The sequence below is a fragment of the Argentina anserina genome, chromosome 5 (genome assembly GCF_933775445.1).
Source record: "Argentina anserina chromosome 5, drPotAnse1.1, whole genome shotgun sequence".
NCBI lineage: Eukaryota > Viridiplantae > Streptophyta > Magnoliopsida > Rosales > Rosaceae > Argentina > Argentina anserina.
In genome coordinates this window covers 20,442,556-20,514,644 of record NC_065876.1, presented here as the reverse complement: position 1 = coordinate 20,514,644, position 72,089 = coordinate 20,442,556, and the positions used below count along the sequence as shown (strand labels likewise).

Sequence of the window (72,089 nt, the reverse complement as noted above, 5' to 3'; positions counted from 1 at the left end):
AAGGGAAGGTTCATGCGGCCATTAAAAGGAAAGAAGAAAAAAAGAAGGAAACAAAAGAAGAAAAAGGAAGGAGAGAACTAAGAGATATTTCTGAAGAATGTATGTGGCCTAAAAGAAGGGAGAATGCATGTGACCAACAAAGATGATCATCATTCAATCGAGAAGGAAAGAAAAGAAAAAAAGGAAATAGAGAATCAGTCCATGACCATGTAGCCCCTCTCACCTATTCCTCTATAAATAGCATGTCATTCCTACACATTGGTATCACCTCTCATTCACAAAGCTAAGCCGAACCTCCGCCAAAATACATTTAGAAAATTCAAGCCACAAGCATCATCCATCACCACCACAAACCTTGTTCATCCTTTCCCTCCTCCATAATTGAATTCATCATCCTTGCCGAATCCTTCAAGGTTTCTAAAGTGTGATTCATCCATGGCTTGTATTTTACTCTTGGGTTTTATGATTTTTGCGATTTCTATGTATGGAGTATTGAATGTATTTTTCGGTTTTATATATGAAGAACATAATTTTAGACTTGTTTGGTTTTATGTTTTGATTGTATGAACTCATGTTTATGTATGGATGTCGTGTATAATGATTAGGGGCAGTAGGGTTTTCGATTTATATTTAGGTTTTATTTTGATTAATTCCTTGAACTTGTGCATCTAAATCAATGCTTGAGGAAGCCACGGCCATGGCTCTTCTTGGGTTGCGATTTCATTCACCAAAGTAGTATTTGATCGAGTTATGTACTTCGTGTCTCAATTATTGCTACTTATATAGGGCTGTGATAGTTCTAGGAATTTGCATGCCTAAACATGATGAGTGACGCCATGCATGTTTATATGTCTTCAATTCGACTTAATGTGTTTATGTGCTTCTTTGTGTTTAACTAATACGCTTCGTGAAGTTAGACTCTTTTTAGCATATGTTTAGGATTGAACGCTTCGTTGATTCTAAATAATTATGAAGTCTTAACGATTAGATGAACCGCTTCGGGCTCTAATTAGAATTGGAATTAAGATGAACTTGAATTGATTCGAAATATACTTGTTGCCTCTTAGTTGTTTTGTGCGTGTCTTACATGTTCATGAGTAGATTTCGTGTTTGGTAATGTGATGAGTGGTAGATCAATTGTATATAAATAATTTAGGATTTATTTTCAGTAATAGTTTTATAATCAATCTCAAAACCCCCAATAACATGATAAGTTTTGAGACCCCTTTGATTCCCCGAACTGAACGATCCCTGCTTATTCTATACTAACGATGATGTTTTACAGGGTTTATTATAGACGTTCTAACCAACGATCTATCACAAGGTTTTTCTCATTCCATATCAAGTTAGGAGTCTTAAACCAAGTCGAACAAGGAAACTGAAGTTAAAGATGAGCAAGAATCTTCCCTATATAAAGGAGCACGAATTTCATATGAGGGGAGGTCTCGAGAGCACAATGTAGACGCCTAAGGAGCAGAGATCATCCATCCATCTTCCCCATTTCATTCTTTTATTATTTTTGTTATGTTTTTCTTAGTCGTAGTTTGTTAAATCTTTTTCTAGGGTTAGGATGATGTCCTATCATAATTGTTTATATAGTTTAATGTTTATTGATGGATTTATAGTTTCTTTATGATGAATTCTTAGTCACTATTTGAATTGATGCTTTATGTTTAAGTTCTTTGATTGATCACCTTAGGGCTTTGCATCTAGTAATTAGAAGATGAATTTGAGGCGTACCTCAATATAATTCAACTTAGCTTCTTGTGATTAAGAGTTGTAAATTACATTATTGTCGTACCTGAAGTAATGGTTTGCATGATTCACTTGCTTTCTAGAACGTAATGAGTCTTTCATGTTAAATGTATGTCGTACCTGGATAGACTGCATGCTAGGATATACGACATCCGCCGTACCTGGAGAGTATCATACACTTAAGGAAAACTATGGTCTAAGTGTCATATCTTGATTTAGATACGAGAATTGTCATATAGAGATACAAAATAATCAATTACATTGATACATAAATATGATTGCTAGTAGTTGATTAATACCCTAAGTTCTATCTTATTTGTTTCTTTTATAATTTGTTATTTGAAAACCTAAAATTTATGTTATTAGTTTAGAGCAATTAAGTTAGGATTATAATTCTCAATCCCTAGATGGAACGACCTCATACTTGCATATTATACTAATGACGATTCGTACACTTGTGAGTTTTAATTAAAGTTTCACGAACACTCACAATATATACTTGCAGAGTATTAATTGAGATATGTAATTTATCGCATGTACCCCTCAACCATTAAAGGACTTAGATAAGTCCATTACCGAACAATTGAGGTTTCCGGCACAGATGAACCAGTTTTATCCAATTTCGATTCCCACTTCCCATTGTCGTCGCCTAAAAGTCTCTACCCCCTGCTACATATATTCTGTCCACCATTAGTGATTTGGCCATATATGCTTCCTCCCCCACGTGAACTTATGGCAAAATTCTACACTAAACGTCTACACCCATAGAGTCTACTATATAATTCTACCTAACGAATGATTCTCATCTTACCCATCACCAACCCCACTTCTCGTTCTCTCTACAGTCTACACATTTGTACAGAACAAAGGCACTATTCTCTCTCTCTCTCTCTCTAACCTACCCAGCTAGATCTGCCAATGGAAGATCTGATCGCCCAGTTCAGCTTCCTCTCCAACCATGCCCTGCAGGACAAGACCTTCGACCCCTCCACCATCGAAGACCTTATGAAGCTGTTCGAGATCGAAGCCTACAAGTCATGGGCTGCAGTGGAGCTGGAGCAGCAGCAAGAGGTGGAAGAAGCAGAGGCTTCATTGCAGGAAGCTGAGGACTACATGGACTCGGTGATGGAGAGCGCCATGGATGAGTTCAGACGGTTCGAGGAGGAAATGGAGAGCATGTCGAAGCATGAACTCGACAGCCTTGTCAAGACTGCTGAGAGTGCGAGAAAGATGGGCAAGTTCATGGAGAATGCAGCCTCTCTTGCTTCCAAGAAGCATATTGAAGCTGCACTCAACTCTGCTACTGCTTCAATGAAATCCGCTTGGAAGGGAATTTCGACTAACAAAGTTCACCCTTCTTAGTTAACTTGGCAAAAGAAACTAATAATTAAGGCCATCATGCTATGCTATGCTGATTTACTTTGATCAATTGTAGTACCTATATATGTTATGTCATAATTTGTAAACTGGGTTTTGGCTGCTAAGAATTGGCATGCTGAATCAAGCCCTTGATTAAAGATCATTATCTTCTTCTACATATATAATCCCCTTGGGAATGGAATCTGTCTGTTTATATAGTTCTTTAGGTGCTGTTTTTGGGTTCACTAATTAATTGAAAGGACGAATATTGACTAATACTAATCGGAAGTTTGGATCACAAAAAGTATAGAGTAACCTGTGGTAGAGGGCATTCTCCATTAGTGATGCTTACCTTCTCTTATGGGAAAGGGGATAGCCGTTGAGGGTAGTTAACGTTTTCGGCAGACTACTTTCGGCATCAATAATTGAGGATGCTTGATGAGAGATTATACCGTTGGCTTAAATCGACTTTTTGTCCGACTGTATATAGCATCTAGAGAAGTGGTGACCAACTAACCATTATAAAACAGACAACACCTAACAGAGCAAAGCATAATTCATTTCTAAAACCAATATCAGATCTTCAGGCATCCCTAACACCGAAGGATTCTCATCCTTGTTTCCTTTTCACTTTCCATTGCTTCAAGTCAGCAAAGTTGTAAGTTAAGTACAGGCAAACGAAAAGAATCGCATGAAAAGGGACTGAACATGGACTGTGACAAGTTCTACTAATGAGACCAATGAAAGTTGAATATTCAAAATTGCTGCATTTAAACATTCCGGGCAGGGGATGAACAAAATTGAGTCATCATAGTGGACAGACAAGTTTCCACATTTATTGACTCACATATCCATAGATTGAAGTCCAGATGAACCATCAGATTTCATTCCTCTCTTCTTGCTCCCACCTTTCCTCTTCTTGCTCCCACATTTGTTTTTCCTTTTCTCTGGTTTTCCCTCCTCTCTCGCTGGCTGAGTTCTCTCTAAGTGTTGATGAATGGCAGCTAAGGCATCTGACTGGAAGGCGGGATGATTAAGAACTGTAGTCAACTGCTTTCCTTCCTTCAATCTGATGAAAATCAAATCCACTATTATGTCATTCAAATTCCACAACCTCGTGAAAACGAAAATCAAATTCCGCAATAGAATTTAAAGCTAAGGAGGTGTAAAGCTTACATTAGCTTTCGCATAGATTTACAATTTCGCTTGAAATCTGATGGAGTTGGCTTCTCTTCACCCTTCAGCTCTGGTAGGAACTCTGTTAGGGTAGAGAGATCATATGCTTTCAGTTTCTTCTGTCGACTACGGAGTTTCTTCTTCTGATGTAAGATTAATAAAAATACTGAATAACATATATGACTTGAAAGTTATCAAATATTAATGACTTCTCAAGCTATAATATCCATGATATTAAGAATACCAAAAGCCTGACAACATAATTGAACAAATAAAATGCTTTGTCAAACAGCAGATGTCATAACATCTAAGCAAGCATAATGGAACATAATTTTAATAAAGATCCAGAAATTCTAAACCATTCAGCAAGACTTTCTAAAACTTAAGTAGAATGACTCTCTTTCTCAGACATTTCTCATACAACCAACCAAAGTTTTCAACATCTCTGCCTATAAACTTGCCATCTTTTCTTGAAGAAGCATAAATCAACTTTATAAGACTGAATGTCACTGGAATAACCCCAACCATATTTCATAGTTCTGTCAGGATGGTCCGCTGGACAATTCTCTGCAGCCTCAGTGTAGTTGCAAACAAAAACTTCTCTAACTACACGGAAGAGAGTTTTGTTCCTCCAGCACAACCATTTACAAAACTGTCTTTAAATTTCCTAGTGCTACTTACCAATTCATATGTCCTACTTGGCAATAATCTGCATCACTCAGGTCATGAAATCTGCTTTTCTCTCAAGTGCTTCTCCATATCAACTCTCCCTCAGTTGGTTGTTTAAGAATGTCTAATATTTCCATGATTTTTAGTTTTATCACACTATAAATGAACAATGGAAAAAAGGTTCATGATGACAATGGAAAGCAACAGAAAATAAACAAATTCAAAAGCAACTACTCTTAACAAACTGTCAACTCCAAGAGAAAAAAAAAACCTTAACCTAGAGCTGCTTTCAAATCTAACAGCTTAAAAGAATATTTCATATCCACTGAAACAGAAGGCTGTAAAGTTGACCCGGGTCTCACTTTCTCAGAAAGCCATCCTTCTTTTATTCCTTTCCATCCTGAGCACCAAAATCCCTTCCCTGGCAAATTGATTTTAATGGTTCATGAAGAATATGAATTTTCTTCTGCCCTGCTTATGGGCTCTTGGAACAACAGTGCTCTCATCTGGCCCAGTGCTCTCAACTCTTATCCAAACACGATGATTGTTTCACATGAAATTCTAGATAAATATATATATATATATATATATATATATATCCTCCTTCTACTACTCTTAATCCTCACTGTTTTACAAGCCCTTACATATCCCAACTTTAAACAAAACTGGCTGCTCCTTAGTCTAATCATTGTCTATGATAAAAAATGAACTCTCCACAAGAATTCTTGTCCATTCTACATATATGCTCATGAACACATTGCTAAATATGTAGCAGATTGTTGGAATTCTTGTCACTAAAGAGCGTGTTATGGGAACTAAATAGAAGAATACTTTCTCCGGCTTATTTCCCCATTTTCAGTGTAGTGTAAGTGTTAAGAAAAAGGCAATCTGATGGTCATTAGTTGTATGTGCTAGAAAAAACAAAGAATTTGACATGGAAATAAAAGTATCAGAGGGGAAGGGAATAAGAAGCAAGAAGAGAGAGCCATTAGTAAGATGTAGTTTGTAATTACGTCAGCTCCTTGTTGCCAGCTCCACTATTGGCTTTGTAATTCTAAGCCAATGGCTTTTCTACACGTTTCCAGAACCCAGAATGACGATAAGTCTCTAGGACTATTATCTCCATGTAGACGTGACAGGAGCCCATTTAGTCCCCTTCTAGCTTAACTAAACAAACTATGATGATATTCATGGTGTAGCCTCTCAATCTGTTTCTATTAATGCTTGAATTTTATTTCCTTTTTATTATTCATCAAGAATAAATAACCTTAATCCAAAAACAAGCAAACACAACAACTATACTAGCAGCAGACCAACTTTCCACTCTAATAGTAACAACAAAATAACATCATAGCACAAGTCACAACGGAACTAGGATTAGAACTAGAAAGTACCTGAGTAACAAAAGTTTTCCGATCCTAAATTGAAAGAAATACTAAACTCGCAAAGGCATCTGAAACACAAGAAAGACTAATCTCCTAAAGGCATCTGAAACACAAGACTACAAAATTGACCAATAAACAACTCTATTTCTGACTCATCCACATTCATGTCTGGTAATCTTCAAAGATTTGTTAGTTCATTTGCATCCAAATGATCTTAACAATAGCTAAGACCCTTCATTTCCACGAAAAAAAGACCATGAGCCTGGCGAAAGCAGGGCAGATAACCCCTCCACACTTTCCTACACCAACCATCCCTGCATCACCTAGTTGCAAACAGCTCAAAAGCTACTGAACGATGAACCATAACATGATTGACCTGATACCCGAAGTAGCAGTATGGAGATAGACCACTATCTGGTCTTGTTTTCTAGAAGAGTTCAGTTTACCATTCTCTAAATTTTTGATTTCCATATCACTTGAATTAATTAAACCTGAACATGATCTACCAAACAATCTCCTTCCCAAATACCCAAAAAACAAAGGGAATAAACAAGAACCAAATTCAAGTCAAATTCAATATAAAAAAAACAATGATCAAGACTAGTCTACTATTAACTATGTAAAACAAAAAAATGGGATAAAGTAATGGGGCTGACCTTAACAATAGTTTTCTGGGTAGTCAAGGTAGAAACTGTGTCTCTGACCTCTGCATTAGTCATTGAGGAAACACAATCAACTAGTTTGACTAATTCATTTTTTGAAGCAAGAAAAGAGTTGAATAAGATAGACAAGCAGGGAGAAAAGTGAAAACGGAAACTGACTAGCATAGAAATCGAGCTTCTTTTCGAATTTACGGTCGGCTTTTGTCGACAAGTCTTGCCGTGAACCAGGCTTCCCCATAGCTCCAACTAAACGCCTCCACTCTTCCTTCTGTCGCTTTTTATCGCACACAACAGCTTTTGCTTCCTTTCTATTACCGCTGCGGACTCGAAGAGAGATGTTCCATGTCTAATAGGTTTTTTTTTTTAAATAAAACAAATACATACTTTTTTTTATTAATGATAATTAAATTATACAAATTTATATTAATTAGTATATAACTAGTCTACCCATAAATGTGATTTTCATTTTTTTTCCACTTTTTTTTTAATTACAGTTTTATCTTTATATTTTCATATATTACACCGTCTTTTTCAATATTTAAGACAATTTAAAACTAATATATGGTCTAAGAGTCTATATATTCACGTCCGTTTTGATTGACAAAGTAGGTTTGCTTAAATAATAGTATAGATGACTTCATTAACCCAACAAAAACTTGATTGCATGACTAACACTTAAAAAATTCCTTTTGGTCCAAAGATGATTTCATTAAGGGACCCTTCAAAAAAAAAGAAATGATGATTTCATTAAAGAAGATAGTAGTTTCAGTTAAATACAAGAACAAAGAGCGGAAAAAACCAAGCTACTAAATTAACTAACGAACGTAGGCATCAACATAGAAACCGAGAGAAACTCAAAAACGGAACAGATCGGTCTGAACCGGCCGGTTTGGTGAAGGTGAAACTGTCCAAAATGTAGGAGTCAAAACCTAATGAGGTTTTGACTTGTCTAGTTTTATTTTATATCCTCTCTACTACTATCATCTCTACTACCATACCATTACTTGCGTGTCAATTAATATCCCAACAGGTATCAAAGCTTCCGCCCACTGGTCATGAATTGCTCTTTAGACAAACTGTAAACACTGGCCATGCCAAGGCGGAGCAAATTTTCAATGTGTTCTAGCAGTTGCGGCAATCCTTATCTTGTGTTTTTTGAAGATATTGTTAACCATATCAATTCAAGCTCTGCTAATCCGGAATCGAATGCAGCAAATCAAGCTCAAATCAAGGCTGATTCCAGTATTTCCTAAACTATATAATCACATCTATGTAATAGCTAGTATCATGCAGTAGATTGATCCAATAGTTATGTATATTCCAAAATTACAGGATCTAGATTGTTCCTTGCTTTGTATAAATTGTGTAAGACTTGTGAATGGAAATCAATCAAGTTTACCTCTCCATTCTGAATTCTTTCATGGTATCCAGAGCCATAGTCTAAATGACGCCTTGCTTATCCATCTCTCCTCTCCCTTCCCAAATGTCTGATGCTGCCATCCCTCCTCCATCCCCAGCCAGTTCTACCACTACTAATCCTCCACCCTCACCAGCCACTCACACTACCACAAACACTACCATTTCCAACTTCCTCACAATCCGCCTTGATCGTACCAACTATGCTTTGTGGCTCTCCCAAATGACCCCTCTCCTTCGTAGTCGCAATCTTATGAGCTATGTTGAAGGCACAAAACCCTGCCCACCTGCTTTCCTCCGCGATGCTGCCGGTCAAATGACTGACCAAGTCAATCCACTTTATGAGGAGTGGATTACAACTGACCAGATGATCCTCGGCTGGATCAATGGCTCTCTCACACCCTCAGTTCTGGCGACTGTCTCTCGATCCGGGTCCTCCCACTCTACCTGGACATCCCTTGCCCGCCGATATGCCTCTCAAAATCACAATCGCATCCTCCAATTGCGTAGCCGCCTCCTCCGAACCACTCGTGGGGATCGTTCTATCTCTGATTATCTTGATAAGGTGAATGAGGTTACTGACACTTTAGCCCTTGCTGGTCATCCATTTGATGAAGCCGATCTCATCTCTATCATTATGAACAATGTTGGGCCATTGTATGAGAACATCGTCAGCTCAGCCCAAGCTCGTGATACTCCCATCACCTATGATGCCCTTGAAGCCTTGTTGCTCAGTGCTGAAAGCCGGATGCATGATCATAACCAAGCTGAATTGGATGCGCCTCCCACTGCACTGGTTACTCAAATGCAGCGCACCTCCATTGGTGGATCTCGGGGACGTGGTAACAACCCCTCTCAGGGCCGGCCAAATCAAGTCTCTCGGCCTTCATTCTCTGGTCCCTCCACTTATGCTCGTGGTTCTAGCTCTCGTCCCCAATCCCGTGGAGTTTCCATTCTTGGTCCAGCACCCCAAAACAAATCTGAGTTCCGAGGTTCGTGCCAAATTTGCTTCAGATCCGGGCATACGGCCATTGATTGTTATCATCGTATGAATATGGCCTATGAGGGCCGCACCCCCACCCAACGCCTCTATGCTATGGCTGCCGGCACCACCTCTCCCTCATCTGCTTGGTTGCTTGACACTGGGTCTAATACACATATCATAAATGATCCTCACGTTCTTACTGATCAAAGGACTTATAATGGGAACGATACAGTTGGCGGTGTAGTCTGTGGCCAAGGTTTGCCTATCTCTAGTATTGGAACAGTTTCTTTCCCCTCTACTCCCTCTTCTCTTATTTTACAAGATGTCCTTTATTGTCCTAATTCTTCCGCAAATATATTATCCGCCCATAAATTACTCGCTGATCACTCATGCTATATTCTAATGTTTACTCATGTTTTCTATGTAAAGGACCTCACATCTGGGAAGACGCTTTTGACGGGGCGGAGTAGCAATGGGTTCTATCCAATTCAGCCGGGTCCAATATCACCTAATAAATCGAGTCTTAATAAATCAAGTTATTTTTCTTTCCATAGTGTACGTGTCCCTGCCGAGGTGTGGCATACTCGTTTAGGTCATCCCTCCTTCCAAGTCTTTAGTCGTCTTGTATCCCAACTTTCTCCAATTGATAATAAATTGCCCACGTGTCATACTTGTCCATTGGGAAAATCTCGGAGATTACCATTCCATTTATCAGAATCTGTTACTACAATCCCTTTTCAAATAATCCATAGTGATGTTTGGTCCTCTCCTACTATTTCTCTTCAAGGTTTCCAATACTATGTCATCTTCATTGATAATTTCTCTAGATACTCGTGGATATTCCCTATGAAACAAAAATCTGAGGTTTACTCGCATTTTGTCGCCTTCTTTACATATGTCCAAAATCAATTTTCTACATCCATACGACAATTTCAATCTGATGGTGGTGGTGAGTTTGTCAACTATAAATTCAAGAAATTCTTTACTCAACATGGCATTCACCATCGTATCTCATGTCCTCATACACCAGAACAAAATGGTTTGGCCGAACGCAAACATCGCCACATAGTTGAAACCGCTTTGGCACTTCTTGCTCATTCGTCTATTCCAAAAACATATTGGGTAGAGGCCACCACCACTACGGTCTATCTTATCAATCGTCTACCTACTCATGTCTTACAATTTGCTAGTCCTTATGAAAAACTCTTCCATGTATCTCCAAATTATTCTACTCTTCGCACCTTCGGTTGTGCATGCTTTCTGTTTCTTCGCCCATATACAAAAAACAAGCTCGATTTTCGCTCCACCAAATGTGTTTTTCTTGGGTATTCGCTTCATCACAAGGGCTATAGGTGCTTAGATATGTCTACAGGTTGTGTATATCTCTCCCGTCACGTTCTCTTTGATGAGTCGAGTTTTCCTATTTGGGACCCTATTGCTGCTCCTCTCTCAACGGCGGTTTCCTCTCCTTCACTTAGTATAGTTACCACCACTTCTACATATCAAGTACCCAGTACAACCCAAACCCAAGGTCTGAACCCCTCATCTCCTTCACCGGTAGCATCATGCCCTCCTTCCCCGGCCACACAGACCAACCCCGCACCTCCATCTCCTCCGGTGCCCTCTCCTCCTCTCACCACTGCCCCTACCCGACCCATAATCACCTATCAAAAGCGCCGCCCTCAGTCCTCCGTGCCTCCAACCTCTTCCACTCTCACCGAATCCCCTAGATCGGCCTTGCTGCCTCCCTCCTCTGCTCCACCCTCCACTTTACCCACCTGTCATGTTACTAGAGGCCAAAACAAAATCACAAAACCTAATCCTAAATATGCTATGGTGGTGAGCTCTGAAACTCATACTATTGAACCCACATCTTATACCCAAGCCGCCAAGCACGAAGAATGGCGTCATGCCATGAGTGTTGAATGCAATGCCTTGCTTCATGCTGGTACATGGGAGCTTGTTCCTAGATCCTCTACTATGAATGTGTTGCCGAATAAGTGGGTATACAGAATCAAAAAGCGTCCTGATGGATCAATTGAACGATATAAGGCTCGTTTGGTTGCGAAGGGTTTCCGACAACAAGAGGGTCTGGATTATGGTGAGATTTTAGTCCTGTTATCAAACATTCTTCTATACGGTTGATTTTAGCTATTGATGTATCATATGGTTGGCCTATACGCCAGTTGGATGTTCAAAATGCCTTTTTACATGGTTATTTGTCAGAGGATGTCTATATGCAGCAGCCACAGGGTTTTATTGATAAAAAGTATCCACATCATGTATGCAAGCTTCACATATCGTTATATGGGTTGAAACAGGCCCCCCGAGCTTGGTTTTCTTGTTTCTCTGCCTATTTGGAGGAACTAGGCTTCATTGCTTCTCAAGTTGACTCCTTTCTCTTTGTTTATCGGTCTGGCTCTGTTACATTGTTTCTCCTGATCTATGTTGATGATATCTTGGTCACTGGTACACATATAGATTATATTCATCACCTTATTGCAAACTTGGGCAAGCTGTTTTCCATGAAGGACTTAGGCTCCTTACATTATTTTTTGGGCATTGAGGCTAAGAGGACTCCTACATGCTTCACACTTACTCAAACCAAGTATACATTGGATTTGTTACACCGTACCAATATGCTTGAGGCATCTCCATTGAGTACTCCGTCCAGCAGCAAATGCTTGAGTATCACTGATGGCACTTCTCTTTCTGATGGTACTGAATACCGACGTGTTGTGGGTGCTCTTCAATACTTAACCCTTACCAGGCCGGATATTTCATATGTTGTGAATCAGGTGTGTCAGTTTCTACATTCTCCCACCACTGTTCATTGGGTTGCAGTATATTGCGTTACTTGAAGGGTACTCCCACACATGGTCTCTATTATACTCCTAGTAAGCTCACATTGACAGGGTTTAGTGGTTCGGACTACGCTGGAGATCTAGACACTCGAGTTTCAACTGGAGGCACTTGTATCTACTTGGGTTCCAATATAGTCTCATGGAGTTCAAAGAAACAAGGAGGGGTTTCTCGCTCCAGCACGGAAGCTGAGTATCGACAAATGGCATACACCGCAGCTCATCTCTCTTGGTTTCGCATACTTTTCAAAGATATGGGCCTTCCACTGCATCCTCCACAGTTGTGGTGTGACAATATCAGTGCCATCTCTCTTGCTTCCAACCCGGTGTTTCATACTCGCACCCGTCATGTTGAGGTCGACTACCATTATATTCAGGAGAAGATTACTCGTCAGGAAATCCAAGTTGGCTATGTTTCCTCTCAAGATCAACTGGCTGATATCTTTACTAAAGGGCTCTCTACTGCTCGCTTTCGGTACATTGTATCCAAGCTTCCTGTCCAGCCTCGGAGCATCAGCTTGCGGGGGGGGGGGGGGGGGGGTGTTAACCATATCAATTCAAGCTCTGCTAATCCGGAATTGAATGCAGCAAATCAAGCTCAAATCAAGGCTGATTCCAGTATTTCCTAATCTATATAATCACATCTATGTAATAGCTAGTATCATGCAGTAGATTGATCCAATAGTTATGTATATTCCAAAATTACAGGATCTAGATTGTTCCTTGCTTTGTATAAATTGTGTAAGACTTGTGAATGGAAATCAATCAAGTTTACCTCTCCATTCTGAATTCTTTCAGATATCAGTCCAGTGGCTGATGCAGTTGTTCACGCTCGGTCATAATGAGCAGGATTCCGAGAGAGCTCCCAGTCTGCTCTCTGAACTTTTGTTTGAATCAGTTTAGCTAAGATAACTCAACTGCTGACTTTCCAGTTTCAGACAGAAAAGAATCAACATGGGGTGCTTTGATGCTTCATGTATAGTAATACCAACCATCCTTTTCATCTCAAAACTTTAATATTAGGCATTTCACAACAAATACATATCATTTGCTAAATATTTACCACATTCTGACAGTGAAACAGATCTTCCGTGTTATATCTATGACAATATAACTTTACAATCTAGGTGAAAAGAACAATTTGTTCTTTACACGTACAAAGACACAAAGCACTAACTATACGGCACGAATGACTGAGAACATAAGAAGAGAAAACATTACGCTATGTTTGGGAAAACTTTCTCCAAGAAACTGATGAAACGTCTAGCATACAGCTTGGGCTCAACAGCAGAAATGGCTAGAGGATCATGCTGCAATGATTTGTATGCATGCTCAAGTTTCTTTTTCACATTGTATTCCTGCAATATATCAATTATGCCCATATACAAGACCACATCATAAAATTCAAACAGTTCTACATCTGTTGAAACAGCCTCATCCTGCGGAAGCTTATGATTGGCCTGAGCTGGCATGTTTACTCCCAGTTGCACTCTTAACCTGAGAAAAAGGCAAGCCGTTGATATCACTTGTGCTGATCAGAATTTTATTACACAGGTAATAAAGTTGAGAACTTTTGATTCATCGTGCAGACCTTAAATTAAAGTAGAAAATAAGCACAACAATGTTCCCTTAAGATTGATAACAAGTTTATAACTGTGCCTCTATATATTGTTATCCATGGCTAAAGCTCATCCTTGAGAATTCAGTCCATTTTAGTAAGATATATCTCCACCTTAACCGAGGTTGAAGTTCCAACTACACAAGGAATGAAAACACTAGTCTAAATAAGATGATATCTTAAATCCTAATTGTCATTGTGCCTACCTTCCGGTACCAGGCAGTAGAAGATCAACTTCTTGGTCACCAAGGGAATATGCTTTCAACGTACTTCCTCTGATATGAGGACCTGGAGCAGTACTCACAGAGCCAGGTTCATGGGTTACAAGTACAAGACCTTTAGGAGGAATCGAAAATTCCCCCAAATTCACACCTGCTAGCACAAAAAAAAATGAGTATTCTCCTTGACTCCTTTTAACATAAAAGAAGAAAAGTCCAAGAATAGTTCACATTTGATAAGATCCAGCAATTCCAGTTACCACTAACTACAGTTTTAGTTATGAGATATACTAGTGGTCCAAAAAAGTACATCCAGATAACTTGGAAACCGATAAATGACTCAATAGAGTAACTTGATGAAAACAAATTAAACATTTACGAAAATTATCAAAACACTAAATGCAAAACATCAGAAAACATCAGAGTTTTCAGATTATTAGATATTCATTTATTAAGATTCTTTATGAAAAGATACCTACCATCACCTGTTGGTGAACTCTCATGATTATGCATTGTATCAGGAGGCTGTGAAAAGGCCTTCAGATTCTCAGGAGCTCTAAAATGTAGTCCCAACAGAAGGCTATAATCGATTATTTGCTGAGACTCTAAGAACTTGCAGTCTAGTGATATTTGTCTGAAAAATGAGGGAAGAAAATTTCCAAACAGGGTTACAATGTGGAAAAACTTATTCAGATACTCATAAGTGACACAACGAATACAACGATGAACTCTATTTTGCACATATATGTATTTCGGCCACCAATTCTTCTACTATGAGAGGCGAAATGATGGATAGTATTAAACCTTAATTTCAATAATCCCAGCTTGATGTTTCTACAAAATTTAAAATACAGATATGATGCCAATATGTAGTGTGTATAAAAATCAACAGCAAAGCACAGAAGAACAAAATATAGATTTTTATATTGGAAAAATAAAATGGTTCACCTCAAGTACAATTGCAGTTTTAAATCCATTGTTTTACAGATTCAAAATATGACCATCAATAGATATTGGTACAGTCAAAACACAGTTTTGAAAAGGACTTACTGAAAAAGGGACTCTCGTAATAATTTGTCCATATGAAATTCAAATGGCAGATCAAGATCTTTCAGTGTCGTATTTTCTGTTATCTTATCTGGGTCTGTGCATCTTCCAATTGTTGAACCTTTCAAATCAAAACGGCGATGTATTCGTAATTCAGTGCAAAACATATTCCCCATGACCATAAAGCGTACCTGAAAATATTGCATACAGGAGTACTCACACCAAATAGACCTTACAATAAAGTTACAATTGAAACTAGGACAATCAGACAGAGTGATGTACCCAGGTACCTTTCTTCGAGTTTTTAATGTTATTCTATGGAGCCCAAAAAACTTTGTTATGAGAGTGTTTTCATGTTCCCCAACATGGCAATAATAGCTAGGCAGCATCCTCAGAAGAACCTGTATCAAAAAACAAAATGTTAATCATCTGAACATGCCAGACTTTCACACGAAAGAATAAACAAAATAAATAAGTGTATATATTTAGTGGAAATATGTTGATTTGGGCAAATTGTGGGTAACCTTGTGTTGAAATGGGCACATTTTAAGATGTGTCATTGAAATGGACAGAAAAGGGGCGAATTTTGTACTAAATGGACATTTATTATAAAAATAAAGGCAACTAATAAAAGGAAAAGTAATTCAAGTCTCATAGATTGATTGACAGAAAAAACCAAAAATCAGCCATGGAATGACTCAAATTGACCACTTGTTTCTCTTTGATCACCGGCATTTATGGACCTTGGCCTTTAGATATACCTCACCTGAAGCAACCATCCATCCAAAAAGACCAACAACAAAAACCATCCTAACATCCCACAATCTCTCTGCAGCATCTTCTAAAAAATGCTTTCTGTCTTTGTACATATCAGCATGTCAATTCCCAAAACATGTTCTCCCTCAGCTACATTCTTGCATATTCAATGCTAAAAGGGATGAAGAGGCAAAAGATATACGAAAATCCGACAAAAGCTTTCCAAGTGAGAATGGTGAGAAACTAGTTGATTGACAGTTTGACACTATCTAAGTGCAATTACTCAATCAGACAAAAGCCTCTGATTCACAGATCCAAGTAGAAGTAGCATACCAGGGACCATGCTTTCATATAAAATTAAGTGATCATATCAACAGCACTGTATTCCATCAAAATTCATAAAGGCCGCGTTCTCCACCAAACTGTGACACTTGAAGCCTAAGACACTAGGAAAATAGCAACTTTACCTCAACAGCACCCTTTTACCACCAGACTCGAGTTAAAAAGAAAACCTTCATTCATTAATGTTTAAGGTGTCATTCACATCCATCTGAGCCATCAACACTAGGTGTTTATGTCACATTGAACTAAATACCTTTAATGCAAATAAATGTAATTTAGCCACCACAAAGAAGTAACTGTCAAAACAATCTTAGTTCCTAGAAAGTAGTTTCCACGCCAACAACTCCATGATTTTGAGCATGTGACAGGTCACAGTTTAGAACCCATAGTTGGCTCAGTTGTAAAGAGTGAGTATAGACCGAGTTAACTCCTAAATACTAGGTTCAAACCCCATTAATTACGTGTATCATACAAGTATAATAAACAGTTTTATATACAATTCATAATTGTGTGCATGTGTGTCATTATAACATTATTTTACCAGATATCATTCAGATAATTACCTGATTTGTATGGTCTGTAGATGATGTCATGTATATAGCTTTACTTAAAGTCTTGCACCCTCATAGGCAGTGGCTTCTTAAAACCAAAGAAACCTTTGAGAATTGGCGAAGGTACTTTGACTAGCAAAATAACCCTTCTATAACCTACTTGAGCTGGTCATGTCAAGATGTATTCTAGGAAATATGTCTCCCCATGATTTAAGTTCTTAGTTTAATGATAATCCAACATCAGTTTATAGATATTTTTCTCTTATTAGAAAAAATAATTAAAAAAAGAGCATTGCTCAAGGATTTGTCCAATTCTGTGCAGATTTGCTCTTAGTTTTTTCTTTCTCAGATTGGGAAGAGTAGGATGCATTTAATCAGTGGGAACTGGAGAAGCTTTCTTTTTGACTCCGTTAATTATGACTTCTACATGAAGAACTTTGACAACAAGTTTTCAAGCATAGATGCAAATACAAATGGATATTCAGAGTTAGGTCATACTTTCAAAAGCATAAGTCACATAGTAGCACTTAATTTTCATTAAAAAAAAACCATTCAAGTCTTAAAAAGTGCACCAATGAGTAAACATTCTTCCTCCAAAGCACTGCCAAAAAACCGTCTCCAGAATGGTACAAACATCATTATCAAATTTTAAGTAATCAATCAAGAGAAAGGGACCTATAGTAAAGACATGCAGCTCCTATAAAAGGTAAGAAACTAACAATCCATTTTTAGCGTTAAACCAAAACAAAACAAAAAACAATAACAGCATAAAAGAAATTTATTTTGGGGGAAAAAGGGGACCAACTTGATAAAATTCGGCCGACTGCTAAGTTAAGATGATTCCAGAAAATAACATAGGAATGGGCACGTGTTCAAACCTTCAGTTCAGTTTTCTTTAAAGTCTTAATCACAAATCTATCATCGTGAGAAAGATAGAAGATACTGCCACTTTTCCCTGGAGACGAGAGCTCTCTTAAGCCATCATCACCACAAATGGACATCATGTACTCTGCAGCATCTAATTTGAACATCTCCCTTAAATTCCTGAAAAATGTTACTGTTTATTAGCACAAGGAAACTCGAAATTAATTATTGGCATATAAAGAAATATATACTTGTGCGATTGGGATCTGTATATAGTTGAGGCACATACACCATGGAAAGAAGAAACAAAATTCCAAAAATTAAAAAAAAAAAACCAACATAATAACTCAAAATAGAGTTGATCTATTAATGCTATTATGATCAATGATAGTAGAATTTATCTATTAATGTTATTATATTAAACAAAAGTACAAATACTCAGGTTAAGAACTATGCTATACACAGCATCAATGCTATTACATTTTAGAGACCTATGCAGACAAATGTCTTTTAATATAAAGTCCCAAACCAACCAATTCAAATGCATGATGATTATCATGTCGCTCATTTTAACAGTTTTTAGGTAATGTGCATCAGAAAACTGTACCTGAAGACCATGGGGCAGTAGTCTTTCCAAGAAAAATCAATCGAATAATGTGGAGGCGTAAACTGAGAACCCTTTCTAGGAAAATACATCCTTATTCTCGCTCGCTCTCCAAAATCAGAAGATCGAACTTCACGTACAGGAACTGGTGTGATCTTCCCAACAGTGTATCTGTGGACTTCAAACAGAATATTTAGCAAGTGTAAGAAATCCCACCAAAAACACACAAGTGGATGACAGATGTGCCCGAATGAGATGATTTCTCACATGGGAGTTCAAAGCTATATCTAACTATTATAGAAATTTCATAAAAGTCAATTTTCTTTTTTCAGAGTAAAGATAAAATTGTGAATTTAAGTCAAATAGGATGTCAACTGATGAAAGGGCCTATTTGTGTTTTTTAGGTAAATATGAAGAGAGTATTCAGCCTGCACCATGATCAACACATAATTTCAAAAGTAATAACTGAGGACGATACATGACGTAATTCAGCTACTAGAGGATTAACAAATTGAGTTAACAATTTACTGGCAATTAAGTGCTTATGCTTTCATATGTTGCACCAAGTCAAAAGTTCAATTATCAATGCGCAAACAGCAGGTAAGATAGAGCTCAGCTGATAAGAAAATTATTTCACAAATGGATTTACAAACTAAAGAGTATGTCCATGAATTCATAATCATCTTTATCCAGAGTAACATTAAAGTTAAGACTGAAAGATATGGGTATAGCAAATCACCTGATACCAAGTTGCAGATTGAGCTTTAAATAATAGCTCCTATTGCCTCTCAAAAAGTCTATGCAGGAGTTCTTTGCTTCCTGCACTGAAATTATTTTTCTTTGTTTACCCTTCTTCAACAAATCCGTACTATTCTTAACTTTTTCTTTGATCAACACCCCTTGCATGTATTCTCGCTCATAGATTAAACAATTGTTATCTTCCACTTCTTGATTGCCGTCCTCGGAGTTATGGGACAATGTACATGAAGAGCCATACATTAAAAGTTCTTTAGGAGGATCCAAATGGGTCCAGTTTTTATCTAACGACGTACATTTGTGTGATATGCGACTTGAATTTCTTAAAACTCCACCACCTGAGTATTTCTCAGAAACACTACGCTTTACTCTTTGTCTTGCCTTGCCTTCTGAATTTATCAATGAACCAGACAACAGACCTTTTCCATCATCATAATAACCTAGAGAGCTGCCCCACTTCTTCAAGGACGGATGTTTAGTTCCTGCTGGATAGAATGTGCCTTTTCCATCCTTTAGGCCCCGACTCCATGTTCCAAAATAGTATCCCCCATCTGCAAATCTATAAATTCCAGATCCATCTCTTAACCCATTTAACCAGAAGCCATTGAAAAGATCCCCATTGTCCCATTTCATGACCCCTCTACCACACATTTTCCCACCTTTCCAACTCCCTACATAAGTATTCCCACTATTCCAAGAGTACCTACCATTACCTTCATGTACTCCTTCCTTCCATGATCCCTCATATATATCTGAATTAGAATACTGCTTTTTTCCAATCCCATGCTGAATATTCATCCTCCAACAACCCTGATAAAAAGAACCATCGGGTCCAGTAAAGATGCCAAAACCATGAAGGTAACCACCAGAGAAGTCACCAACATATTGTGCTCCTGATGTCCAAATCATTTGCCCTTTGCCTGTCATTTTCCCTTCTTCCCAATCCCCCTCGTAGACTGTTCCATCTGACCATGCATATTTACCCTTACCATGTGGCAGAATTCCCTTAAACTTTCCAGTATAAATGTCTCTATTTGAGAAGGCTTTTTCACTGAGACACAAATAAAGCAGAAAAAAAAATTAGAAAAAAATAAAAACAGTTGATTGACGTTATGTAATGTAGCCTATATCAATATGGGAGGAGAAAGTGAAAGAGAGATAACCAGAGAATTGTTACCTTTCACTGTCCTCCATAGTAATATATGATACTTAATTTAGCTGTCTGATATAGTTCATAAATTTCCTTCAATATAGGCTTTCTAACTCTTGAAAGGACAGCAATTGGTATGGCAATGGTAGTCTCCAATCACCCTTTCAGCAATATAGAAGCAGGAGGGGTATGGGTGTACCTATGAAATATATCCATTTAAAAATTAGTAAATCAATTGCTGCGATAGTCAATATATCAACCCAACAGAAAAGCCAAAAATATCCTAATATAATTCAGAGATTTGTATCGCTGAAAAAGATCCTCAGTTCTCGGAGGAACTCATTTTCTGATGAATCGAATTTTTTATTTTTTCACCTACATGTTGTTCCTTTTCCTCATTTTCATATAGGTTAAAACTTAAAAATTGATCAACATTTCTCATAGTGCTTGTCGTTGTTTTTTTTCATTCTCACTTATGGTATTGGAAAAGCGCCACCTATTTGTTTATTTGGATCATTTATCTGTCCTGTATATGACATCAAAACATGCTGTTTCGAAAAATGATTTGACGATTTTGAGCTTGTAAAAAGGAGTCTCACGATGACATACCATCCCGCCACACATCATAACTCTATGTCAAAAATCAAATCAGCAAGTACTAAAGCACAATTAGCCACCACATTCTCAATTCCGAACCTTGACAAAAGCATCCCAAAAGAGTTGTGACAGAACATTTCAACAAAAAAATCAAAACAAGATAAAAAAAATACAAAATCTAAGGCTGGCTCACAACCCTAATCATACACTTTCAATTTTAAAATCATAGATCATATTACTTGCTTAAAGCCACCATATGGCATCATCTTTGGCTCAAAATAGAAACCGCAGTGAGCCACAAGGGAAGTATCTCCCTAATTGAAACTTCCAACGAAAAATGACTATTCAAAAACACCTCTAAAAGCACACACGAAGAGATCTTACACTTACTGATAAAAGTAACATCCACACAACCTCATACTCTAATCATCTACAAACCAATTCCAATTAATCTGATAATTCACATAGACAAACATTCATCGAATCCACACACTCATCTTACACATAGATTAATGATCCTGCAGCTAACTATATCATCTTTTCGACTCCGTCTTTACCGGCTACTGTTTAGCACTTACATTTTAGTCTGGGCAATTTATTCAACTCTTATGCAAACAATTCAACTACACATAATATTAGGGAAAAAGCTAACACATACTCCAATTCAGAAACCTGAGAACTGAATTTCTATAGATACAAACCAGAAGATGATCCGGTAAACACTTTGGTTCGTTGAGATGAGGGAAGAGAATGAGCTCACCTGGCTTTAAATTAGGTTGAGAATTAGTTGATGATCCCTATTCTTCCAGAACTAAGCTCGAACGACGCAAAACTCAGGGCCGAAGATGATAATAGAGGAGAAGAGGCTGAAGAGCAACCATTGAAAGCCCTAATTGGATGTGACAAAGAGTCTCCGCCCTTCAATTATGAGTCTCTGAGAGAGAGAGAGAGACCGCTTCTTTCTCTTTCGTTTATTCACCTGAGATTATTTATTATTATGAAGAAGACGATGACTGAGAGAGAGTGTGTGTGTGAAAAAGGAATCCCTCTTTTTGGGGTTTGGCTGGCTCCGAATCTCGCCACGTGTCTGTCGACTGTCATCAGGACCCACCGCCTGTGTTGATCAGCTCGTGATGGGGGCCCACTGGGTTGTGATAGGGCGGAAGAGAAAAAGGGGGAGAGGGAGTGAATTGTATGGGATTTGGACTCGCGCGCTTGGCAGCATTCTATGTCGGTTTTATAGCTGAGGGAGGCATTGGGGGGGGGGGCTGGGTTGAGGTGGGGTGTGTGAAGGTGTACGAAAAGGAAAAAGTGGACCAATCTGGCTGAGTCTTTTTCGGTCCATCAGGCGCATGTGGCTTGGTCTGACAACGATCAATCACATCAGGTCATCAGGTGCTGTAGGCAATAGCAGTGTTGCGAAATACTGGATGATTCCTTCGGGGTAAAAGTAGAGCGAGACGAGTAGCGAATATTCGGACGAATACGATCTTGTTAAGAACTGTTGAGATTTCAGACGTTGATTTTAATTAACCTATGGATTACGCTAGTTTTATACATTGATGGTTTTGGATTCATCCACACCTATAAATTGGATTTGCTCAAGCAAATGGTAGAGTCAGAAGCAAATTTTGATTCAAGCAAATCGATTTCATATTTTGCTCAAGCAAATCGATTTTTTCACACACTTATTTACAATTTACTTGAGCAATTCAATTTTGTCTTGTTGTAAAATGATTAATTTTTTTCATACACCCATTTAAAAACTTATATTAGGTACTTATTTAATTACATAATTTAAATAAATTGGATAAAACAAATAATGTAAAAAATTAGATATATTAAAACAAATAATGTAAACAATGCTATATATTTAAACAAATTAAATATAACAAATAATGTAAAAAAATTAGATATATTAAAATAATTAAATATGTAAACAATGCTACATATTTAAACAAATTAGATATAAATTACATAATTTAATTCATATAATCAAATAAAAATTATAATATATGATAAAACAATGTACTTACTTCGTCCATTAGCGAAGTGCCGCTAGCTATACGTTGTCGTGATGCCGCCAAACATTCGCCCCATTTTTGCAAGAGTAGCTTGAACTTGTTGTAGTGAGAAGCGAGCGCGATTCGGGTCCTCGGCTCCTTCGGAGGTTTCTCACTCGATGCTAGCACCCAATTTTGCATATAATTGCCATGAATTGTCTCCCACAATTTGTCCCTCTTTTGTTTGTTACCGTCATATTCATCAATGCTATGACGGACAAAAGAAATATACATTTGTAAATCTTCGGAAGGAAGCCAATGGGTGCCCATTGTTTTGGAAAAAAAATGCTAAACGAAATGAGAGAGGATGGAGGAAGATGTGAAATTTGTTGTGAAGAAATTGGTGTGAGTTCATAACAAATTGAAGTAGTATTTATAGGCAATTTTTTGGGATTTTTTTACAATTTTTTGGGTTTATTTCCGTTATGATCAAATAGTAGCCGTTGTCAATTAATTCTGGCCGTTTGATCGAAATTTCTGATTCAAAATGGAAGGCCCATATCTATTAAACCGTTGGCCCATTCGGTGAGACACGTGTCAGCCATTCATTGGCTCGCAATTTTTTTTTCTGGCGCGTGCGATGCACACGCCTAACAAAAAAAATCGGCCCGTGCCTGACGTCACCCACGGGCGGTGGGCTCCGCCAGGCGGACGAGCAAACACCGGAGCAAAACTTGCTCGAGCGATCGGGCGAGCAAATCAGCTCGGTTGACTGGGCGAGTAGCTCGCCTCCTCCTGCTCGCCAGTGCGAGCTTTATCTTCTCCTGCTCGAGCTCCTCCGGCCGGTCCCTCCTCCTGCTCGAGCACACCGCCTGCAGATGCTCGCCGGTGCAGATGCTCTTAGTAGAGATTTTAGGTGTGTTTGTTACTAAAAGACATGAGAGATGCAAAAGTTCGTCCCTACACTCATGACTCACCTAGTCTTTCTAGAGTCTCACCTTTTTTGCATGCATCTCGCTCTAGCTTCGGAATCATACCCTTCCATCCCGAGGGACGGGGCATAGTGTATTCAAATATATAGGTTACGTTAGTTGTGGCCTATATAATTTTTCTTCTAAATTCATATTAGATATATAGACTTAATTAATAATCCTAAATTATAAGGTTTTATCAATGTTAGCTAAGTCAAAGTATATGATAAACAACTTGTTAATAAAGCCAATTCGGGAAGGCTATAATGTTAACGGTGCTTTGTAGATAGTGGTGGTGTCTACAAGTTTAGGTGGAGACAACGGTGGGTGAAGTCAAGTGGCTCTCTCATCCCTTGATCCAACGACGGCAAAGGTGGTAGAGCTTTAGAGGAGCTAAAGTTATGGGTCCTCGATCGGGACGCCTCCAGATTAGCAGATTGGCAGCAATCTTCCTTAAAAAGCTCCACGCTGGTTGGGTATGTTGAAAGGAAAGAGAAATGTGGTCTTTTGAGACTATTCTCTTGACTACATGAGTGTGGCTTCGAGACCCAAGGCTTTGGGTGGTGTCTTAAAATGTTACTCGCAATTGCATGAATCTATTGTAGCACAAAGATGCAAGAGGGAAGTCGAACCCACAGAGAATGTATGAATGTAGGAAAACTAATCAAATCTAAATTAATTTAACACTAATCTAGTTGAATGAATATTGGTTCTGTGATGTAGCTAAATATTAAGACAAAGCAAAGAGATAAGTTTACCTTGATGACGAAGTAACGAAGGTATCAGATTCACCACGTTACTCGATAAGTCTATATAATATCCACTAATTCCCAATTATGAGTAGCAATCTATAAATCAATTTACTGCTTTCTCAATATTTAACAATGAAGCACACATAAAACTTATTCTAATGTATATATGTCTATTCTTGTTCTTTGTTACATCTTATTTAGTTGTTTTAGGTTCATATTTGTTACTAGTATGTTTAGGTAGAACTTATTTCGAATATATGAGTTTTGATGATGAAATTGTGCTAAGTGTTAGAAATCATTATTGAGCTATGATTCCTTACTCGACTAGGATTCTACTTTCTTATTTATCAATTGTTGATTTCTTTTAAGAAAGACAAATCTTACATGGACAAGGAGTAGTGGAGCCATGATGCATTCTTAGTTGGATAAGGAAAGAAGAAGGGCCGGCCTAGCATTTCCTAGTTCAAGATGGAGAGTTGTCGTGCAACCGTTGATTGTCTCCCATTCGGATTTGGTTTCCTACGTCAAGTTATATTTGGAGTTCAAGAATCAAATTTCATATCAAATAATATCTCAACATCCCAATCCGATTCTACTTCATGGAAGGCATAGCTAGGCTGTTTTGTTTTCATATATATAGAGGCTCGACATCATTCATAAATCATCATCAACCTTGCGCACAAGTACTAGTAAAAGCTCTGCCCAAACACATTCATCTCACCAAGAACCCTAGAATCCGAAATCATCTTTCATCATATTTTCGATCCAAAACAAGTAGCCTAGGATATCCATTCACTTGAATATTTCGATGCTCTTCTTTGTGATAAACCCCGTAGGAATATTTCAAAGTGTAACTCTATGATATTCATGTTTTATTTCGGTTTTCTTTGTTCTTGTTTTTGGATGATTTCTGTTTTTGTTTTGTTAAAGTTTATTTCGTCTATGAGATAGTTGTGACTTTCGAATTGTGTAATGATATAAAGTTTTCGATTTCTATTCAATGATTTTAGGTTTTATGCCGTGAGTTTCTGCCTATGTTCTTGATAAATTTTCGGTGTGTTCTTATATTGCATATGTGATTGACACAAATAGTTGATGTGCATATGTTAATCATTCAAAGGTCATAACGATTATGAGACAAGTAGTTGATTGGTTGGTTTTTGTTCTTTGTTATCTCACTGATTATTTGCTTAAGTTTGGCGTGGGATTGTGCTTTGAACATGTTAATCTCCTTATGTGATACGTAACTGCATGATGAATTAATGTGTTAGATTTTGTTGCAAGACAAGTAGTTGAGCTCGAATATGTTAATTGTCTATGCATTAGGAACCACGTAGGAACTTGATGCATGCTTGAACCTAGGTTGAATTATGAAACCTACGACATGAACTTGATTGAGAATAGATTTTGTTTGCTTTGTTCTTACATGATTTTTTTGGTGATTGCTTGTTGTTGGTTGGTTGATCACATGTATATATTAGTTTAGGTTTATTTTCTGTTTTTATTTTCTGTTTTGATCCGACCCTATATCTTTAAACTCTTTTATCTTTTTGTGAATTCGTGTTAAATGTTTGTGATTCTTACCTTGGCTGGATCTCCGGTTTGTGAACGATACCTTCTTGTTTTATACTACTAACAATGCTTACATGGTTAATATTGATGTTGAGTAATCGAATCGATCATGTAGGTATATTTATATTCTTTTTTTCTAAAACAATCATGTTATATGGATCGATTCCGCTGAATATTAAACTTAGCTAAAATATTTCATTGTTTGCTCGCTAATATTCAGCTTAATTACTTGTTTTTACTAGGGTTGGATTTGTTGGTATACCAACCTCATTTTCCCAATACCATATACCAACCAACACATATTTGGTATAAAAAGTCCACCATTTAAACCAATCAATAACATTGGTATACCAACTAATTGATAAGGTTGGTAATGAGCTTTTATCAACATGTTTACGGCTCAAAAATTTAAAGACCCAATTAAGTAAATAATAACAAATAACAACACAAAAACAAGGTCTTATATAACTACAATCAAATTACCAAATATAAAGTCATAAATTGAACATGCCATAGTAAAAAAATCATAAATTTAACAAAAAAAAAATCTACGGTTGAGATTTATTTTTCACTAAATCTATAGTTGAAAATTTTGAGGATATATATTTTTTATATTTCGCTTTGTCCATATCAAATCGATGAAAGAGGAAATTGATCGAAGAGAATTGGAAAGAGATAGTGACAAGATGCTTTCTTGATGAATGAGAATGATATTCAAGAAAATTAAAAGGTTGGATCTAAGAAGAATAATATAGAACTACCTCATCTTTCTGAGAAGAAAATATAATAGATGGCTGAAAGAAGATCAAATATTATATACAATCATCTCACTAATTAAGAATATATATATTATTTTGCACGTTGTTAGTGCAATGATAGCCTAGTGGTAGCTAACTTCAACTTGCACGGATGAAGACCAAGTTTCATCACCATGGATGCATATATTGGAGTTTTTATTTTCATAAAACTCATATTTCGGTTGGTGACGACATATTATGGTATAGGAAAAAACGTGTACCACGTACCGTACCGTCTTTTGAAGTTGGTATAGTATATTGTACTACGTATCAATTTGGTGGTATACTAACGTATTTGATACAGTTGGTATATGAATTGATTTGAATGGAATTGTGTATCATTAGCAGCTTAAGTTTTTACATACTTACTTTATCCATTATTATATAGACCAAGATAACTACCTTACATAAGTCGGATTTGAGGGAGCTACAATGGTGGGCATATCTATTGCACCCTTATGAAAACTATGTCACCATGAGAAAATTGATACAGACAATTGAGCACTCGGATAATTATTACTAATAAAGTATATAATTGTTAGGTTAATATTAACCTAGTAATGTTTGCCTTATTCTTATTCTTTTGCTTTATATTTTTGTATATTTATTTATTTCTTTTTACGTTTCCTACTCAAGCTAGGAAAATGTGCAAATGATCGGAAACACGTCAAGAAGAGTGGATTTAGCGCACATTATGGATTCGGGTGAAAGTTTCAAGCCAAAAAGAGCAAATGTGGAGATTTCATAAGAAAAGAAAAGTCAACGCCGGAAAATGCCGGTTAAACTCCGGCGATGAGAAGGTGGTTGCCGGAAATGGTGGTGGTTAAAGTCAATAAGTCAATGAAGCATATTGGTGAATTATGAATTGTAAATTTTAATTTACAATTTAAATTCAAAATAGAAGAAGACAAATGAAGGAGACAATTTCAAGAACAAGATCCTCAATTTGTGCTCCATGAATTGGGGATTTAAATTTAAAATAGAAGAAGACAAATGAAGGGGACCATTTCAAGAACAAGATCCACAATTTGTGCTTCTACATTTGTCCACCATATCTAACCATTCATCCCCTTACATCTCCACCATTCATTTGTGACATTAAGGCCTTTAAATACCCTCATTCTTCACAAATTCGTGCATTCTCCTTCACCACACTAAAACTCCATCAAAACTTCATATTTTCCATAGTTTTAACATAGTTTTCTTAGGCCTAAGTCATAGATATCAAGTTGTGCAAAGAAAAGTGTAAAGTGTCTTGAGTTTTCACCAAAAACTAAAGATCCTTTACACCCTTGATCAATCACAAACTTGTTTCATAGATTTGGGTCACTTCACTCTCTTTATCCTCTACTCATACTCTTTCTCAACCCTTGTTCTTTGTTCCTAGATTGTGTGGATAAAGTATGGTGTTCATGGAGTTCTTCTTTTGTTAGAACCCATTAATACCATACTTAGAAGCATTTTCTTTCTTATTACATCTTTGTGGGTAGTAAGCCTTTAGAGGTACGGTTTGGTATCATTTGTACCAAACCCTTGGTAATCTCTTCTCTCTTTACTCTACTTCTCTTTTGATGTATTTCATTTTCAAGGGTGTTGTATTTAATGGGTTGTGAGTAGTTGGATTTGAGGCTAGGCTAGCCCTAGCCAAACTCATGTGCTAATGAATTCATTTTACTTTTAATTGATGTTGATGCATGTTGAATCTATGGGCTTCTACACTTAAAATGCTTACTAAATGTGTTACTAGTTTTGTCACCTAGAAACATGTTTAGGTAATTAATGAATCGGAATTTGAACTTGACAACTTCTTGAATCCGTGAGCATGGGTAGCCTTTAGGTGGTGGCTTAGTGTTTCTTACGGGAAATACTAAGTTGCTTGAATTTCTTACCATGAACTTAATGCTAGTTCCATGAGTGTAATTACTCTAAGGGGGTGTTATGCTTGTGGTACATAGCCCACTTGTATTATAAGGTAATATAATTGGGACTAAGGTTTTGTGATTTAATTTGGCTCCAAAAGACTTTGTTAAATTACATGATTAGTTGGTTTCTTGGTAGCTTCACCAAAGCACTAGGGGGAAGTTTGTCAAACATGTTATGCATTAATCTTGAGTTACATTTGTGCATGAGTAAGGCTAGGTGCAATGCCTAAGTCTCTACTCCTCTTTTGATTCTATCTCTACATTTACCTTTCTTTGTTGTTTTAGTGCAAGAATTAGTTTACTTAGCTTAGTTCTAAAATCAACCAAGTCGATTCACTACCACTTGTTAATACCATCTCCATGATTCTTAGCTTCCAAAGGGCTAAGGTTGTGAACTTGTAAAAAGTTAGAATGCATGTTTTTCTAGTTTTTCTTGCGAAAATCTAGTTAGAGTTGAGTTTCCCCCAATCCCTTGGGTACGATACTCTACACTTTCCCTTACTAAAACTTGACCTCCTATACTTGGGAGTAGGTAGTTTCACCCATAAATACACATAATCATACTTAAGTGATTCAACCAACAAGTTTTTGGCGCCGTTGCCGGGGATTGAGGTAAAACTTAATTCCTATTAGGTTTCTAAGGGACTAGAGAACCCATTTTTTTTTTCTAGTTTACTTTTTTTATGTTTAATTTTTGTAAATATCTACCTTACTTTTGAAGTTGACACAAGTACTTTTGATAAGTGGAATGGTAGTTGTGGTAAGAAGAAAATAAATTGCATGCATGTTTAAAATGGAAAAGTAATCTTGCCTAATTATTATTTACTTATTACTTGTGCAAGCTCACATTCTAGTTGGTTAAAATTTGTAAATTTAAATATAAGGTACTCACTTTCTTTAGAATTAGAGGTTGATTGGAACTTGTAAATTTCAAAGTAAATTGGATTAGGGGCTTTATCCTTGTACCGTCGAGTTTAATCACTCTTCATCGAAAAGTTGAGTGGTAAACAACACCCAAGGATGGAATTCCTCTTCTATTTTACTAAGTGAATCGGATTTGGATTTTTTTTTTTTGTAACGTATTTGTTTATCGCTCTTCCAAATAGGCGCACCTTAGTAGGATTATGATGTCTAGGTAAGTGGATAGGGATTTTATCCCGGGCGTTGTGCCGTGTACTAAGTGGTCTCACCTACCAAAGCCGCGCCTACGCTTACCTGGTCATAATTCGAAAAGAGTTACCGAAAAGAAGAATGTTAAGCTAATTAGTGCATTGTTTGGAACTACGCCAAACTATTTTGGAACTACGCCAAAACGCACTTTGTTTGGAACTACGCCAAACTTGGATTGGAATTACGCCAATTTCGTTACACTTGAGTTGGAATTACGCCAACTTGGAAAATCCTTATCCTTTTTGTTTTTCTCACTACAAGTTTTGATTGGTTTCTAATTTTCTAGAAATTGTTTGCAAGTACCTTGGTAAATTCTTTAAAAAAAAAACAAAAAAAAAATCTAAATAATTATTGTTGCAATTTTAATTTCTTATATATATTTTGCATGTTGTTTTATTGCTATTTACTTACTTGATCTTTAATTTGTTCCTTAGGTGTTCATGTCCTTATCTCCTAAGAGTGAAAAAGGTTTACAAACGATTCTAGAGCCCACCGATCAAGAGACTCCCATTGGGATTGGACAAAAGTTCAAGGCTTCTGCATCTACTAGTTTGTTTGGGGAAGATTCAAGTGATTCAAGTGAGAATGTGGAAAGTCCGGAACTAGTGGTTAATGACCTAGCCACCTTTGAGAGGTTGTTCAATCTTGACAAAGAGGCACGGAAATTGAATCCTAATCTTGGTCCAAGAATATACAAGATAGTCATGGCGGATGGTGAACCAAGGGATGAGTTGAGAGAGCAAAGACCTATCCGAGATTGTGCCTTGCCTACAATTTCTACACACTCAAGATGCATAGTGCTTCCTCCATGTGCATCATCTTTTGAGATCAAGCCTAGTTTTCTTCAAACCTTGCCAACATTCTATGGGTTACCGAACAATGATCCTTATCACCACTTAAGTGAGTTTGAGGATGCATGCGCAAATATCAAACTCAATGGCATGACGGAAGAAGCGCTCAAGCTCCGGTTGTTTCCTTGCTCCTTGAAGGAAAAGGCGAAGATGTGGTTGAACAAGCTCCCATCCAATAGTATTGGTTCATGGGAAGATATGCAAAAGAAGTTTATTATGAAGTACTTCCCTCCTCAAAAGGCTAATGCAAGAAGAACCGAGTTGATGACCTTTAAGGAGGAGCAAGATGAGCTCTTTCATGAGACGTGGGAGAGATTCAAAGATCTTGAGCTTGGTTGCCCTAATCATGGCCAATCTCAAGATATGCTTATGAGCCTATTTTATCAAGGCTTGACATCGGAGACTCGAAGGAAGGTTGATAATGCAAGCAATGGTGATTTCATGGACTTAGTGGCGGATGAAGCCCATCGAGTATTAGAGAAGCTTGCGGAGCGGTCTCAATTGTGGGATAATAACCCGCAAGTTCGCAAGCCTTCTTCTTCACATTTATCTCTAAGGGAAGCAACTCAACCGAAAACCGGTGGCATATATGAAGTCAAGGCATCAAGCTTGGATGTGCATCAAGAGTTTAAGAGGTTAGAAGAAAGTCTTAATAAGAAGTTTGATATGCTTTTGAAGCAAGGAAAGCAAGGAGGCCGTGAGAAGGTTAATGAGGTTCAAGGGCCACAAGTGTGTTTAATTTGTGAAGGAGTGAATCATGACACTCTATCTTGCCCTCATGGAGATTGTTTTCCCGAGATCATTGAAGAATGTAAGCAAATGGCATATTCAAGACCGAAGAATGACCCTTATTCCAACACTTACAATCCCGGATGGAGAAACCACCCTAATTTCTCATGGGGTGGGAACCAAGGTATGAATTGCAACAATCAAGGGAGTGTCAACTATGGAGGTGCTAGTGGGAGCCAAAGCTTTCAAGGAAACAAAGGTGCGACTAATGGAGGTTATGGTGGCAATACTTATCCTAAGCCACCTTATCAAGCAAGACCTCCTTTTCAAGCTCCTAATACTCAAGTGCCACATCCTCCTCAAGTGGATGCTCCTAAATCAAGCCTTGAAGAGATGCTTGCCAAGGTTTTGGCAAATCAAAATGAGCTTATTCAAAGTGTTCGAAATGATGTGGCCTCCACTACTCAAGGATTGCATAAGCTTGAAGCGCAAATGGGGCAATTGGCTAATGAGATGAGAGAAAGGAAGCAAGGAGAATTGCCTTCCATGACCGAGAAGAATCCACGAATCAACCAAGCCAAGGCCATAAGAACTTTGAGAAGGGGGAAGGTATATGACAATAAGGTTGCTCCTAATGATGACGATAAGGAGGTGGATGCACCAACAGAACCTTTGTTGAATCCTAAAGTGTCAAGAGTGCCTCCCGGATTTCAAAAGAAGAACAAAGGCATGGAGGATACTTTGGGACATGATGGAGTGATCTTGGGGTATAGTGAGGAGTATTTGAAGAGCCAAGGCAAGCCCAACACCAAGAATGACAATATGGGAGCAAGTGGATCTAAGTCTAGTGTGGAAGAAATGCAAAAAGAAGCGCCACTTCCCTTTCCACAAGCGGTATACCAAGAGAAGGCTTTAAGTAAGAAAGAGAAGAAGTCCATGGAGTGTTTTGATGTGTTCAAGAAGGTAGAGGTCAATATTCCTCTTCTTGATGCAATCAAGACCATTCCTACTTATGCTAAATTTCTCAAGGACTTGTGCACTCACAAGCGGTATAAGAGTACATTGAAGAATGATGACAAGGTGTGTTTGAATGAGAGAATTAGTGCCGTGCTTCAAAGGAGGTTACCGCCCAAGCTCAAAGATCCGGGTTCTTTTACTATTCCTTGCAAGATTGGTGAGAGACCATTTGAGAAGGCACTCATGGATTTGGGGGCTAGCATAAATTTGATGCCATATGGTGTCTACAAAGATCTTGGGTTGAGCGACATCAAGCCTATACAAATTTCTCTCCAACTAGCCGATAGAAGTGTGAGGTATCCAAGAGGAGTTGTGGAAGATGTGTTAGTGCAAGTTGACGAGTTGGTCATACCAGCCGATTTCGTTATTCTTGACATGGAGGATGTTTACCAAGATGATCTCCCTATTATCTTTGGTAGAGCTTTTATGGCCACAGCGGGGACAAAGATTGATGTGAAATTGGGTTTGCTCACCATGACCGTGTATGACACCACAATTGGGTTCAAGATCTTTGATGAATTAAAGAAGCCCATGAGGTTGCAAAAAGTTTACTCTATTGAAGTGGAAGACAAGATTGATGACTTGGTGGAGCACACTTTTCATGAGACTTCAACAAATGATGCATTTGAGTCGGCACTAGCACACCTTGGGTTGGATTTTTGTGAGGATGAAACTTTGGAAGCCGGGGATCACCTTGACACTTATCTTGCTTTGCCTTTGCCCACAAAAGAAGATGGTTACTATTCAAGAGATGAGACTTGTGAGGTGCATGCCACTATCAATTATCTCTCAATGAATGTTAATCCTTCGGTTTTGAGTTCGGCCCCTATTGAATTGAAGCCTCTTCCCGTACATTTGAAGTATGTTTATATTGATGATTCCCGCACCTTACCCCTCATTATCTCTTCAAGCTTGTCACATGAACAAGAGACTTTACTTCTTGATGTTCTTCGGAGGCATAAGGGTGCTTTTGGATGGAAGATTAGTGACATAAAGGGGTTGAGTCCCACTCTTTGCATGCACCATATTTACATGGAGGATGAAGCAAAACCAAGAAGGGAAGCTCAAAGAAGATTGAACCCCAACATGTTAGAGGTGGTGAAGAATGAGATTATTAAGCTCCTTGATAATGGAATCATCTATTCTATCTCCGATTCCAAATGGGTGTCTCCAATACAAGTGGTGCCTAAGAAAGGAGGAATGACGGTAGTGAAGAATGACAAGGGTGAGATGGTTCCACAAAGAATTGCAAACACATGGAGGGTTTGTGTCGACTACCGCAAGTTGAATGCTGCAACAAGGAAGGATCACTTTCCACTCCCTTTCATTGATCAAATGTTGGAAAGGCTTGCGGGACAAGCATTCTATTGTTTCCTTGATGGCTATAGTGGATATAATCAAGTCCCAATTGCCCCCGAAGATCAAGAGAAGACAACTTTCACATGCCCATATGGAACTTTTGCTTACCGAAGAATGCCTTTCGGATTATGTAATGCACCCGCCACCTTCCAACGGTGTGTCATGGTCATTCTTGCCGAGTTGCTTGAGTTTGTAGAAGTCTTCATGGATGACTTTTCTGTGTATGGGAACTCATTTGAAAAATGTCTTGATCATCTCTCTCTTGTCCTTAAGAGGTGTGAAGAGACGAATCTAGTGCTTAATTGGGAGAAATGTCAGCTCATGGTGCAAGAAGGGATTGTTCTTGGCCACAAAATATCATCGAAGGGGATTGAAGTAGATAAAGCAAAGGTTGAAATCATTGAGAAGTTGCCCCCTCCCGTGAATGTAAAAGGTGTAAGAAGCTTTCTTGGGCATGCCGGTTTTTACCGAAGGTTTATAAAAGATTTCTCCAAGATAGTGAAGCCTCTTTGTGATCTATTGGCCAAGGAGACTCAATTTATATTTGATGAAGCATGTTTGAAGGCATTTGAGAGGATAAAGGAGTTGCTTACCAATGCTCCTATTATTTGCTCACCGGATTGGACTCTCCCATTTGAAATTATGTGTGATGCAAGTGATTATGCCTTGGGAGCAGTGTTGGGACAACGCAAGGAGAAACTCTTACATGCCATCTACTATGCAAGCAAGACCTTGAATGATGCCCAAGTAAACTATACTACCACCGAGAAAGAGTTATTGGCGGTGGTATTTGCCTTAGAAAAGTTCCGAAGCTATCTCTTGGGGTCTAAAGTCATTATCCACACGGATCATTCCGCACTCAAGTATTTATTGTCTAAGAGTGATGCCAAGCCAAGACTTTTGAGGTGGATTTTACTTCTTCAAGAGTTTGACATTGAAATTGTCGACAAGCCCGGCAAGGTTAACTTGGTAGCGGATCATCTCTCTCGACTTACTCATCAAAGTGAAGATAATGGGGTGCCTTTGGATGAATCATTTCCGGATGAGAGGTTGTTTTCCATTGTTGAGAAGAAGCTACCATGGTTTGCACATTTGGTTAACTTCTTGGCAAGTGGGGGGAAATGCTTTCCTAAGACATTTGATTTCCATTCAAGAAGGAGACTCATTAAAGAAGCAAGACACTACTTTTGGGATGATCCATACTTATTCAAGCAATGCAAGGATCAATTGGTGAGGAGATGCATTCCGGAGGAAGAAATACAAAGTGTCTTATCTTTTTGCCACGATCAAGCTTGTGGCGGTCACCATGGAGGAAAGAAAACGGCCCAAAAAGTACTTAATTCTGGGTTTTGGTGGCCGTCATTATTTAAAGATGCACATTCTTATGTGAGCTCTTGTGATCGTTGTCAAAGGGTAGGCAATATTTCCTCAAGAGACCAAATGCCTTTGAACTATATGCTTGAAGTGGAGATATTTGATGTATGGGGCATAGACTTTATGGGACCCTTCCCAAGTTCATATGGCTATCTCTATATCCTTGTGGGAGTTGATTATGTAAGCAAATGGGTTGAGGCCGTGGCCACCAAGGTAAATGACCACAAGGTCGTGCTCAAGTTCCTTAAAGAGCACATCTTCACAAGATTTGGCACACCTAGAGCAATAATTAGTGATGGAGGCTCCCATTTTATGAACAAGTCATTTGCGGCCTTATTGAAGAAGTATGGGGTTAAGCACAAAGTCTCGACACCATACCACCCCCAAACAAATGGCCAAGTTGAAATATCTAACCGGGAGATAAAGAGCATCCTTGAAAAGGTGGTGTCTACAACTAGAAAAGATTGGGCAATGAAGCTTGATGATGCTCTATGGGCTTACCGTACCGCATTCAAAACACCTATCGGAATGTCTCCATATCGCCTTGTTTATGGAAAGGCTTGTCATTTACCGGTTGAGTTGGAGCATAAGGCTTATTGGGCATTGAAGACCCTCAATTTTGACATAGAAAAGTGTGGTGAGGAGCGGAAGTTAGAGCTTTGTGAGCTAGAGGAGCTTCGGATGGATGCCTATGAGAATGCAAAGATTTATAAAGAGAAAACTAAGGCATTCCACGACCAAAGGATCAAAACCAAGCACTTGGAGGTTGGGAAACTTGTACTTCTTTTCAACTCCAAATTAAAGTTGTTTCCCGGCAAGCTAAGATCAAGGTGGATTGGGCCATTTGAGCTTGTTGAAGTATTTAGTCATGGGGCGGTCACATTGAAGAACTCAAGAGATGGATCTACCTTTAAGGTTAATGGTCATCGAGTAAAGCCTTACCTAGAGGGTGCACCAAAAGATACTTATGCGGAGGTGAAGTACTTCGAGGACCCTCTCACCATTTGAGCAAGCATTATGGACCTTGTTAATGTCCTTAAACTTAAACCTGTCTTGGCGGACTCTAAGGGTTAGCATAATAAGATGGAGCTAAGGGATTGTAAGGACCAACGAGCTTTGTGGGTTTTCACCATCCACAATTGGCACTATGGAGCTATATGAGATCTTCAAAGAGTTTGCGTTTTCTTATCCTTCACTCTCATTTTTCTAAGCATGATTAGTTGTGTTTGTGTTTCCATGTTAATAAATTATGGCAATGAGAGTTTGGATAGTCATTTCATACTTGACCAATGAATGAAACACAAAAGATTTAGCTTTTATTGAAATGATTATCCAAAGTTTAAGTGTGAGGTGCTTGTTAGGCAATTGTTGGTTAGTTTGTATTGACTAGCATGTGGTAAATAATATACATAGTTTATACCTTATATTTATTTCACCATTGTTCACGGCACATTGAGGACAATGTGTAAATTAAGTGTGAGGTGTAAGGCTAAGTAATTTCATTCCTTAAAATTTTTTTTATGTTTACTTTATTAAAAAAAATCCATAAAAATTGAGATATTTTGAAAAATGAAAAAACAAGTTTGTTTGTGGTTTACTTGCTTGGTGCCAATAACAAAACAATCATCATATTTGGATAGATTGATTTTGAGCATGTTTAGCGGTTAAAAATCAATGCTTTGTTAATAGGAGGATTTGGCATTTTGTGCTCACATATGTTTAGAGTCATATTGCCTATGTCATTTCAAATGCATTCATGTGTGAAAGATGAGGACTATTTTTGTTGAAACGATCTTTGCCTATGTGAGATTTTGAGCCGATGAGAGTGCATAAAAGTTTCTAATGCACTAGTTGTTTCATTGTGCGATCAATTCATTGTGCTTGCAATCTAGAACTTGCTTTAAATCTTTCGAGACTTTTATCAAGGCATGAGTTGTTATTGGGGAAGACCAAGGCATTAGGTATCCACCAAGGCCAAATAGCTTTTATCCTTTAAAAAATTTCCATTAGTAAGCCAATTTGAGCCTATGTAGTTTTGTGTTAGCCTTTTCATTTCTTTACCACCATAAATGTCTACCATTCTTAAACTTAAACAATTTTTTTTTTCTATCCTCTCTAAGCCAAGTGGTAAGCAATGTGAGTCCTATTGTTAGTTTGGTGCTTGTAAATGAGTTTGAGATATTTCAAAAGAATAAGTGTGAGGTGGGGTAGATTAGTCTTGTGTGTGGCTAAGAAAAAGAAAAATGGTGACTCTAGACATGTTCACAATATCAAAAGAATCAATCAAAATCAAATATGGGCTAGGGTCACCAAAAATTAGTGCTAGTAAAAAAAAAATTGTTGCAAAAAAAAAAATATCCAAAAAAAAAAAGTGAGGAGAATAATTTAGTAGTCTAGTTGTACTTGAGTTTGTGGAATCAAGAACTTACAAAGCACATAGAGTTGTGAAAGTGTATTATAGGATCTCAACAAGAGAATTGCTTACTATGAGGCTTAGAATTTGTGATATATTTCATTTTATTTCTTAAGCTTCTACCTTAAGCCCTATACAACCAAAATAAAAGACCTTGTGATCCGAGAGAACTCATGTAATGATCATGTGGAGAAAAGATTGAAGAACAAGCCTATGGAAAGCGTGTCCATTGAATTGCTTTTGAGTGTAAACACTAACCAAAAACACTTGAGTGAAAATGAGTGTATCCATGTGAGTTTGATGGTTAGACAAATGTAGTCCAAGTTAATCATATATGGATGACTTTAAGATGACACACATGGCATACGCATATATATACTTTCTTGAGTATGACATTCCAAATCCATTTATTAGCCTTGCATTTCAAAAATTTAGTTTCTAATCATGCTCAATTGATATCATGGTTCTTTAAAGGAATTGGTTGAATTCAAGATGGAAGCAAGTGACCCATTTAGTTTGGTTGTGTTTAGTTTTGATTTGCTTGAGGACAAACAAAGTCTAAGTGTGAGGTAGTTTGTTAGGTTAATATTAACCTAGTAATGTTTGCCTTATTCTTATTCTTTTGCTTTATATTTTTGTATATTTATTTATTTCTTTTTACGTTTCCTACTCATGCTAGGAAAATGTGCAAATGATCGGAAACACGTCAAGAAGAGTGGATTTAGCGCACATTATGGATTCGGGTGAAAGTTTCAAGCCAAAAAGAGCAAATGTGGAGATTTCATAAGAAAAGAAAAGTCAACGCCGGAAAATGCCGGTTAAACTCCGGCGATGAGAAGGTGGTTGCCGGAAATGGTGGTGGTTAAAGTCAATAAGTCAATGAAGCATATTGGTGAATTATGAATTGTAAATTTTAATTTACAATTTAAATTCAAAATAGAAGAAGACAAATGAAGGAGACAATTTCAAGAACAAGATCCTCAATTTGTGCTCCATGAATTGGGGATTTAAATTTAAAATAGAAGAAGACAAATGAAGGGGACCATTTCAAGAACAAGATCCACAATTTGTGCTTCTACATTTGTCCACCATATCTAACCATTCATCCCCTTACATCTCCACCATTCATTTGTGACCTTAAGGCCTTTAAATACCCTCATTCTTCACAAATTCGTGCATTCTCCTTCACCACACTAAAACTCCATCAAAACTTCATATTTTCCATAGTTTTAACATAGTTTTCTTAGGCCTAAGTCATAGATATCAAGTTGTGCAAAGAAAAGTGTAAAGTGTCTTGAGTTTTCACCAAAAACTAAAGATCCTTTACACCCTTGATCAATCACAAACTTGTTTCATAGATTTGGGTCACTTCACTCTCTTTATCCTCTACTCATACTCTTTCTCAACCCTTGTTCTTTGTTCCTAGATTGTGTGGATAAAGTATGGTGTTCATGGAGTTCTTCTTTTGTTAGAACCCATTAATACCATACTTAGAAGCATTTTCTTTCTTATTACATCTTTGTGGGTAGTAAGCCTTTAGAGGTACGGTTTGGTATCATTTGTACCAAACCCTTGGTAATCTCTTCTCTCTTTACTCTACTTCTCTTTTGATGTATTTCATTTTCAAGGGTGTTGTATTTAATGGGTTGTGAGTAGTTGGATTTGAGGCTAGGCTAGCCCTAGCCAAACTCATGTGCTAATGAATTCATTTTACTTTTAATTGATGTTGATGCATGTTGAATCTATGGGCTTCTACACTTAAAATGCTTACTAAATGTGTTACTAGTTTTGTCACCTAGAAACATGTTTAGGTAATTAATGAATCGGAATTTGAACTTGACAACTTCTTGAATCCGTGAGCATGGGTAGCCTTTAGGTGGTGGCTTAGTGTTTCTTACGGGAAATACTAAGTTGCTTGAATTTCTTACCATGAACTTAATGCTAGTTCCATGAGTGTAATTACTCTAAGGGGGTGTTATGCTTGTGGTACATAGCCCACTTGTATTATAAGGTAATATAATTGGGACTAAGGTTTTGTGATTTAATTTGGCTCCAAAAGACTTTGTTAAATTACATGATTAGTTGGTTTCTTGGTAGCTTCACCAAAGCACTAGGGGGAAGTTTGTCAAACATGTTATGCATTAATCTTGAGTTACATTTGTGCATGAGTAAGGCTAGGTGCAATGCCTAAGTCTCTACTCCTCTTTTGATTCTATCTCTACATTTACCTTTCTTTGTTGTTTTAGTGCAAGAATTAGTTTACTTAGCTTAGTTCTAAAATCAACCAAGTCGATTCACTACCACTTGTTAATACCATCTCCATGATTCTTAGCTTCCAAAGGGCTAAGGTTGTGAACTTGTAAAAAGTTAGAATGCATGTTTTTCTAGTTTTTCTTGCGAAAATCTAGTTAGAGTTGAGTTTCCCCCAATCCCTTGGGTACGATACTCTACACTTTCCCTTACTAAAACTTGACCTCCTATACTTGGGAGTAGGTAGTTTCACTCATAAATACACATAATCATACTTAAGTGATTCAACCAACAATAATGTGTTACCATGCTTAACAAAATTTTAGTTTAGGATTATCGTTGCCAATAGAAATCGATAGAAGACTCATGGTTATTTTATCTTATCAGTTGCACAAGGACAAATGCAAATGCTATAGAAGACTGTGGGAAAGAAATTGATAGTGATTAATGTTTTGGAATGCTAATCGACGGTTACACACCAATTAAGGTAAAAATATATGTAGTTTTTTTTTGACAATGACACAACAATATCATACCATATTTATTATGTTTAAGTTTGGACAAGACTATCTTTGATTGTTTTCTTCCTTTTGTTAGACTTGTCTTCTTTGATGGTTTTGATTGTGTAATTTGATTTTTTAAAATTAGAGTTTAATGAGTAATCTAAATATTTGGGTTTGAGGAGCCATCAATGTTATCAATATTGTGAGATAGGTGGAACTAATATGTATGTTCGCAAACTTTATGTCTCTTTTATTTGGTTAACGTTGAGATTTTAATTAACTTACAATATCATGGTTTTAATTTATAGTGTACAGTGTTAAGTATATACAATACGTCTATGGAAGTGGAATTATATGTTTATGTTTGTCTTTGTCTTTGTGTGTATAAATTTTCAATTCTCATTTGGGTTTATTAACTAACATTTCAAATTTTATTGCAAGTTCATAAGTTTCAAGTTGTTTAAATCAGATACAAAACAGTCTATTGGAAAATTATGGATAACAAGGATTGGGATTTGATATGCAAATATAGTCTTAGGAATATCAATGTATTTTTATGTTAAGCTATTTAATTTAAATTTTTTCGAACTTCCACGTATTTTTGTTTTGGTGTAAATTTTATTATATAATGATGTAACATGTATTATGTATTAGGGATGGCCGCAATGCATATGGAGAAGATCGAAGGATGATTACTCCGGGAGCAATCCGCTTAGGATTTATGACCGTAACATTTTCTTCGATTATGAACATGTATGGCCGTGGGTGGTTTTGCGGTAATATATTTTTAAATACCATTATTATTAACATTTCTTAATTTCTTTTATCTTACTTATGCTATTATTTTTAACATATATGGTTTAATTTTTTATTGTAGAGATTCACATTCATAGATATCAGTTTGAATACCATGATGCGACTTTCTTACAACCATAGATGTCAATATACCGTACTGATTATGGTATGGACAACCTTGATCAAAGATCACTTTTGATATTTGACGTCTGGGATTATCTGGTGTTGAACGATGATGAAATCATGAACATGCTTGACATGGTTCGGTAAGTATTCTAAACTTTCTTTTTAAAATGATATGAATATATGGGTATAAAGTTTTTCATGACTTCGTTTTACTTGGTTGTTTCAACTTGATTGGAAGGATTAGTTGGATGAGTATCATTAATAGTTATTAATAAATTGTATACTCCTGATGATGCACATGAGACTGGTATTATATATGTTATGTAATAGTCTAGATATCTATCATTAATAGTTATTTTATGCACTCAAAGTTTGAAATCTAATAAGAGTGGCTTGAATTTTTTTTAAGGGATAAGAGTTACTTAATTATCAAAGTTAAATCATACGATTCATCCGCAAACTTAAATTTGCTCACCCAAACTCATTACACCACCATAATCATTGAAGAAGTTTCAAGCTTAAAAATTAAAAAGTGACAACTAGTTTTTTTTGATAATCTTACGTATTAACAAAAACATATGATAAATGTAAGAAAAAAGATTTGTGTATCTAATATATAGAGTTGTGTGAATACATTTCTCTTTTTATTATATTTCTATGTGCAATAATTTCGTATAATTTTCTTGACTTCTGTGTTTAAAAATATACTAAAGCCTAAAATTCTAAAAACCTTATATGCATATCTTATCACCAATTTTTTTTTTCTAACATTCAAGCAACTCCTATTGAATTGATAACTAACAATAATAAATATTTGGAGCGTGCCTTATATAACCACAAAATTTTAGTCAATTATTCACCCTTAAATGATACTTATCAAATCTTTCCTAAAGGTTAAAGGGGCGCTTTTTATAGAAGAATGATCTGTTGCTTTTGCTCTCGTACCTTCTGATCCCATCCGCTCTCTCTGACCCGACTATTTATATATATCATCGATAATACCCGACACCATTACCATTTCCATCTTGCACCCGTTTGTGGTTTTGATAGTTTCCGTAATGTTGTAACATTAGTATAGCTTTTACTTCTTTGGGCTTTACGGTTGATGCCTGGATTAGAAAAAGAGGTATCCATAACATGGGTGTCAAACACTGAGGAGTCTATTGGAAAGACTACTGAGGAGCCTACTAGGAAAACTGATGCTGGAAAGGCTGGGAAGCCTACTGCTCTGAAGACAGATGTTGGTGGTGGCTTCATTAACTAGCTGAAGCATGCTAATTATTGATATTAAAGAAGTAACTTTTGTTCTATATCAAAATATGGTGAGTCTTGCTATAGTTGAAAAAAGTTTTTCCATTGTAAATGAACCTTATAGTATGTCGATATTGAATTTCTCTAATTGGATATATAAATAGTATGACAAATGTTTTTTTTAGTCTATGTACTTTTAGTCAAACTTGCAACTCTGAAAAGTAAATTCCATCAATTCATTAGTTAACGTGAGGTGATTGTTAAATATCCTCAAAAAAATATGTAATTACCAAAATATTCTTATATCAATTTTCTCTTTTATATTCATTAGTATTTTCTTTTTAATTGTTTTCACTCTATCTTTAACTGGACAAAGTATTTTCATAATTTATGATTTTCATCTTAAGTTAAATTTAAACAGAGACACAAAGATATAATGGTCTCCGTATAAATTTAACTTAAAATGAAAACCATAAATTTTTTTAGATAATTGAAGAAAATAAAAGAATCTTTAAAGTGACACCTCATCACGTTAATTGCTAAATTGAAGGAATAAACTTTTTTTTCAGATTAAAAGTTGCAAATTTGAGAACTATATAGATAAAAATGTAACTTCGGGAACTAGATAGATGACCGGCCAAACTATAGGGACTAAAAAAATGTTAGCCCTAAATAGTATTGTCCCAAATTACCTATGAATTGAACTATGATTTATTAGTTTTTTTTTGAAACGTCGCTTGATTTGCCAAATATTAAGAATGTAGGTTCATCAACATAACATGGAACATCCTCTAGGACTTCGATAGTAAGAAACCATGCGAAATAATTAAACTTAGAAAAACCTAGCCATCTTAATATCGATAAATCATAAACATGAAATCCAAAATAACTCAAGAACGGTCACAAACTTATGCAAGAGAGAACCTATGACCACATGAAAGCAAAACCAAATCCGAGCCCAGCAGTTAGAGGGTCTTAAAAGCAAAACCCAAAGCATAACTAGACCTACTCGAGCCCAGGCCCATTGTTGGGCGTCCAGAATTTCTTTGGGCCTAAAGTCTAGCATGAAAATCCACCAAACTAGACCCATAGTGGCCCAAGTCCGTAGGAAGAAATCCACATTTGCTCTGGGCACCCAGGGGAAACCGCCTGTGACAACAATCGATCCTCCATGCCTCATATCACGCCACCAGCCACCACAACTCGTCGTAGGAATCAAGCAAGCCAGGATTGAGCCTTACCGCGGTTGAAATGTTAATAAAGATCCTCCAAGAAAAAACTCAGCCTAATCAAAGTCCCACCTCTGCATAACCCGAACCTAGCCTAGGCACCAATCACCTCGACCCGGATCAGATCCCTAATATGGCCTATAAGCGATCCAAGGACTTCAACTCTGCCACCCAGAGCGACGCAACACCACCCGGGTCGTCCTCCGGCTGCCGAAGAACGGTCCACATCAGCACCACAAGTCGGGAGAGAAACTGCCCTTACGTCCTGGCCCCGGTTCCGATTCTATGAAAGGGATCCGCTAAATTCCCTAATGAAAATTAGAGAAGTTGTCGGAGTGACTAAGTCACCGACGACCGCCACCTACTAACCCTAGCAGAGCAATGCTAGGCTTAATCTCTAGTATGTTTTGTTAATGTTGATACGTTTCCACAAGAGAAAAAATCTGTTGATTATTACTGGACCACCAACCATTTACCGTGGCACCTTTTTACTCCAGTTTCCCAAAACAATCATTTCATTTTTACTTCACAGTTTTTTATTTGAAATGGATACATAGTAAAAAAAAAAAAGTAGTGAATCGTATCAACCCCTCCCTCTCTCTGGAGCCTCGCCCTCATCGTATTCCCCCAACTCTAAAAAAACAGGGCTTTTGCTTTGGCCTAAAGCCTTATCCCCTCCTTCACTCTCCCCCCTCTCTCTTCTCTCTTCCCCCTTCACAATGTTGGCAGCGGCGCCGCCCCGGACATACCGCACCCCCACCGCTCTCTCTCCCTCCGCCGCTCGCAAATTAGCCTCGCCTTCCTCCGCCGCCACATCTACCAACAACTCCCGCGCCCTAATCGTCAAATGCTCCGCCGTCTCTCCCTCTTCCGCCTCCTCCTCCTCTCCTCTGTCTCAAAACCCTAAACCCTCTCCCAATCTCCTCCAAAACGTCGCCAAAACCCTCGCCGGCGTCACCACCGTCACTCTCGTCCTGAACCTCAGCAATTTCCCCGCCCTCATCGGCTCCGGCGGCGGTAATTCCGGCGGAGGTGGAGGCGGCGGCGGAGGAGGAGATGGTTCGAGCGGAGGCGGAGGGTTTTGGAGGAGGCTGTTCGGGCCGCAGATGGTGGCGAATGCGGACGAGGCACAGTCGCCGGAGTGGGACTCTCACGGGCTTCCGGCGAATATTGTGGTCCAGCTGAACAAGCTGAGCGGGTTCAAGAAGTACAAGGTCTCGGAGATCTTGTTCTTCGATCGGAGGCGGTGGAGCACCGTCGGGACGGAGGACTCGTTCTTCGAGATGGTCTCCCTCAGGCCCGGCGGCGTCTACACCAAGGCTCAGCTCCAGAAAGAGCTCGAAACCCTGGCGAATTGCGGAATGTTCGAGAAGGTCGATCTGGAAGGGAAGACCAACCCGGACGGCACCCTCGGCGTCACGATTTCCTTCACGGAGAGCACGTGGCAGTCGGCGGACAAGTTCCGGTGCATTAATGTGGGCCTGATGGCGCAGTCCAAGCCCATCGAGATGGACCCGGACATGACCGACAAGGAGAAGATGGAGTATTTCAGGAACCAGGAGAAGGACTACAAGAGGAGGATCGAGAGGGCCAGGCCGTGCTTGTTGCCGGCTCCGGTGCAGAGGGAGGTGCTGCTCATGTTGAGAGAGCAAGGGAAGGTGAGTGCTAGGCTGCTGCAGAAGATTCGGGACCGGGTTCAGAAATGGTACCAAGACGAGGGCTATGCCTGTGCTCAAGTTGTCAATTTCGGGAATTTGAACACTAAGGAGGTTGTGTGTGAAGTCGTCGAAGGAGATATCACACAGCTCGTTATTCAGTTCCAGGATAAGCTTGGCAATTTTGTCGAGGGGAACACTCAGATTCCTGTGGTCAAGAGAGAACTGCCTAGACAGGTACTTATATATATACATACTTGCATCTTTGATAAGTATCTGCTTGTGTTGTTGAATTACGTTGCGACCAATAAGCACTTTATTGAATCGAAAACTGTTGAAATTTCATGGGTTGAACTGGTGATCGGTTTCTTTTCCATTTTGCAGCCCTTAGTTTAGTTTGTATTTGCACTTATTGTGTAGGATACAACATATCCAATGGATCTCTCTAGCATTGAACATGTGAGATTATTATGCAAGGGATTTTGATTTAGCCAAAATTTACTTCCAGAAGTACAATGGATCTCTAACACATAATATGCAACATAAAAATCATACACATGCTTTGACATGAAACAATTTATGTGTAAGCCACCCTTTTAACTTTATGTAGTTGCTTTGTGATCAGAGGCAGGAAAAATGCAATCCAAAACCAATATACTCCGTAATTTCTTTACCTTCTAGCAATGTCACATTAGTCTCACACAATACTAATGTGAGACCAAAGACCCATTAGATGCCCAAAATTTGATCTTCACAACCAGATATGTAGAAAGCTTTTAGGGCCGCAGGAAGATAATTTGTGGGAACCAAAACTTGATTATAGGATCGGTACTGAAAAGCTACCTTTAATTTGAAGAGCAGAGGAGAAAACAGATGGAAGAACCAGTAATTAAGAGAGATTAGTCAATTAGGAAAACAAATTTAACATTCATTGCAGAAGAGATTACACTATTCTCCGAAAAAACTTAGGCAGAGAAAGATGATCAGTTTCTTTCCATAGGTTTTTTTTTCCTGTTTTTGGTTAATGGATTAGTTGAACTACTCTGAAACCAATAAAATGGTGCTTGGTTTTCATTTTTGTAATTTTTATTGGTTAGATATTTTACCAGTCTCCCCTTTATTTGTTTGCTGTGCTCTTTTTTATACATAAACCTAATGTTTGTTTGCATGGTGCAATGTGTGATTTTTTGAATATTTTTTTAATGAATGTTCAACATGGTTTCAGCTCCGACCAGGTTATGTCTTTAATATAGAAGCAGGGAAACAAGCTTTGAGGAACATAAACTCCCTGGCATTGTTTTCAAACATTGAAGTGAATCCACGACCGGATGAGAAGAATGAAGGAGGGATAATTGTTGAAATAAAGCTTAAAGAACTAGAACAGAAAACAGCCGAAGTCAGCACGGAATGGAGCATTGTTCCTGGACGGGGTGGTTATCCAACTTTGGTATGTGTGAAATTATCTCTTTCTTCTGCCCATTGAACATAAATTATCTTGAAGGTTTCAGTGCTGTAATGCTGATTGTTTGGTATCACATCTGTTTTGTTGTGTTATAGGCTTCACTGCAGCCTGGTGGAACTGTTACATTTGAACATCGAAATCTCAATGGGTTGAATCGGTCTGTCCTCGGTTCAGTAACCACTAGCAACTTCTACAATCCTCAAGTAGACTTCTTGTCTAGATCATTATTGCCTTCCATGGCCATATATTGATTTTATTGATGATTTCATAATTTTGAGTAATTCTTGTGTCATATTGTTCATGGTCATTTCCTCAGGATGATCTTGCTTTTAAGCTCGAGTATGTGCATCCATATCTGGATGGTGTCTACAATCCCCGTAATCGTTCTCTCCGTGTAAGCTGCTTTAACAGTCGCAAATTGAGTCCAGTCTTCACTGGTGGGCCTGGGGCTGATGAGGTCCCCCCTATATGGGTTGACCGAGCTGGCATGAAGGCTAATATAACAGAGGTGCGTCTTATGATAAAAAGATGCATGTCACATTGTTATTCTTGATTAAATATGGTGTCTCTTTAGTTCTTTATGTTTGCACAAAAAGATGCATGTCACATTGTTATTCTTGATTAAATATTTACTTTTTTGCTGTTGTTTATAACATTTGCTCGATGTACTTTTCTTTAAAGAGAAGGGCAATATCTTGTTAAAATAAAGAGGGAGCAATATATGAGTTTTGGAAATTAACTTTCTGATATTGTTTAGGACATCTACTTCCATTTAATTATATAACTGAATGCCTGCTTTTCCCAGAATTTCAACCGTCAGAGCAAATTCACTTATGGACTTGTGATGGAAGAGATAACAACACGTGACGAACGCAGCCATATCTGTTCAAATGGCCAAAGAGTGTTGCCCAGTGGTGGAGTCACTGAAGATGGACCTCCTACAACCCTGAGTGGTACCGGTATTGATCGTGTGGCATTTTTACAGTCAAATATCACACGTGATAACACCAAATTTGTGAATGGAACTATAGTTGGTGAGAGGAATGTATTTCAGGTAGCATCACTTTCTTTACAATATGTGTTATTTTTTTTTTTGAAGGAAACAATGTGTTCTTAATTACATATGAAGTTGCTTTCTGCTTACTATGTATGAAGTTGCTGTCTGCTTTTGAGTTTTTACACAAGCAAGGTAAAAGAAATAAATGTTTTGAACTGGGAACCACTCTGGATGTGCGTTTGAAGTCTTTGTGAGTTGCTAATTTCAGGAACTTATGGATTGGTCCTGACCTGTATACTCAAAGTATAAATGGTGGTCTATCTTGTATAAATGATCACGCTCATTTTTTTACAATTTAACAAAAGCACATCACTATTCTGCCATCTCAGTTAACTATATAATATATTATGTATTAATCTTTAGTCAGTCATTTAGAACTGTTATACTACTAAGGATTAGGATTTATTTTTCCGATTTGAAGTCACTGATAGATGGTTGTAGTTTTGGTCTTATTTGGAATCTGTTTAATAATTTTGTGCAGGTTGACCAAGGTGTTGGCATTGGCAGCAAGTTTCCATTCTTCAACCGCCACCAGCTAACCTTAACAAGATTTTTCCAGCTGAAGGAAGTGGAGGAAGGTGCTGGCAAACCACCACCACCTGTCCTTGTACTTCATGGACACTATGGTGGCTGTGTCGGAGATCTACCCAGTTATGATGCATTTACTCTTGGAGGTCCATATTCTGTGAGAGGCTACAACATGGGTGAAATAGGTGCTGCCAGGCAAATCCTTGAGGTAGGAGCCAAATTAGACAGATGTCAACATTTATTCCTTTTGTTCTGTTCAGTCGTGCCTTATTACATTATTGAAGTGAATATGCTACGAAATTGTTGCTAATATATTTGAAAATTATGGCTATGATTTTACCATTTGTACATTAAAAGGGAAACAGTCGGCTAATTTTCTCTTCCACTTTATCTACAGCTTGCAGCTGAGCTACGGGTACCAGTAAAAGGTACACATGTATATGCGTTTGCAGAACATGGCAATGATCTCGGAAGTTCGAAGGACGTCAAGGGTAACCCGACAGAGGTATATAGGCGAGTGGGTCATGGGTCATCATATGGTGTTGGTGTCAAGTTAGGTCTAGTAAGAGCAGAATATGCTGTGGATCACAACTCGGGCTCAGGTTCAGTATTCTTCCGGTTTGGTGAGAGATTTTGAGATGGGACTAGATTTATCAGTTTTGTTAATCTGTCTTTTAGTTTCTGGAGATAAGTCATTTGAGAACATTATTCAAATCGAGGGAGAATTGTTGTTTTGCATAGAGTTTACCTTTTCTGCTTTACTTTTATGCTTGAATCGACTTAGAACTGCAAAGAGATTCAGGAGTTTGATGTTTATTTTTCTGGTTATTTATCTTTGATTACTGCCGGATTGTGGTGGCTTGTGAACTATCTGAGGTAGTTAATAGTTAGTACATATACTGTACCTGCAAAAATTATGGGATATTTTATCATCAACCAACTTGCCAACACAATGTTGATTTTCCCACTTACTAGTTGGCCCTTAAAAATAGTAGCTATGAGAGAATGCGAAGTAGCTATGAAATGCAAGAGCAGGAGTTTAGGTTATGACACGATTCGTAATGTTGTGATTCCTATCTTGAGAAAGCTTGTTAGAACCCTAAACCTCAATTTTAAGTATGAGAGCGTTCTTGTTGTAACTAGGAAAGACCAGTGGCTTCTTGATAGTGTTGTTTCAGCTGAATCGCAAACGTTGTGAGTTTGAGTTGAATCTGGAGCGTTGATAACGTTCACCAAATTAGATCATTTCTTTCAGACCAATCTCATATTAATCATTTAATCTTCCCCAAGACAACAAAGTACGTGTTGTTTCCTCATGAGGTTAATCTGCCTAAGACTTGCAATGTCAAATAAAATAAAATGCAATGGAATGACAAATGGGAGATGAAGTGGAGTAAAGTTCATTCGACTATCAGTTACGACTTACGACAGTTATATCTGTGCTTCCAGGATTATGAAGAATCCAACTACTGGGAGAGTGATTGATAGAGCTCGCTAGTGTTCCAGGTTTCCAACAGATACGAAAGCTGTACATCGCTACGTTTCTTACAGATGACTTTTACAACAAATGTGGAGATGAAATATTAGAGCAAGCCGTCCCTTGAGTCATAGAATTATGGTTCCTTGGTTGATAACAATAATTTAATGTGAGGGGTAAGAGGAAAATTCACCAACCGTCCCTGAACTCATGTGGTAAAGACAGTTTGATCACTGACATTTAAAAAGGATCAAAGAGATCCCTGAACTCTTATTCTGATATCAATAAGGTACTTCTGTTAAAATTTTTAGAATATTCCGTTAAAATATTATTTTTTCTGTTAATTTTGTCATTTTGTTAAAATTTTGACGGAGCATGGTGGACCTAATTCTTAAAATTTATTTTTCTAAGCAGTTTACTAATCTTTAAATCTACCCTCTATACTCAAAGGTAAACAGTTATTTTATCATCATAGCAATTATCATAGCTTCTAGACTTAGGCTTTTAGCGTTTGCTAAACTGTCTTTAAAAGAACTGTAACAAGAAAAAGAAAAATATAAAAAACTAATAAGAAATAGAAAGAACCTTCCAAGAAATACCAAAAATTATTGGGATATTATCTACAGAATTCAGCGTAGAATCTACGCATCCCAAGAAAATATCGAAGTTCTTCAAGAAATTTTTGAAGAAGATCAGAAACCTCTTCACATTTTGAGCATCGGTTAGATTCGCCCTAGCTGGTATCAGAGCTTGTTTCGCTCAGAAACAAGTGAAGATCAGGCTTATGCCACAAAATTGGCTCATTTTATCCAATAAAAAAGAAGTCAGACCTAAAAATTACCAGTCTTTTTGTACTGAAAAAGCTACTGATAAGTGGCAAGTGTGCTTTCATTCAAAACATATTCAAGAAAGCCAATACTCCATAGAATACGTTTGTAGAATATTAAATATCCTATACGACGAACATATTCATCTCCAAAAGGAGATTGGAGTAGCAGATATTGATCCGTTAAGACCTAGCCTGATTGAATTTCTAGATTATCTATATAGAGAAAAATACAATAACAAAGTTGCAGAACAACTCGAAAGGTTTAATCTTCGATTAGATCTAACTCAAATAAATAAATTTCCAACTAACAAATAACAAATAACAAAATGACAAAATTAACATAAAAAGAATATTTTAACGAAATATTCCAAAAGTTTTAACAGAAGTACCTTATTGATATCAGAATAAGAGTTCAGGGATCTATTTGATCATTTTTAAAGGTCAGGGATCAAACTGTCCTTACCACATGAGTTCATAGACTGTTGGTGAATTTTCCTCATAAGTTAAACTTGGAAACAACGGAGAACTTGAGCTTGAAACCTTAAACGTAGACAAGACATATTAGATGATTAAACCACCTTATATTAGCAAATCACAATGGGAAAGAAAATCACAACCTTATATTAGAAAGATGACAACCAAAGTTTGATAATCGTAAAAGTAGAAGATGGCTAGTAGTTTAACAGTGGGAACATGATCACCAGCCAACCATCAGTAGTAGAACTACGCACTACTTTCTTAAACTCCATCCCAAACGTACTTTCGTAATGTGTTTTCAGGAGATTTACTTGTGCACCATACACGAATAGAATTGGAAGCGATGATGATACGGAGCTCTGGATGTAGAAATTCATAATCATCAACACAGAAACTGGAGCAATTTTCTCTCTTGAATTGATATTGATGTAATGTGTAAAATACAAGCCAAGAATAGGGCTATTTAAAGAGAAAAGAATTGGAAGCGATGTTGATACGGAGCTCTGGATGTAGAAATTCATAATCATCAACACAGAAACTGAAGCAATTTTCTCTCTTGAATTAATATTGATGTAATGTGTAAAATACAAGCCAATAATAGGGCTATTTAAAGAGAAAAAGACTAACAACACTTAACCTACTAAAAGTTAAAGAAGCATGGCTAAACACTATAGCTATTCACAACCCATGCTATGACAAGGAAAATATGGAGAAAATCTTGAACCACCGTACTCCCACTGATGATGATGAGACACAGCAGATCAACAACCCTGCTCCATGCTTCCACTAGAACATAACCAAACCAAAGTCAACATAGTTACATGATTCAACACTCCCCTTAAGCTGGATCAAGAAGATTGATTGATCCGAGCTCGCCAAAAATCAGTTGAAACCGCACAGAAGAAAGAGGCTTCGTGAACATATCTGCAAGTTGATCTGCACTTCTGATATACACAGGTTCAATCACTTGCACTTGTGATCTAATATAATGACAATCTACTTCAATATGTTTAGTTCTTTCATAAGAAACTGGATTGGAAGTAATATGCACAACAGCTTGATTATCACAATGCAGACACATAGCACCAGTCACAGGAAAATCAAGATCAAGCAACAAACCCTTTAGCCGTATCAACTCACAAGAAGCAGAAGCCATAGCTCTATATTCAGCTTCGGCACTTGATCTAGCCACAACACTCTGCTTTTTACTTCTCCATGTACAACATCGATTTCCACCAACAAAGGTGCAAAAACTTGTGGTACTCTTTCTATCAACTGCATTCCCTACTCAATCAGCATCAACATATCAAACAATGCTAGTATGACCATTTCTCTTGAACATAATGCCTCTACCAATTGAACCTTTCAAGTCTCTCAGAATTCTCTTCGCAATGCTCAAATGAATATCAGTTGGAGAACCCATAAATTGACTGACAATGCTAACTGGATATGAGATATCAGGTCGAGTCATAGTGAAGTTTATTAATTTTCCAACTAACCTCTAATAATAACTCACATCTGGAAGAAGATCACCTTCAGAATCTAGCACAAGCTTAATGTCAAGAAGAGTGCGAGCTGGCTTGCATTCAAGTACTCTAGCTTCAGAAAGAAAACCTAGAATTATTTTCTTTGACTGAGAAACATACCTTTTGAAGATGCAACCATTTCAATCCCAAAAAAGTACTTGAGAGCTCCAAGATCTTTCATAACAAAATTTTTTAAGAGAATTGATCTCACTCATCTTAGTAATACTATCACTAGTAATTATGAGATCATCTACATAAATTAAAACAACAAGTTTCCCATCATTTTTGTTTCTAACAAACAAAGAGGAATCAACATTACTTCTAGCAAAACCAACATCTTCAAGAACTGAACTAAGTTTCTGCCTCTCCAAAGTTCCATCAGCATGCAACTTTATTTTGTAAATCCATCTACATCCAATTGCTTTTTTTTCCTTTCGCCAATTGCACTACACTCCAGGTATGATTTTCATCTAAAGCTTTGACTTCAGCATCCATTTCCTGCCTCTAAACTTCAAGTTGACTTGCTTCTTGAAAGGTTTGAGTTTCAATGCAACTATGGTATTGAGATAAGAAGCATATGAAGAAGAAAACTTTTCATAATCCATATAATCTACAGCATAATATCTGGAACTATATGACACATAATCTTTGTGCTTGGCTGGAGGATTCCTAGTGCGACTAAAATTTCTCCTAGGTAAAGCTGGAACAATAGGAGGATCAACAACAACAGCTGGCTGATTAGCTTCATCATCATGACCTTGAAATTGGTCATTTCCATCATTAACACCATCAAAACTGACAGATGGTTTAGATTATCATCATTCCTGACCATACTAGGAGAACTCTACACTTCCACATATGTACCAACATTTGGACTTGGAAATAAATCCCTGTAAAACTCCCCCTGAGCACTAGTATCCAATTTCTCAGAAAAATAAGAAACTGACTCATTGAACTTGACATCTCTTGAAACAATTTTTTTTTCTGCCAATAGGATCATAGAAACAATACCCCTTCTAAGTTGAAGAATAAACAGAAAAATACATTTCATTGCTCTGGGATCAAGTTTATCTTTGTGTTTAGCTTGAACATGAACATAACACGTGTTCAAGGATTGAATCAAACTAAAATTATGTGGATTAATTCAATCAACTTGCGGACACTTTAAATAATTTATAGTGTTGGTTGATGTGTCGACACGCTAGTTACGTGTCATCACACCATTCACTACTAAACTAATGTTACTTATGCTAGTTACAAACCCACTTAGTCACACGGAAAATGACTAAAGTACTAGTCTTGATATTGGTAAATGGTAATACACACCAATCTTTCCATTTAGGGTAATGTAATTTTTGTATAAATAACTTATTACTCACTAGTTCTTGGCTATCACCTTAATCATTGTCAAAGGAATTACAATCGACAACATCGAAGGATTGAAATACTTCAACTCGCCAGGATTGACACAGATCTAGAATCCTTGAGCTCAACTAGATTAACCTACGTGTCAAATTGCGACGCCACATCGCATAATGGTGAAGCCAACTAATGTGAATAAATGTTCTCACTGGAGACGAGCATCCAGATAGTCCGCTATATTGCAACTTTGACAAGCGATCTCACTTTGATGAGACCGTCTTCCCATCGTTAGGGGGAGATAAGAACAAAGAATGTTCAAGTGGAACGACATGAATTGTCGTGGTTTGTCCCCACTATGTCTTATCTTGATCCCCACTATTACATAAAGTGATGAGATCACAGATATTAGTTGCAAATATGCTTGCAAGGTTCAAGACGCCACCCAAAAGGAATTGGGCATTGCTCTCCAAGGAATGGTGTCATAGGCCGTGGCTCTCCAAGGAAGAGGGGGAGACTACCTTATGTTCGATATATACTCGATTAAAGGAAGAAAGCGAGTTTGGTATAATTGGATCAATTGATCCATGATCTTAAATCAGTCTCATGAGAATTCCTGAATTTTGGTTATCACTTGGGGACGCCCCAGATTTTAGAACAAATCCTTGAATATATAGAGATCTCTACTAAATACAAACCACATGAGGATGTAGGATATTGAGTCTTCATATCGACCATACTTCGTTGAGAAAATAACAACGTAGTAATTTTGGCACAATGGAAAGAAGCGATCCAGCATGAACTAAAGTTCACTAACAAAGAGATAGGTATTTGGGCAGGTGAAGCCGACACCGCAAGTGTAAACCCTATCATATATCTTTGTTAGGATGCGTATGAGAATTAAGAGTATAGACTCACCTTATGACGTAAGGTCTCTCACAAACGCACTGAAATCGACTACAAGGAAATATTCTTTTATAATAGACCATAAAAAGATATTCTCGTAATGGATGTCATTGCACTCCACTACCTTATCAGTTTGGTAATTTCCGAAAAACTGACAAATGCAGATTATGGTAAAATAAGGTATCTCTATGGGGATCGAAATTAATAGATATACATGAAAGTCATAGAACAGACTTTATCCACCCAAGAAATGGTTCTAGATCACGTAGTGTTATAAAAGGAATTGAAACGTTCACGAAGTAAAATACTTGATTATGACTAGGGATCAGATGTGTTATGTCATTGCGTATTCAATATGGATTTGCAGAGTCTTTTGATGAACTAAAAAAAAGTCGCCTTTATAAATCCTAAGTCGAGAATGAAAAAGATCATTGGGAAGACACAGTCTCAAAATGGATCTTGAGGACTGTAATATTGATGATTAAACCATCAATCGGTATTTAAGCACTCTAAAGGTTAAAAGTGAGGCTTCCACAGCTCCCATGATCAGTTGAAGTCTTTAAAGATAGATCCGTTTTCGTCTAATTGAAAGATGACGAATAAGTGTTAGGAAATGAGATTCCATATACAAGTGCAAAGATGCATTATTGCACTTAACACAATATACTTAACTTGACATCTCATTCGTTGTATAGCTTAGCGCCCACGCAACAACAATCACTATAACAGAAAGGTTATTTAGCAAGGAATTTATTTTTGAAAAATTTATTTTCCTCATAGAATGTCACATTTTACGATGAATATTTTGTTTCCTCAATAAATATCCTCATGTTTTCTACGAGAAACAAACTTTCCTCACAAGAAATTACTTTCCACGACAAAAATTTTAGTTCCTCACTAAAGATGGTCATTATTGGTCTCACAAGCTAGGATATTATTAGCGAGAAAAATTGAGATTTTGGTGAAGAGCTTTTTCGTCATAAAATACACATTTAACCAGAAAATTATGATTTTGTTGTTATAGTTTTGGCGGAAAAAAGTTGTAAAACCCGCTGAATTTGATAGCGACAAATATAAGGTTTCCTCGTTAGAATTATTGGTTACGCGAGAAAATAATTCCTCGTCAAAATAACCTATACCGAGGAAGTTATTGTTCCTCATGATAAGTTTGGCGGAAAATTATGCGAAACCCGCCAAATTTAATGGTGAAAAATTTATGGTTTCCTCTCTAAATATCGATGTTCTATGATAAATTAATTCATCATCAAAAGAACTTATACCGAGGAAATTATAGTTTCCTCATGATTAGATTGGCGGAAAATTGTGCAAAACCAGCCAAATTTAATGGTGACAAATTTATAGTTTCCTCGCTAAAAATCAATGTTCTACAAGAAATTAATTCTTCGTCAAAAGAACCTATAGCAAGGAAATGATAGTTTCCTCATGATTAGTTTGTCAGAAAATTGTGCAAGACCTGCCAAATTTAATGGCGACAAGTTTTAGTTTTCCTCACTAAAGTTATGTATTTTATGAGGAACTATTTTCTCTTTATAAGGAGCTATTTGTGAGGAAATAAAAATTTCGTTGTTATTTTTATTGGCAGCAATATGTTTGGAATCCGCCAAATTCAATGGCGAGAAGACCATCGTTTCCTCACTAAATATTCATAGTTTATGAGGAACTACTTCCTCAACCAAAGTTTCATTTCGCGCGGAAATAATGATATCATTGTTGTTTGTTTGGCGGAAACCCTTGCAAGACACTTCAAACACAATGACGACTAAAATATGTTATTATTGTTAAAGATTAAATTTTCACTGATGAATAATTTCCTCGCCAGTTATAAATTTAACAAGAATAATTTTTTTTCATTACTGTAAGTTTGGTGGGAAATTTTTTTTTCTTGGCGATACGGTAAAAAAAAGAAGAAGAGCAGTATCTTGTTTTGGAGGGGAATTGAAAAGGAAAACTGAGACTTATTTGAACACATTTACAAGATATAAGATAATGTCCTCTCCATGAAACCCTAGCCACACTGTATATTGCATAATGTATCAATTAAACACATTTACAAGGCAAGCGAAAGGCTAGGATTATAGAGGGAAAAAGAAAACGGAGCGGGACTTCTGTCAAACGCAGAAAACAAAAAATAAGGAGGCACTGATCTAAGTTTAAAAAAGAAGAAGACCTAATTATACCTAACCCTAGCTTCTACCCTCTTCTTTGGATCAAAAAATGTGTAACCAAAATGTGCGTGGAAGCATTTTTAAAATTTCGTCATGAAATGGAGAACCATTTCGATAAATTCTCAAATGTAAATGAAGCACGAGAACATAAGCCTGAAGCAGTTAAAACTCAAGCAGAATGAGATTTTCTCTGTACTCATTTTTCAAGTAAAAAGTTACAGGTACTCACTGTTTCCTCTAAAGGTTTTGCACAACTTTTAGGTAGTACACAAATTTATTTTTATGATTTTTCAAGTTCTCTGTACTATTTCACATCCCACAATTTTGTCAGATCTGAAGAATTGGAGGAGCATGGTAAAAGATGGGAATAATTCAATAAGGATGTCCAAAGATTGAGTCATTTGATGGCAAAATTTTCAACCGATGCCTATTAGTACTGTGGTTGCCTTTTGAGAGAGTGAGCCTCAAGGATGGCTATGAGATCATAAAGGCAATTTGATCGGAGGACTTACCCGATCATTACACAGAGAAGAATGAGATTTAACACCGGAGAAGATACTGTGACCGCTAAACCTCTGCTTTTATTTAGTATTAAAGATATCAATATGATGTTAGCTAATAGTAGTTTCTTGTATTTGATTCTATTTGGACCGTTTGGCTCCTTCTCGGATTGTCCTAATGCAACTTTGATTACCAAAACAAAATAAGGACGGCTATGAGATACGGTGATGCAAAGATACTATGTTATTCTCCTGTAAAATTACAGTGTACTCCATGTTCACTAATGAAAAAAACTATATATCTACTATGAGGGTTAAAAGGGTATTAAAACTAGATAAACAATGACTTTTTAATTAATATAGCTCAATGCTCGATCAAGTGGAAATTTTTAGCTAATATCGAAATCAAGGTGAGGAGTAATCTCCACAAAGATAAGTGATATGGGTGAGGAGTATTTCAAAAGAGTTATGACTAGAATCTAAGTGAAGAGCAATCTCTAAACAAATTTGTGTGAGAAGTACTTCAATACATGATTTGATCGAGTAAGGAGTACTAAACTCATGGTGAGGATCAATCCTCTTAAAGCTAATCTTCATGACAGGTATTGCGAAAGAAATCCGAATGAGTAGAATCTAGGTGAGGAGTGACCTTCTAAAGCAAATATGGGTGAGGAGTGGAAATGGATCACCTCAAAGCAAAAATATACTTCAATAAGTACTTAAAGTTTAAGCAGGTTTGTTATTTTCTAGTTCTAAATGGTGTCTTGGTTGGTGATCGTTAAGAAATCCGTATTATTTAAATAAAAGATGACATATTTGACTATTTATGAGATTTATCTAGGAACATTTTTGTGTGCGTCACTCGAATTTATCTCAAATGAAATCCTATATACCGTTTGTGGAGATTGCTTAATTCCAGTTATCCTCACTCAAATGGAATCCTATATACCGTTTGATTCAAATTCACTTCGAGGAAATTGCTACTCACTTAGATTCCACATGTCCCTCTTATGAAATACTACTCCTCACACATATTTGCTTTGATGAGATTGCTGCTCACATACATTCTACTCATTATTTGGACTTCTTTTGTAATATTCTTCATTCAAATGTGAGGAGATTGCTCTTAACCATGATTCAAAAATCTTCACTTGGATCATTTAAATACTTTTCACCCAAATTTGTTTCGAGTAATCGCTCCTTACCTAGATTCCACTCGCTCTTATGAAATGTACTCATCAACATTAATTAGGTTTGTGGAGATTACTCCTCACCTAGATTCCACTTCATAGAAATTTTGACATGAACATCGAGCTATATAAATTAGAGTTAATGTTGGAATCCAAATTATAAATCTAGCTAAAATACATTTTTAACCCTGATAGTGGATCTTGTTTCTTTAGTTAGCAAACACAGATAACACGGTAATTTCACAGGAGAATAATATCGTGTCATTGGCATGATGTTAATTTTACAAGGCAAACGGATTTAGAGAGGGAAAAAAAAGTGTTGGGATCTTTTTGCCAAAAGCGGGGTGGAGAATTAAAATGAGGCACTAACCATTAGGTTTTAGATAATAAAACCAATAAGACATAATTATAACCTTTATAACCTAACTCTACTTTCTCTTAAATCTAATATCTCACATGTGCCGCTTATAGTGGCTATCTCTTGCATCACCGTCTTTGAAGATTTCAACTTTGTAAGTAAAACTAAGTTCATCTTTCTTCTTTCTTATGTATATATTACTCTCTAAATAAATTAATCAAGGTCTGAATTTACAACTTTGGTGGCTGCTATGCCCTTTCAAGTATCTTAAGAAACTGGATTGATCGATCTCTCATTTAGGTAGAAATTTATCTAAGCCAGAAGTAGTTAAACACTATTAAGAGGATGACTTGCAAGTAATTGTGATTTGACCAAGGATACTTGTTCATATATAATCTAGGCATAAATGCCGATTTACACTCCAAATTTGGTTGAAATTGTCAATTTGCACTCTGAACTTGCATTTGAGTCAATTTACCTCCTAAACTTGATAAAAATTGCCGATTTACACCCCGAACTTGTATTTGAGTCAATTTACCTCCTAAACTTGGTAAAAATTGCCGATTTGCACCTCATCTGTTAAATTTAACTGTTTCTATCTAATTTTGCGTCACATGTCATACACATGAGGGGTAATGTTGTCATTTTCTATTTATATTTTTCTTAAAAACAAATAAAAATATTCTTTAAAATGAGGATTATTTTGTTAATCAAATTATTTATTTACATCTTTTTTCTACCTACTTAACCCTACTTTGAATTATATATTCAATATACCCACCCATTCAAATATAGTGTGTTGTGTATAAATATATTTTTATATGTACACATTGTTGGAGGATGAACAAAACGAGAATAATAACGACATAATAGAACATAACGTAACCGTTTATTGATTGATAATGAGGCCAATATATAGGCATTACATAACCACAATTAGTAGGATTCGGAGTCCTAATCTATTACAGAGATGCGAATCTATCTCTAACAGGAAACCTAATAAGGCTAACACACACAATGGTACAATAGTAATTCTCTCAGAATACACATTTATTTTTAATTTTCAATGTATTTATTTATTTATATTTTTTCTAATATCTTTTAACATACCATATCACATAAAATAATAAATATATAAATCAATAACATGTTTCGAAAAAACAAACATTGTAGCAAGTGTTCCTCTTAAGTAATTTTATTAATTTATTTCATTATTCAATATGAATAAATATATAATGACAATACTACCCCTTAAATGCATGACATGTGACTTAAAATTGGATTGAAAACATTAAATTTGATGGATATGGTGCAAATTGGAAATTTTTACCAAGTTTAGGAGGTAAATTGACTCAAATGCAAGTTCGGGGTGCAAATTGACAATTTCAGCCAAGTTTGGGGTGCAAATCGGCATTTATGCCTATAATCTAAGCAGAAGCTATGTGTCTCCTACATTCCTACCATAAGTAGTTTATATGATTTGGGGCGATTTAAATTGCCCTCTTATTTTAGATTTTGATTATTTGTATAATTGACCGACTTTAAATTGATTTTTTTTCTTCCTAAAAACAGAATAATGCTTCAATTGAGTTTGGTTGGGTTCTCATATACAAGGTAAAATCGATTATATTCAGTTATCGAATTATGTGGTTGGATTAAAGCTGAAATGTTGGGTTTAATATGGCTTTGTTGCAAGCATTTCTTGTGTTAGTTTCAGGGTGCTAGTTTAGTTGGTGAGACCTTGTAAGTTTTCTCGACTTTTCTAGACAGAGCATCAGTCTATTGTAGTTATCTTTTATTGATCTTGTAATCCTAATTTTTGTTTATGTGACCTTTATTCAGAAGAATTCCCCTTAGCAATACAATGGACATACTTTTGTCAATTAACTGTTAATTATAACTTTCATATTTTCAGAAAGTAACTTTAGTTTTTTTTTGTCAATAATTTCAGTTTGCTATATTTGCAGATTTTGTATTTGCTTCTAGAGTAGTCACAAGATGCGTCGTTCTAGTACCTCGAACATTCAGAAGCCTATTATTGGTGTGGATTGTATTTTTGGTTTTGTAAAATTATAATCATTTATTTATTTAGTTTATTAATTAATATTTTAATAACATGTATGTATAGAAAAGGTAATGGAGCAACTAAATGCTTTCGTGCTGTGGGTACTAATCTACCATCTCAAAGTTCTGCACGTGCTGCATCCTGTTCTAATTTAGATAAATCTTTAATTTCTATTTGCCATCAAAATATTTACATAACGTTAATTTCCACTAATTAATTTGACTTGTGTAAATAATATAGCAAGTGCGTATGTTAATAGGTAATCCAGTGACTAAACGCTTACGTGTGTAAACTACTGATCAACTAAGTCAAAATTCTCTATAACATGGACTGAATTCTACTGCTAGTATCGCTACAGAACAAACTATGACGGGTACCTATTGTTGTAGTTTCCTTTTTTATATATAATTTGTTGTCTAGATGTAATTATTCTCAATTATATTAATTATATAATGTTAGCGATATATTAATATATCGATAAATTAATAATCTATTAATTTATCGATTAATTAATAATTTATTAATTTATCAAGGTATAATAAATATTTTTTACACTTTTTCGAAGAAAAAAGAGTTTTACTTTTTGTTCATGCAACACATTGTTGGATTTATCATGGATACCATTATTTAAAATATTATGTTGTTCGGTTTATTGTATTATTTTATTTGATGATAATTGAATTAACAAAATTCTTCAATGACATCCTCATAAAGGTATATAAATAAAGTCATTATTAATTTATATATTCGATGAGATATATATGAATTGTCAAATTTATATTATTTTACAAATTTAGCAAAATATTAATTTAGCATATTAGTCCCGAGTTAGGACCGGAAAAAAATATTATTTTAACGAGATTATTAATTAATCGGGTATTAATTTAATGAGACTCTACTGCATAAATATATTTTATAACAATAAATATTGAGTAGTGGTTAACGTCGAGGTGAAATCTGGTTAATTGAGTAGACAAGAAATGTCACACGTCACTATTTGACTTGGGTACATAGAAGAAAATAGAGAAAATGTAATAGAGAATTAACCGTCCACCCGGGGGTTTGAGTGGTTTCTAATAAAATCATGAAATGGGAATCACTTTGAAATTTCGCGGTACAAATAGCCATCTTAATATGTTTTTTTTTCTCTCTTTCTAAGGAGAAATATATAATCAAAGTACTAAAGGGCTATTTGTAGCACTATTGTTCTTGTTTGAGACACCATTATAATCTCTGTAGCATTTTGTACTAAAATACTACAGTGTAGCCTGTTGTCAAATAAAGGGAGACAAATGGGTTATATAGCACGGGCAAAGTGTACGACACGTTTAAAAGCAGCCCGACATGGGCAGACAAACTGTAGTCCTTTACAAAGTGCTATAAAGTCTACAATTGCGTGCCAAACAAGAACAATAGTGCTACAAATAGCCCTTTATCACTTTAATAACTGGACTTTGACCATATATTTCTCCATAAGAGAAAAAAATAAATAAAGTGAAAATGACTATTTGTAGTTATTACCTGCTTAGAAGATGGCTATATGTACCTATCATCCGTTTAGAATATGGCTATCTGTCCCTATCACTCGCTTTAGAAGATGGCTATATGTACCTATCACCCGTTTAGAATACGGCTATCTGTCCTATCACTCGCTTAGAAGATGGCTCTCGATACTTATTACCGGCTTAGAATATGACTACCTGTACCTATCACCCGCTTAGAAGATGAATATCTGTATCAGAAAATGTCAAATAAATTTACTAACCACCCTAATTTATCTATTAAAATGCCCATCTATTTATCTCAGTGACGTCATTTTTCTAACCATAATTACTGTTTTTAACCATAATTTATCGATTAATATTATATTATTCTTAAAGATCAAACAACTAAATTAAAAATGTTTAGAATACACACCGGAGAGGAAGAATTCAAGTTTCATGGTGGGTTTTCAAAAGGAGAAAAATAAAAGTGAAAGCCAGTCGAAAAACTTGATGGCTTGGGAAGGGTGATGCAGTGGAGGGGTTGATGGCGGGAGAGAGACAAAGAGAGGACTGGAGGTGAGAAGACCATGGGTTGAGTTGATGACCGATGCCATGCTCGAGTGGTTTTGGTGGTTTGGAATTCAGGCTTTAAAGCATTGAGGTGATAAATTTTTGGAGGAGGGACCTGGGTATTGGAGGAGAGGCGTACGTACCTTAGAAGAAAAGTTGAATGGTGAGGTTAAGAGTTGTGGTGTGGCCTGAGAGAATCTGTTCATCTGGTTCAGTATAAACCCATTAAACCCAGAAACCCAGAACGTTAGTTTTAGTAGAAATAGTGATTAATTTTATATTGTTAACTATAGTTAGATGATAATGTAAAAATAGACACATATCATTAGTTTATGAGGTGAGCATTTCGTAAATAAATTAGAGCTGATCGGTAAATTTGTTATCATTACTTTCATTTTTTTTAATTATTATAATTCACACTATCTACCTCTAATATCAAATGCAATATCCATGATACCCCTATTGTTTATTTATCGGTGTAGTAAATATATGTGTTATTAGAAAGAAAAAACAAACTCAAGATGGCTATTTGTACCTATTACCCGCTTAAAAGATGGCTATATGTACCTATCACCCGCTTAGAAGATGGCTCTCGGTACCTATCACTCGCATAGAATATGGCTATATGTATCTATCACCCGCTTAGAAGATGGTTATCTGTATCACTAAATGTCAACGTGATTCGGAAGTAAATTTAACAACCACCGTAATTTACCTACCAAAATGCTCATCTATTTATCCTAGTGACATCTGTCATTTTTATAACCATAATAACTGTTTTTAACCATACTTTATCAATTAATATTATATTATTCAATTAAAGATCAACCAACTAAATTAAAAATGTTTAGAATACACACCGGAGAGGAAGAATTCAAGTTTCATGGTGGGTTTTCAAAAGGGGAAAAATAAAAGTGAAAGCCAGTCGAAAAACTTGATGGCTTGGGAAGGGTGATGCAGTGGAGGGGTTGATGGCGGGAGAGAGACAAAGAGAGGACTGGAGGTGAGAAGACCATGGGTTGAGTTGATGACCGATGCCATGCTCGAGTGGTTTTGGTGGTTTGGAATTCAGGCTTTAAAGCATTGAGGTGATAAATTTTTGGAGGAGGGACCTGGGTATTGGAGGAGAGGCGTACGTACCTTAGAAGAAAAGTTGAATGGTGAGGTTTGGAGTTGTGGTGTGGCCTGAGAAAATCTGTTCATCTGGTTCATTATAAACCCATTAAACCCAGAAATCCAGAACGTTAGTTTTAGTAGATATAGTGATTAAGTATATATTGTTAACTATAGTTAGATGATAATGTAAAAATAGACACATATCATTAGTTTATGAGGTGGGCATTTGGTAAACAAATTAGAGGTGATCGGTAAATTTATTTACATATTTTCATTTTTTTCAATTAGAATCATTCGCACTATCTACCTCTAATATCAAATGCAATATCCATAATACCTCTGTTTGTTTATTTATTAGTGTAGTAGATATATGTGTATTTTCGGAAGTTCACTTTTTTGTGAAACTCTAGGTACTAATTTTATATATAATAGTGAAGATTAGCGCATAGGTTGAGTTATCTACTATCTTGATATTTATACTATTATAAAGCCAGTACTTCAAGTACTACTAAATTACGAACTTCCAAAAATATCATTTTATATTTCATATTGACATACAAATAAATATGAGTTTTATAGTCAAAACATAAATATATTCAGAAAATTACATATTCACAATAATAACCGTCTATTTTTCCACATCTCTACGAGAATTTCTAGTATCTATAAATAGCAAGGTACTTGAGTCTCTAATCTCCACACCAGTCCCTTGTACACATTTAAAACTAGTTACAAATGTCTGCACAAAATACCATTGGTGATGAAACTCGACCTTCAGCTGATTTTCCTCCCGGCATCCGGGGAGATATATTTCTGTCAGATGCGTTTATGGTATGTAGGGGTACATATGATACATGTAGAAGGCCTAATATATACACCCATTGTAAAATGTTCTAGTATGTAGATTTTCCAAAAAAAGTGTGGATTTGATTTTTAATATATGGCCAATACAACTGTATGAAGTTGTTTATGGCTGTCCACTCTTCTGAGAACATTAAGTGCTTATCATTATATATATATATATATATATATATATGAGAGAACATACTAATTGAGGTCTATTTTTTTTTGTAGAAGACTACAATTGTTAACTGTGATCAGGATCGTCTCCAAGAAATGAAGGAGGAAGTGAAGAGGATGGTAACAGCTCCATTTGAAAAGCAATCGCAGATTTTACAGTTGATTGATGACATTCAACGCTTGGGCGTCGCTTATTTGATGGAAAATGAAATTAGCCAAGTTTTGCAACAAATTCACGATAACTTTTCTGGCAAATGCCTTGATGACCAAGAAGAAAATGATGATAATCTTTACACGGCTGCTCTTCGTTTTCGACTACTTAGACAACAAGGTTACAAGGTTTCATGTGGTAAGTCCTCAATGAAGATGGTCACATTTCATTTCTTATTAAACCCTATATATACCCTCTAATTAATGATCTCGTCAATCGTCATGCAGATACGTTTAACAACTTCAAAGATGGAGATGGGAAATTTAGCCAATCGCATGTTGGTGATGTACTTGGCCTATTAAGCTTGTACGAAGCATCACAGCTGAGGATTCATGGAGAGGAAATACTAGATGAGGCAGTTAATTTCAGCACAACCCATCTTGAGTTGGCCATACACGGTTTGTTGCCTCCACTTTCAAAACGGGTAAGCCATGCCTTGTATCAACCACTGTGGAAGGGGTTTCCTCGGCTAGAAGTGAGGCATTACCTGTCTATGTACGAGGAAGGTGAATCACATAACGAAACTCTTCTGACTTTTGCAAAATTGGATTTCAACCGACTGCAGCAAGTCTATCAGAAAGAACTTCCTGGGATTACAAGGTCAATAAAATTAACTAAATCTTGTGTTTATACTTTGTAGTCCTTAATTACGTATGATTTTATAAGTTTATATATTATAGAGACATGCATGTGTACAGTGCTCTCGTTAGTATTTGTAAAAAGAAAAATCTTTTAGCACCTTAATAAGACGTCAAATTTGACACGTAAATTTGCCATGTCACTAATTAAAATAATCATAACATGTCAATTTTAAATAAAAAACAATAATATCATTATTTATCCAACAACTCTATATTATAGTATTATAAATATATTACTTTTGGTCATTTTTTATCTTTTTTTTATCACGATAATGCTTCCAAAATGTAATAAAATTTTTGATATTTACGAAACTATGCTTCAATATATATATATATATATAATTTATCAAAAACTATTTGAACTATTTCATTGGATAAAAATATAGAATCGTGTGCGCGTGATTCGTCCTAAATAATTTTGTTACAGATTTTTTATATTTTTGTAATTTAAATTTAAAATTCGATAGAGAATATATGGTAATTATTAATACAATATTCGATGTAAATAATTGAAGAAAAATATAGTACTTGGTTAATTTTTGAATTGAATCATTATAGTAAGAAAGTTGATACCTAAAAAAAATCAATAGCCAAATTCTGATAGACAAAAGACGAATTTTCTATTAAATATTGGAAGTAATTGTAGCCATTGAATAATTCACATAAGGTAACTAAATTATTTCGATACAATCAATTTGATATGATTATGCCTCATTTGGTATTATTATTAATAAATTAAATTTGACACACACGCATGAAGAAAGATAAAGGTAACTAAATAATATCGATGAAGAAGGAAAAAGATAACTAAATATTTTTTAAATCAATAATTTAATTCTAATTGACAAAAAATATAATTTTTATTCTATATCGTAATCATAACCATTTACAAGGATATAATTATCTTTTTATTTAAAAATAAAATGTTGTGGTTAATCTAACTAGTGATGTAATAAGGTGACTTGACATGCCACATAAAATTGTGGCGTCAAATTTAGCCTCTTATCCCTAGCAGTGCTCTTGTAAAAATTGCTTATTTAAAATCTAATTGATTGTTTTTTTTTCTATTTGAATTTTGAGCTTAGGTGGTGGAAAGACTTGGACTTCGAAAAGAAGCTACCTTTTGCCAGAAGCAGAGTAATTGAGGCATATTTTTGGGCCCTAGGGCTCTTCTATTTGCCTGAGAATCACGTCGGAAGGATGATGATGTGCAAAATTATTGCCATAATAACCATTATTGATGACATTTATGATGCGCATGGAAAATATGGAGAACTAGAGCTCTTTACCGAAGTTGTCGAGAGGTACAAACTGTGTATATAGTCAGCTTATTACTATTTTTAGTTTCGATTGATTAACTTTAATTATTTAGGAAACTTGTTATTTTTGTTTTGTTTTTGTCAGTGACTTGAATTTGTTATCAACTTTTCTAAGTTCATTCATTTCATGCGAAGGTGGGATGTTTCTGCTATGGATCCATTGCCAGAGTATATGAACGTTTGTTACCAGGCAATGATGGATGTCTACACCGAATTTGAAGAAACTCTTGCAAAAGAGGGAAATTTGTATCGCATGCAATATGCAAGAGAAGCAGTAAGCTATTTAAGCCTTAGTGGCTACTGGCTAGGGTTGTTTTAGTAATAATCATATCTTCATGGCTTCACCTTTATATAACAGCTAATCAGAAACTAACTAATTTTATTTCTTCCCCTCGATTGCCCTTTTTCAGATGAAACTTCTGACTAAAGCTTACCTGACAGAAGCCAAATGGTTCAACAATAATTACATACCAACAATGAGTGAATACATGCCGGTAGCACTTTTCACATCCTATCATATGCTAGCCACCATGTCCTTTATTGGAATGGGAGATATTGTTACAAAAGACTCCCTGGATTGGGTCTTCAGTGACCCTAAGATGCTAAAGGCTGCATCGGTAATTTGCAGACTTATGGATGACAGAGGGTGTGTTTGGCGCAGCTGTGACTTATAAGATAAGTTGACTTATACTTATTTCTGAGAATAAGTTTCTGATAAGTTAAGTAGTTGACTGTTTGGTAAACTGGCTTTTTTAAGTGACTTTTAGTGGCATAAGTTGTGCAGAGTGTTTGGCAAACTTAAACTGGCTTATGCTTTGTATTTGTATAATGACAATTTTGGACACCAAATAGTTTAAAATATTTTTTTTTATTTTCCAAGAGTATATTTTCTTTCTTGATTCTTTGCAAATACAATATGAATTTTTAACTTCTTTTTTTATCTATCACTACCCTTTTACATTAGTATTTTAATTTTTACTTTCTCATTGACTTCAAGTAAAATTAATAAGTGTTCTATGTTTTCTTATACTTAATAACAAAATACATTTGTCATTGACACAAATAATATTAAAAATATCTTAACACATTCAACTAAATTACAAAACCAAATAACAATATATATATATATTTTATTTGCATCAAATAATTTCATATTATACGCGCACTCATCAAACTTTGAGTGATTTCATTTCTTATTGCTTCAATTTCCCGTGCATCATGACCATGCTCATTTTCCCCTCCATCATTATCCATCTCTACCTCATCATTTGGTATGTCAACCACCCTTTCTGCCCAACGAACAAAATGGGCATCACGATTTGCATGTCTTCTTATATAATTATGAAGAGTCATGGTTGCAATAACAATCTTCACTTGTTTCTCAAATGAAAAACCTTGCATGTCCTTTAAAATCTTCCATTTTTTTTTCCAAACACCAAATGTTCGTTCTATAACACTTCTAAGAGAAGAGTGTGCTCGGTTAAATACCTCTTTTGCATTTCTTGGTTCTCGCCCTCTGTATTGTTGAAAATGTTGTTTTAGACCTTTATAAGGTCCCAAATATCCATTCATCTGTGGGTAACCCGCATCTACCAAATAATATTTTCCTATAAAAAAACAAAAATTTATCTGAAAAATAATTTATTTAGAAATAATTCAAAAAAGTTGGAAAAAATGAAAGTAAATATTAAAATAAAGTATTTAGGTCCAGTATTGATGTTCAAGTATCTTAGTGTTCTTCATTTTGGTCCAGTACGTTAGTTGTTCTTATATAGTACACAAATATGCATAGCACATATGAACTATGATGATCTATATTAGTGTTCTTATATTATGAAACAGCCAAAACTCTAGTAATTAAGTGGACCATGAAGCTGATTAAGTGGACCATGGAGCTGATTACTACCCTTAGTAAACTTTATTTTTTTGCATCTAAGTTGATTTTTCTCCGTTTTAAGGTGTGTTATGGCCTTTAGAAATACTGTTTTTCAAGTTTAATACCCCCAGTAGAAGTTTACTACCTCTAGTAAACTTTAGTAAAATTTTTACTAACCCCAGTAAACTTTATTTTTTTGCATCTAAGTTGATTTTTCTCCGTTTTAAGGTGTGTTATGGCCTTTAGGAATACTGTTTTTCAAGTTTAATACCCCCAGTAGAAGTTACTACCTCTAGTAAACTTTAGTAAAATTTTTACTAACCCCAGTAAACTTTATTTTTTTGCATCTAAGTTGATTTTTCTCCGTTTTAAGGTGTGTTATGGCCTTTAGAAATACTGTTTTTCAAGTTTAATACCCCCAGTAGAAGTTTACTACCTCTAGTAAACTTTAGTAAAATTTTTACTAACCCCAGTAAACTTTATTTTTTTGCATCTAAGTTGATTTTTCTCCGTTTTAAGGTGTGTTATGGCCTTCAGAAGAGGTTTCAACTTGGCCTCCAACCAGTCAATATTTTTCTCTAGAAAATCCATGCAATATACAAGACCTGGATGAACATGACAACAGAAACTTCAGAAGCTGCAGAACAAGATGTTTCATACTTCACAAGAGTATGTTCCGCCATGACATCATTTAGTTTGATAAGATCAACTACGTTCACAGCACATTCATACCTACACTTCAGTCAAGGTTTCACATACTAGAAACAAATGCAACACTGCAAATACATGAACTATAAAGCTAAATAAAATGAAGAGGATACGGTAATGAATCGTTAGCCGGATCCAAATTGATCACTGCAACTTTCCTGCAGTAAAAAAACAGCATAACAGTATATACAATCACACACTTTGAAGTATAATTCATCCCAAAACACAGAATATGCAAACATATATCAATAGAAAATTAACCAAAAATTTCAATCTAATCAGGATTTATAACCAACTAATACCCAATTTGAAGAAATCCTTAATTTTATGTACAAACATACATCAAGACCAATTACCCAATCTCAAAGTCTGGAATCTTAGCAAAAAGGAAAGAACATTTGATTTCAAACTCATCAGAGAAAAAAGGAAAGAACAACTGAGGGCAACTTCGGAGGATTCGAAGGCTCTGTAGGAACGACGTCGTTGACCGGACTCCGGTGAGCATCCAGAGAGAGAACTGGGATAGAACATGGAGAGAAACGGAGAAGAGTTGTTGAAAAGAAATTAAATTGGTCTTTGGGTAATTTGTTGAAGTTCACAAGGGTACCCAACGGTATTTCGAAAATATCATTTAATCGCTACAGTAACCCGCTTTTTCCTGACTTATGCTTATAAGTCAAAAGAGGGTCTCAGTAACTTATCATTTTCTTTTAGAAACCACCTTGACTTTTAAGAAAAGTCACCTGCTTTTCTCTTTACCAAACGGAAAAACTTCCTCAACTTATAAGTTAAGGAGCTTATAAGCCCCGCCAAACGCAATCAGAGTCTCCCACGAAGTGAGTATATCTAGCGAGTCTTTAATTATGTCATGTTATACACATTTAGTAAACGTACACTTGTGTATATTCATTTAGCCCTAACCCCGTTGATTAATGTTCGGCCTCATGTTTAAATGTGTAAATATATATGTGTAGTTTGAGCAAAAGAGAGGACATGTCGCCTCAGCTGTGGAATGCTACATGAAAGAACATGATGCAACTAGAGAAGAAGCATTAATCGAGTTTCGTATACAAGTGAATAATGCATGGAAGGATATCAATGAAGCTTTGCTGCAACCCACGATTTTCCCTGTTCCTGTGCTATCGCTTATTCTCAATCTGGCCCGAGTGATTGAAGTTATTTATAAGTACGAGGATGGCTATACCCATTCTGGAATCGTGCTCAAGGATTACATAGAGTCTTTGCTTATTGAACCTGTGCCTTTAACCAAAGGTTTGAGCTTTACTGGAACTTGAATCATCCCGCTGATTACCCTACAATGAACTTTACTCATCTTGCTGGTATATTTCGTACAATAATGTGTGAATGTATTTATGTATCCACCCCAATAAGTATGTTGTTTTTCTTTCCAAGTTTTTTTTTTTCCACCAAAAGTGTGTCTGGACACTGAGACACTTCAATTAATAAGATGTATGAACACATTAGTCATTGGCTTTGTTTGGTATTGAGTTTTGAGCAATATATGCACTTATATAGTTATATTTAACTCATAATGGTTTTTTTTTTGTTGGGTAAGTTTTTTAGAATCAGCTTATTTGTAAAATTTAGTCTAAATAATCACGAATTTATAAAGCAGATGAAATCTTGCTAATTTAAAACTGAGCTTTTCTTGGAAAAGAGTTTTGAAAGGTAACTTTGGACAATGATAACAAAC

At 36.3% G+C, this 72,089-nt stretch overlaps 5 protein-coding genes across 6 annotated transcripts; 3 read left to right on the top strand and 2 right to left on the bottom strand.

Annotated features, from left to right (window-relative positions):
• The first annotated feature begins 2,606 nt into the window (after positions 1–2,606).
• LOC126793537 (uncharacterized) lies at positions 2,607–3,277 on the top strand. The gene has a single exon (XM_050520091.1). It carries the CDS (start codon positions 2,674–2,676, stop codon positions 3,115–3,117), a length of 444 nt encoding a protein of 147 aa, XP_050376048.1. The 5' UTR covers positions 2,607–2,673; the 3' UTR covers positions 3,118–3,277.
• A 419-nt stretch (positions 3,278–3,696) lies between these two features.
• On the bottom strand, positions 3,697–7,308 carry LOC126793536 (uncharacterized). Its single transcript, XM_050520090.1, has 4 exons — positions 7,166–7,308; positions 7,001–7,050; positions 4,291–4,433; positions 3,697–4,183 (listed from the first exon to the last, which is right to left on the bottom strand). Exons 1-4 carry the CDS (start codon positions 7,242–7,244, stop codon positions 3,958–3,960), a joined length of 498 nt encoding a protein of 165 aa, XP_050376047.1. The 5' UTR covers positions 7,245–7,308; the 3' UTR covers positions 3,697–3,957.
• Positions 7,309–13,262: 5,954 nt separating this feature from the next.
• On the bottom strand, positions 13,263–21,686 carry LOC126793522 (phosphatidylinositol 4-phosphate 5-kinase 8). Its single transcript, XM_050520067.1, has 10 exons — positions 21,532–21,686; positions 20,202–20,373; positions 19,008–20,075; positions 18,272–18,439; positions 17,679–17,844; positions 15,442–15,552; positions 15,155–15,342; positions 14,584–14,738; positions 14,093–14,258; positions 13,263–13,765 (listed from the first exon to the last, which is right to left on the bottom strand). Exons 2-10 carry the CDS (start codon positions 20,216–20,218, stop codon positions 13,486–13,488), a joined length of 2,319 nt encoding a protein of 772 aa, XP_050376024.1. The 5' UTR covers positions 20,219–20,373; positions 21,532–21,686; the 3' UTR covers positions 13,263–13,485.
• Positions 21,687–44,515: 22,829 nt separating this feature from the next.
• LOC126793520 (protein TOC75-3, chloroplastic-like) lies at positions 44,516–49,479 on the top strand. Its single transcript, XM_050520065.1, has 7 exons — positions 44,516–45,747; positions 46,736–46,957; positions 47,068–47,175; positions 47,289–47,480; positions 47,778–48,026; positions 48,511–48,765; positions 48,955–49,479. The coding sequence occupies exons 1-7, from the start codon at positions 44,575–44,577 to the stop codon at positions 49,192–49,194; spliced, it is 2,439 nt and encodes an 812-aa protein (XP_050376022.1). The 5' UTR covers positions 44,516–44,574; the 3' UTR covers positions 49,195–49,479.
• A 15,817-nt stretch (positions 49,480–65,296) lies between these two features.
• LOC126793525 ((-)-germacrene D synthase-like) lies at positions 65,297–71,859 on the top strand. Of its 2 annotated transcripts, none has more exons than XM_050520073.1 (8): positions 65,297–65,431; positions 65,675–65,969; positions 66,059–66,431; positions 67,558–67,776; positions 67,927–68,065; positions 68,202–68,436; positions 71,201–71,211; positions 71,350–71,859. In XM_050520073.1, the coding sequence occupies exons 1-8, from the start codon at positions 65,336–65,338 to the stop codon at positions 71,668–71,670; spliced, it is 1,689 nt and encodes a 562-aa protein (XP_050376030.1). In that variant the 5' UTR covers positions 65,297–65,335; the 3' UTR covers positions 71,671–71,859. The 2 variants fall into 2 exon arrangements, with proteins under 2 accessions (XP_050376030.1, XP_050376031.1); XM_050520074.1 differs by having other exon boundaries at positions 65,314–65,431; positions 65,678–65,969.
• The last annotated feature ends 230 nt before the right edge of the window (positions 71,860–72,089 follow it).

Bases quoted from the DNA above. Each gene is read 5' to 3' on its own strand.
- LOC126793522 (XM_050520067.1), bottom strand. The intron at 15,553-17,678 runs GTTTGAACACGT...TTTTTGATACAG, and splicing joins TAAAGAAAACTGAACTGAAG to GTTCTTCTGAGGATGCTGCC. The intron at 15,343-15,441 runs GTACCTGGGTAC...CAATATTTTCAG, and splicing joins CATTAAAAACTCGAAGAAAG to GTACGCTTTATGGTCATGGG.
- LOC126793525 (XM_050520073.1), top strand. From the start codon at position 65,336: ATGTCTGCACAAAATACCATTGGTGATGAAACTCGACCTTCAGCTGAT. The intron at 67,777-67,926 runs GTACAAACTGTG...TTTCATGCGAAG, and splicing joins TTTACCGAAGTTGTCGAGAG to GTGGGATGTTTCTGCTATGG. The intron at 68,066-68,201 runs GTAAGCTATTTA...GCCCTTTTTCAG, and splicing joins TGCAATATGCAAGAGAAGCA to ATGAAACTTCTGACTAAAGC.
- LOC126793520 (XM_050520065.1), top strand. From the start codon at position 44,575: ATGTTGGCAGCGGCGCCGCCCCGGACATACCGCACCCCCACCGCTCTC. The intron at 46,958-47,067 runs GTATGTGTGAAA...GTTGTGTTATAG, and splicing joins GGGGTGGTTATCCAACTTTG to GCTTCACTGCAGCCTGGTGG. The intron at 48,766-48,954 runs GTAGGAGCCAAA...CTTTATCTACAG, and splicing joins CTGCCAGGCAAATCCTTGAG to CTTGCAGCTGAGCTACGGGT.
- LOC126793536 (XM_050520090.1), bottom strand. From the start codon at position 7,244: ATGGGGAAGCCTGGTTCACGGCAAGACTTGTCGACAAAAGCCGACCGT. The intron at 4,434-7,000 runs GTCAGCCCCATT...ATCTTACATCAG, and splicing joins CCCAGAAAACTATTGTTAAG to AAGAAGAAACTCCGTAGTCG. The intron at 4,184-4,290 runs GTAAGCTTTACA...GATTTTCATCAG, and splicing joins AAATCTATGCGAAAGCTAAT to ATTGAAGGAAGGAAAGCAGT.
- LOC126793537 (XM_050520091.1), top strand. From the start codon at position 2,674: ATGGAAGATCTGATCGCCCAGTTCAGCTTCCTCTCCAACCATGCCCTG.